The sequence below is a fragment of the Tasmannia lanceolata genome, unplaced genomic scaffold (assembly GCF_043159265.1).
Source record: "Tasmannia lanceolata isolate RefF3 unplaced genomic scaffold, GAP_Taslan_0.1 ptg000004l, whole genome shotgun sequence".
In the NCBI taxonomy this organism is placed as follows: Eukaryota; Viridiplantae; Streptophyta; class Magnoliopsida; order Canellales; family Winteraceae; genus Tasmannia; species Tasmannia lanceolata.
Window position 1 is genome coordinate 9,082,115 of NW_027518681.1, and position 71,267 is coordinate 9,153,381.

The window sequence follows — 71,267 nt, forward strand, 5'->3', positions numbered from 1 at the left end:
GTAACCACTTTAATTCCCAATTGAGTTTCCCCTTCTCTCAACTCAAAATTTTCATATTTTCCCAAATAAGATGTTGTCATCTTCTATGTCTGTGGATCATAGTGACAAAAAATCTGCTTGTGAGCGCGCGTGTGTGCGCGCCCGTGCACTAAAGTTAGTTTGGGTGTACTTGGAAGACTCCAATCAGAAGAAAAGAGAGAATGCTCATGGCTGCCCCTTTCTGAGTATTTTATTTTTCCCTTCTTGTTTGCATTAGTTGTAGTTTGGGTGTTTGATGAATTGTTTATAGAGATGCCTCCAATTTTGTAATTTGCACTCATCCTGAGTTTTTGTTATACAGTCATATTACCTGAATCCAATGAGTTGCAGCATTATACAAGGAGTGATTCGAAGATGCCTCCAATTTTGTAATTCGCACTGATCTTGTGTTTTTGTTATACAGTCATATTACCTGAATCCAGTGAGTTGCAGCCTTATACAAGGAGCGATTCGATTGATGAGTTCATTGTTACTTTGAAGTTCAATACGTTCTCTTGTTTTTTAATTTCTTAACATAGCTACCGTCTGATCTTCACTTTAGAGAAAAAATGTACTTATCAAGGGAGTACTAGGGAAAAGTGCAGGTTGGCTTTATTATTTCGGGCATTTGATGTGTTCTATTTTTTTTTTACTTTTTTTAACTTATTTTAACTATTAGGGGGTTTTGAAACTAGATTTTCTTCTCTTCCCATAGGACCTGTTATGAATATGATTAATTTAGACGGATATTATCATGTAGATCATGCTGGGTTCTGAAATTGTGTTTATGTGACTTCCAAGTGCCGACTTTCTAAAAGTATGCATTTTCGTTTGGTCATTTTTTACTGCAATGTGTTATGCCCTTCTCAATAGCTCCATGGGTATCATTGTTTTTTTTTTTTACTACACTTTTGGTAACAGTCGAAATCAAGGCAGTGAAGGAAATTGAGCCAACAGTGCAGAAGTAGTTTGCCATCTTCACTGTTCTGGTGACTTTTGGGATTGCAGTTGTTAGTCTGGTAAACTTATAATTAATTCTATTTTTACAAATGTGTGGGCATTGATGTCTATTGTTAGCACCTAATCTATGAGTTGGATTTGTTAGGGAGCTGTTTTTTTGTATTGCGACTGGTTTATGGGCTAGTTATTGGGTTTGTAACTGAATATTACATGAGCAATGCATAAAGGAAATCGTCTAAATGTTTGCTATTTGTCTTGCATATTTCTTCATGGTACTTTCTGTTCCAACAATAGTTCCCTTTTCCCCTTTTTGGCAGCCTCTTGCAAGATGATGATGATTCCTGTTGGAATGGAGCTACTACTTGCTTTGGGATACAAATCTGTCATTATTTATAAGGAAATGATACCCCCCGCCAAAAAATAATAATAAAAAAAACGGTTTCTGTGAGAATGGTTCACTGCTTGAGGATAAATTCACCCCTGTAACGTTTTTCTTTGCCTTTAAAATTTAATGAATAACGTTAGTGCAATGATGAGACTTTAGAAACTAGGTTTTATTGATTGACAAGCTTCAACAGAAGAATCTTGTTACAGGGAGAAGAGAGGATGTTGTGCAAATCAAGGGTTAGGCAAAATCTTTTTTATTTATTTATGAAATGAGACTTTTCTAAGAGGCTTGTAAGACATCATGTTTGGCTTAATTACTTGATATCATGTTCGGATTAATCGCATGATATTAGCTTGACCCGACTGGTTAAAAATGTGGGCTCTGCCATTATTGTATTAGCCTCTCAACTACTATGGACCATTGTCGGAGCCTATGAGGTTACTCAAGCATTATATCCTTAAGAAAGAAAACCCACAAAGAGCATTGAATTCCAGGTGGATCGAAGCCCGTTTAGGAATTTTTTCTTATGCAAGACAGAAATAAATCAATTTTTTGTTGTCAAAGCTCTAATGTTTTGATATTCAGGCTCAAGTTTCTTGTCTTTTGGTATTTAAAGGGCTGTCAAAAGGTTATTACAGTTCCCAAACAGCTCTTAGAGGTCCTTTAAATACTAATAGACAAGAAACTTAGCGTCAATATCAAAGCATTGGAGTGCTGATATTAGTTTCCTTTTTGTCCTTCAACAGAACTTTATTTCGTCTGGTTTGGCTGGTTTTTCATCCTTCTTTTCTAGGGATCTTTTTTTAAGTTTGCATGCTTTCAACTAGGGCTGCAACTCGAGCCGGGTAAAACCCGACCAGCATCGACCCGACCCGAAAATAGCCTGGGTCGGGTTCAGGTTTCATGGGTTTCGGGTCGAGCCGGGTTCAGCATTCAAAAGCCCGCATGAATCTCGGGTCGAGCCGGGTTTGAAGGGGCCCGACCCGACCCGACCCGAGTTACATAAGTTATAGTGTGTACATTTTTTTCTATTGTTAGTTAAAAGTTAAAGGGATAATTACATTTACACCCCCTCTAGTTTCTGACACATCCACTTCCACCCCTATAGTTTAAAACGTGACAAATATACCCTTGTAGTTTCAATTTGTTTAAGGTAGGCCCCCTCAGCTCAAGGTTCGTCCATAGATTGAAGGGTTAGGATGATCCGATGGAGCTGATTTTTTTGGCACACCCTAACTATGTCAGGACCCATCAAATGAACGCTTTGGATCATCCAAACAATGTGGGCCCCCATTATTTGGATGATTTTTTGGTAGTGTTTGGATTCGGGTAGGGGCCCACATTATTTGGATGATCCAAAGCGTTCATTTGATGGGTCCTGACATAGATATGGTGTGCCCAAAAAATCAGCTCCATCGGATCATCCTAACCCTTCAATCTATGGACGAACCTTCAGCTGAGGGGGCAAACCTTAAACAAATTGAAACTACAGGGGTGTATTTGTCACGTTTTAAACTATAGGGGTGGAAGTGGATGTGTCAGAAACTAGAGGGGGTGTAAATGTAATTATCCCAAAGTTAAAAGTGAAAACCCACGCACCCACTGTTACTGTATGTGAGTGTAATTTTCTGCTTCTATGAGTTGAGTTGATTCAAGTGTTTGATTCAGCATTGTTTGATCGTAATTACAACATTGTTTGATTACAGCATTGTTTGATTCAAGTGTGATGTGAGTGTAATTACATCATTGTTTGATTCAACTGTAATGTGCGTGTAATTTCTGCTTCTATGAGTTGAGTTGCCTTGCCAAACAAGAATTTTCCATAAAAATTTGCGTCAACGTGAAAAAACCCGACCCGACCCGAACCGACCCGAGATTTATCATGGGTAGGGCCGGGTTTGGGAATCGTGGGTTTTCCGAAAAAAAACCCGACCCGACCCGACCCGAGATATTTCTCGGGTAGGGTTGGGTTCTCCAAAACCCGACCCGCCCGACCCGAGTTGCAGCCCTACTTTCAACAAAAAATGATGAGTTGAAGTACCCAAGTTTATTAGAAAGTGATTTCTTTGACTTAATGATCAAAACTAGATGTTCTGATCATTGTTTTTTTTAGAATGCAAATGACATTTTTTTAATTGAATGATGAATGCTAAATTGTGTTGTAAAATACATGTGCATGCAACTCACGTGCACTTTTACTTTACTAAAGGCTTCACTGTTAGGCTAAGAGAAAGATGATACAAACCATTGATTGATAACAAAAGTCACTCTTAACAAGATAGGCATTGTTGGGCCCCACCGAATGATAGTCAATTTTAAACCTTATTAACTATGTTCACATTCCATACTCTACTCTAACTATTGTTTTAGGATAACTTTGCCCTTGCGTTAGGAGTGTTCATTATTCGGTTATTTCGGTTATTTCGGTCGAACTGATTTCGTTCGGTTATTTCGATTCGGTTATGAGGTGATTCGGTTCGGTTTCAGTTATGTATTTACCATCTTTCGGTTTTTCAGTTTCGGTTTTAATATAAAAAATCGGTTTAACTGAAAAAACCGAATGGGGGTTTGTTTTGCACGTTTTTAAAGAGAAGTGATAAATTCACCCCATTCTTTTACTTGGGCCAACCCCCACTAAAGTAAAAGAGTAGTCATAAATAGACTAGAGGGGGCTATCCCGAGTAAAAAAGGGGTGAATATATCTCTTCCCTTTTCAAAATATATTAAATTTTATGAGTGTTCATTATTCCGTTTTAACCAAAATAACCGAATAACCAGAATCATTATTCTATTTCGGTTTTTAGAAATTTCAGTTTCGGTTTTCGTTGCTTAATTATATAAGTTACCGAAGTGGGACTGATTAGTTCGGTTTGGTTATAACTGAATGCACCCCTGCCTCACATGTCATTTTTTTTTTGTATGAGAGGGAGAGTTGTTTTAGGATAACTTTGCCCCCGCATGTCATTTCTATTGTGTGTTAGGGAGAGATCACTACTAAAGTACCCTGTTGTGGTTTCACAACCAGTAGAGGGGTGCGAATTTATCCCTCAAAGAGACGCAATTATTATCACTGCCCGGTAACAAAAATAGCGTAAGACGAAGAAGAAATAGTACTTTACACTTTTTGAATGGGTCACACAAAAAAACGAAGAGATGTGCGTTACAGTGCACAAACGTTTCGTTTCAACCCAAAATAATATAAGGAAAATGCTAAGAAGAATGTCACTCTTATGCTCCTTCCTAAAAGATGCTTATTGGGGCTCATTAATGCTTATTTATGTGATCAAATCCGTTGATCCGAACGACGACCACAACACCGGTAAAATGGCATCAAGATCACATTGATTCCATAATTCTAAGCCTTTTTTTTTTTTTTGATGGGCAAGCTGGGGTTAGGCAGACCCCGACCAGATATATTTTAAAATAAAGAGAAATACATGAAGCTTAGGAGCAAACCCACCAATAGGCTGGGGGCAAACAACGACAAGGGAAAGCAAAAACAATCGAAAAAACTAAACCAGAAGCAAAATAAGAGCGCCAAACTCCAAAGAGAAGAGCAGAGATCAGACTTCCTCAACCACAAAGAATACCAAGCTCATAAGCTTCTTCCGAGAGTTAATTTGGAGAAGAAAGGATGCCCACTAGATGGAGTGGATGGGAAGGTAAATGACGGTTTTCTTTTCTTATTCTTTACTCTTAGCCAAGAGCTATGATCCAGAATTGAAGGTTGAGGATCGGATTTAGCATAATTGTCATCAAGGTGCTGGATGCTATCCTCAACCGGGCATGATATGGGATCAGGGCCTGCAAGGGCAGCAAAACAATTGGGAGAGCCTTGAGCTCGGGGAGCTAGAATGGGAGAGCAAAAGATATGATCAGGGGACTTTCTGTTTTGGGCCTCAGATGTCTTTCTATTTTGGGTCTCAGATGGTGGGGCAATGGAAGGGAAGGAAACAACAATACTAGTGTCTTCAATTTTAGATGTCGATTGAACATGCCTCCATTCCTTCCTAGGACAGAGGTGCACTTGATGGTTGATACAGTCTTTAGACAGATGCCCAAAATCCTTGCAATAGGAGCAGGCGTTTGGCTTCCATTCATAAGATATTTCTTGAGTGAACTCACCTGAAGAAGTACATAGCTTAATAGAGTCTGGGAGAGGATTATTTGTTGTAACTAGGACACACATTTTAGCATAATTGAGCCTAGTAGTCTCTGCGGTTTGTGAGTCCATGTATAGGGGTTTGCCAATCAAACTAGCTGTCCTACTCGGGCAGTGAGGATTCCAAAACTTTAGGTGCAGACCATAGAGCCTAATCCAAATAGGGACTTCCAGCAGATTTTTTTTTCCCATTGAGATATCAAGGTTCCATCTTTGGAGGATCAGCGGCCTTCCTCCACATGTTTTGTTTTGGATACTTTTAAACCATTGATTATTTGTGTGGTTTATCTTCTAAATATCGATGTTTATGTGGGATAGAGCCAAGATGAAGTGGGTAACATCGTGATGTTTTACAAGATCAACGGTTTCAATCTCACGAACATGCCCCTTGTAGGGCCCAAAAAAATTAGCTTCTAACATTGATTGTAATTGTGACATTCTGATGATCCTCCCCATAATTTAAAGATCACGGATCGCATAAAAAGATAACCTATATAAAACTTTTATATGGTGGAAGTACATATAGTCCAATATCTTTTGAAAAGTACTGTACCGCTTACACCGTAGGATGATCCAAACCATCCATCTAATGGGCCACAACGTAAGTAGGTTGTGCTCAAAAAATCATTTCCATAGGTTGATCCTAGCCCTCCTATCTGTATAGGTTTGATATGTAGTTTCTCTATAGATAAGATGGCTAGGATCATCCTATGGGAATGATTTTTTGGGCACAACTTACTTACATTGTGGCCTATCAGATGGACGGTTTGGATCATACAATGGTGTAAGCCGAACCGTCCTTTTTGAAAAATGCTTGACTATTATAGGCTTACACCCTATAAAAACTCATAAAACCAATTACGGATGCAACTCGGGTTGAGCTTTTACCTTAAAATCGGGGCGGATATGGGTTGAGTCCAATTCTTTTTTTTTTCGCAAAAGCCTGACCCGACCCAAGTTGAACCCCTAAAACCAATACTTCCTCAAGTTTCTCTATATATTTTCAATAGAGGTACTCTAAGGTCAATTGTAATTAAATCACCCGGATTAACAACCGATCGCTCATTCAAGCTTAGCTACATCAGACAATCTAGGCCGTACATTGCAGTGGGACCGATCATGGATGAGCAAATCTGCAAATCAACACTTAATAACAAAAACAATCAGCCATGATCCCCAATTACCATGCGAAAACTCGTTGATCAGATGGGTTTCGACCGTTGGATATGGGTTCGATGTTTCCAATGCCCCTACTTGTTATGGGACCCACCGTTCTTAGCTGTTTTTAAGTTGGGGAACTGGTTTTATGACCGGGCAAAAAACCGAGCAATTCAATTATTGCCACGACATCACGAGTCCCTTGGTTTAACTTAAAGAAGAATATGTTGAATCCTTGATTAAGAAGATGATTAGACAAAAAGTTCCTTTTATTATCAACCGTGAAAGTCAAATTTTGGGTTCTCAAGGCATGAAGGCATCATAGGTGAGTATGTGCACGAGATCAAGACAATTGATCTCTTGAATCACATGCCCAAATTAGGTTTGCTTCAAGTTAATCTTTCTTTGCAAACTTTGCTAAACAAATCTGGAATCCAAATGGAATCAAGAATATTCCAATTCTTTATTCTGATTCCCCCTTGAACAGAATGAGAAACAATTTTAATTCAAAATTTTCATTGTGACTGGGGCAGAATCACAGTGTCATTTCCGCCCTTGAGGAATCGGAATGAGACCCACATCCGCGGAAACTCTGATTCCGGCAATCCAAATTCACTCTAAATTAAGATTGAGGGATTAAGAGCATTATGACCATCACAAGAATCGGACCATTGTAATCCTCCAATCAAGAGCTTTCAGATAGACAACTACAAAAACAAATTGTCAGATCAACAGCTCAAACTCCAAAGATCAAATGATAGAGATAGTGTAATCGATATGATCTACATATCTCGATTGTGATTAATCTTCATAGAGGGAAGATTAGCCTCTTGACCCACTTCAAGGGAAGAGGCAATCCTCCTATGTGTGCAGAAACATGATTTTGGGTTTGAAATTTTTCATTGATTTGAGAAAAAAAAACTACTTACATGTTTATAACAAATAGAAAACCTACATAATCACTTTCTCTAAAACTCCTACCCAAGCAAATCTAGTCATTTAGATACTGCAAATTTACTTTTCTTTTCTCAAGTGTAAAAATAAAAAATGTAACAAAATTTAATGATATTTCTCCTTTCCAAACTTTTTCAAAAAAATCTAGAACACAAATGGAATTAGGAATATTCCAATTCTTATTCTGATTCTCCCTCGAACACAATGGGAAAATATTTTAAATAAAAATTTTTATTCAAAAAATTCAAATAAGAAGTTCTTTCCGACTTGGACGGAATCATAATATCACCTCGTGGGACATGAAACAGATTCAAACATTTTTCCCAGTGTCATTTCCGCCCTCCGATTCCATTCTTTTGTGGAACTAAAAGTGGGAATTGAGCAGAATTGGAATGAGATCCCAAATCTAGCTCCTCTGACTCCGGCAAGGCAAATGCACTCTAAATGAGGATCAAGGGACTAAGGGCATATATGACCATCACAAGAATAAGATAATCGTAATCCTCCGGGCCTTCATATAAACAAGTACAAACATAACGGAAGTGATATATCCGCCCCTTTTGTTTACTTGGGACACCCAACAACAATCTATTAACGACTGCAAAGGGGCTAATGTACTTCACGTCAGAAGGATTCAATGGGGCTGATTGCCACGTACACTATTGCCGGATGTCCCAAGTAATCAAAAGGGGCAGATTTATCACTTCCCCAAACATAAATTATAAACTGGGCGATGATCAACGGCTCAAACTCCATAAATCAAACGGCAGAGATAGTCTAACCGACATGACCTACATACTGTGATTGTTACAAATCCAAATCAGTTCGCAACGTGATTAATCTTTAGAGAGGGAAGATTAGTCTCTAGACCCACTTCAAGGGAAGGGCCAAAGGAAACACCATTCTGGGTTTGAAATTTTTCACTGATTTGAAAAAGAAAAAGAAACCACTTCCATGTTATTTATAAGTTGATAACAAATAGAAAACCTACTCCCACATAATCACTTCCACTAAAGCAGATCTAGATATTGAAACCCTTATCGACAAGACTCCTACCATATCCAAACAACTAGAGAACAAAGTCGACAAATTACAAAAATCTAAACAAATTTATTCCATCCCAAGTGGGACCCATCTAGGCAAGCAAAAGTGATCCGTGGTTCACAAGATGGAGGGTCCAGATCATTTGAGTTAGTCTTTGATTCACCTATACCCTAAATCCCTAATATCACAAAACATGGTATGTATACTACCTGTATAAATACGGGGGTCACTTCATACAGAGCTCTTTTCAACACCTCCTTTTACCCCTTTCTCTTTAATTATAAATACCTTCTTTCCGAGCTTTAAAAAACAAATCGAGAGAGATAGAGAGAAAATTTCTCCCTTTTTTCTGATTTTAAGGGTTTGATCGATATCTTATGATCGAAGTCTCGATGTTTATGCATTATAACTTTCTTCTCTGTTCTTCTTCTTCTCCTTTTTCTCTTTCTCTTCCTGCCGGTTGACCTGTTCCAAAACCATAACCCTAACCCTAACCCTAACCAGGTTTTCTTCTTGTTCTGTACTTTTGATGATTTGATTTTGTTTGCATCTTCTTAACTTCTTCAGATTCTTATTCTGATATTTTAATATTTTTTTGGGTTTTTTTTACAGTCTCTGATAGTTTATAAGATTGTCTGAAATGCCAACCTTAAGATCGACCTTGCCGGCACGGCTCCGGCAGCTTTTATCCGGCGAAGGGTCCGTCGGACCGTCTCTCAAATTGGAGTCTGAACCTGTGAGTACTCTTTATCTGTTTGTTATGGAATTTATTGGGAAATTTTAGTGGAATAGGGTTTTGTTGGTTTTAATTTTTTCGAATTGATTGAGGCTTTTTGTTAGGTTGGAGAATCGTTTTCTTTTCTTTTGCTTTGTATTTGTTCTAAAAATATGTATGGCGCTATATAGAATAGTTTTAATTGTTCTAAAAAACATATATTTCTTTATATAGATAGCCTCTAGCTTGCAATCATGCGATTGTTGCTTGTTTTTCCAACATTGGTCTGGGTGAACTTTGGGACTTTTTTTTTTTTTTTTTTCATTATTAATCATCAAATTGGCAATTTTTTGCTTCTCGATTAGGGTTCTTGTTCTAGTTTCTTTATTTTTGTTGGGGAGTTTATTGGGCAATTCTGGTGGAGTAGGGTTTTGTTGGTTTCAGTTTTTTGGAATTGATGGAGGCTTTTATTAGGTCGGAGAATCGTTTTCTTTTCTTTTGCTTTATATATAGCTTTCTTTTTGGTCTAAAAGTACATATAGCTTCATATAGAATAGTTTTATGTTTGTTCTAAAACATCTAGTTTGCAATTACGTGATTGCTGCTTGCTGTATACATGGTTGTTTGTAGTTAGAAGATGGAGTAGCACACTGCTTTTTTTTTTTTTTTTTGTACTTAATGAAAGTCTATCATCACTTCGAATAAAAGTCTGTCATTACTAAAACTTAATTAAAAGTAATGGTTAGTATGTAAAATTGTCTTTACTTCAATAAGTGTCACAATATTAGTAATTCAGTTTCGTGATAGAACGGTCCTCATAATACTTTTTCAATGATGGATTTTGGAGAGAGTGAGCTTAATCATGGCTTTTGATTGATAGATATGCTATATCAATCGTGATAGTGAGAGCTGTTATTCCATAATTGTGAGCTGATGAAAAAAAAGGACAGAGACTTTTAATTCTGGTGTCCAGACGTAATCCTATGGTAGTAAATGCTTGTCGTTACGATGAAGGAGGAGCAAATTTTGCCTGTGGGTTTCTAACAAGGTTTTAAATTTCGGTTTCGGTCACCAAGGAAACTTTTCGGTTGGAAATTTCGGTGGAAATCCTATAAAAGCATGGAAACATATGAAAACATATGCAATGATAGAATTTTAAGACGAAACTTCAAGAAATAATAGAATAAATGCAAATATGCACCTAGAAACCATTACAAAAGCAAGGCAGTAATCCATAATGGTTTAATAACATCAGACACCAAGTGACACGCTTTGTCGTGGATGTTTGATAATTTAGTACATACCACGTTTCACATATAATTCATATAAATATGTACACATAGTACAAACACCATTTTCACGTGCAATTCATATAAATATAATTATGTAACACATACTGATATGGCCATTCATAAGAATACACATATTGTTTACAAATAATACATTTACGATTTTGATTTCGATATGCATTTCGGTTTCTGTGGGATGGAAATGGAAACATTTCGGTCGTTTCTTGTTGGCTTCAATGGATATTTAAAACAATGGTTTCTAATTATGAATGTCCTCTTGTCGTTTTCAGTTGTTGAAATATTGTCCCTTTGTAAGTAACTCGGAGTACATGTTATGGATTTGTTCGATTAGTGATATTTTCATTTTGCTCAGTTTCATTCTTTCACGGATGACTGAGTTGGCCGTGTAATATGAACCACAACTTGGTCTTTGACAGAGTTAGGGAGTGATTGATCCCATTGCCGAGAGGTCCCTCCAATAACTTCTACGCTTATCCATTTCCTTTCTGCCAGCTTGATCACATGGTCTTGAAATAACCCCTCATGTTGGCTTCTCAAAGGAATGTGGTCTTGAATATGGTACTTGGGGTTTCTCTGATTTCATATTCATTTTATGGGGATAACACATAATAAGAACTCTGATTATGATAGTTGTATTCACTTTTGGACAAGATTTTTCTCATCCATATGATGAGTCTTGGTTCGCGTTAACCGAGTTGCTTGGTTCACTTTTAATTATACATTTGGAGCTTTGACAACTATCTATAGATACCTCTAGATAGCGCTCTTTATTATACTTTTGGCCAATTCTTATAGAGACCTTTAGATGCATATTGTATGAGGCTGAGTAACATTAGAAAGAGTATATTTTGTTGTGGCTAAGTGATTTCCTGTAGGGACATGATTCTAAATGTCGGTCGAATGCAACATGAAATGACCGGCATGTTTCTATTTTCATCCCCACCGAAACAAAATCCTTCAGTCGATTAGTATACATTTCAGTAATGTTTAGATCATGTCGACCGAAATGCTATCACTTTAGTATGTACATTACAGAAATTTCGTCAACATGTTAACATTTTGACAACATGCTTAGAGAAGATTTGATTTTCACATTTTACGTGCGTAGTGTTTATTTCATATTTTTTGTATGTTTTTTCAATTATGGTGCAAATGCATCAACTAATTGTTGATTTGATGTATTTGCACATGAATCAATATATATATTTTTTGTTTCTTTTATAAATTTATCATTATTATCATTAGAAACATATATTTTTAAATAAAACAAATCATATATGCATGTTGGCTTCTAAATTATATTCTATATGAGTTCTTGTCCCATCTTTTGATTGATAGAATAAAATTTCCAACTAAAAAGCTATGATTTGTGGGCACAAACACGGAGTGTCAGACACGGCAAACCCCAAAATTTAGAAACGGCGTCACCCCTAAAATAGAAAGTGTATATAATCATGATTCGTGGATATGGATTGATGTGCCGTTCGACGCGGATACGAGTTGTCTGACACGACAACATCCAAAACACGTACATTACGTACATATAAAATTACTGATTACTATCATAATTTGTAATAATAAAAGTATCTGATTCATTTAACAAACCAATAAATCTTAGCATTAATCAACTATAATCTAAAACAAACACGAGATTGTCAAATAACAACGCTTTCATTAATTTAATCTACTTCTCTTCCGTCTCCTATATAAAGCGAGAAAGGGAGACCAACATGATACAACGGATATAGTATTAGAATTAGATTTTCCTTAGGGTTTTAGGTTTGGGGGAGGGGATATAACAACAAATATTAGTTAAAGAAGAGATAAAAAAGAGTTTATAATAAAAGAAGAGTTAATAATATAAGTGCTAAACATAATATTCAATAATAAAACAGAATGTTATACTTGACACGGCACAAAAACATGTCAACACACCAACATTAAGTATAACACTTCTAACAGTTTTGGGTTTTAGGTGTAGGGGAGGGATTGGTAGCAAATGTTAAAGAAGAGCTAAAATAAGAGTTTATAATAAAAGAAGAGTTAATAATAAAAGAGGTAAACACAATATTCAATAATAAAATAGAATGTCACACTTGACACGGCACTAAAACATGTCAACACACCTGCATTAGGTTCAACACTTATAACAGGACATTTAGAAGTGTTCAAAAGAGTCTTGACACGTGTTGTCACGAGTGTCGTGTCGGACACCGCACGACACGTGTGTCAGCAATTAATTCAAATTGTCGGCTAAATCATAGCTACAAAGTTACTATTTTATTTATTTTTGTTATAAAATCTTTTAAAATAGGAAACAGCTATATTTCTGAAAAAAACTTATCATATACCTGGCCTGTCAGTCTACAGCTTTTAGTTGTACGACCGCGCTAAAGTGGGCGAGTTCTCATATATGAGGTCATATGATATATTGATTGAATGGATTGATTCATTACTGAACTTGATCCCAAAAGTCCCATTTGCTCAATAGAATTCCAAGTTAGTCATTCTCAATGTCATTAGTGGTGTAAATGGTGCTAAAATGAACAGATTTTTCATATTGCTGTTGTTTCTTCCCGTAGATGCTTGCTCTGTACATTGCTCTTCATTGTTTATAGGCATTTATTCAATTTCAACATTTGAACCTACACGCCTACTCCTATCCCTCTAGGTGCGATATAGGCTATAGACGTGCTTTGAGTATTCTCGATCTTTTGGGGGCCGAAAAGTTTTGAATTAATGTGCGAATAACTTGATGAAATTGGGTCCTTGTGGCCTCGGCCTGTTGATTATGGCCCACCAAAAACCCATATTTTAGGAGAATATATCCTTTCCTCACACTTTCCTTGATACTGGCAGGGATGAAGAAGATTTTAGGGAGGAGAGTGGTCTTCTTAGCTCTTAGTTTGAGTTATGAGTGGTCTTGGTACACAAGGGAAGAGCGATGGGTAGCTTTTCCAATGAACGTAGATAAATAAAAAATACAACTGTAAAAGTTTTTATCTTTGGAAAACAATAGGTGTGCCCTCCTTTTTAACGATCAATTACATTACAACAATTTGAACACACCTTTATGGAGATAAACATATAAAACAGGAGATCCCATTTTGACAGCTTACCCACTTTTTCTTCCTATTCATGGTGTCTGCTTGATTCAATTTCATTAATGATAGGCCCCATAAATAGTCAACGTCAGTGCTAGCGCCCTTTGCCCTACTAATAAGCGAAATAGTCAACGGCAGGCGTTTCGGCGAAGGGGGGATTATTCAGAGGAGGCTCAATAGACAATGGGGATGGAATAGCTGTTGGATGGTTAGGATACCCCATCTTTAGAGATAAAGAGGGCCTGAGCTTTTTTGTACTTTTTTGAAACATTTCCAGTGGTTTTGGTAGACAGAGACGGAATTGTTTGTAAGCCATAACCTATATGTGTACCCAAACACTGTGGTCTTGCTCTTCTTTTAGAGATCACACTTCCAGTGAATCAAAGTATGCATTAGTGACTGACATAGCCTTTGACAATGTGATCAAAGCCTAAGTCATCCTTAGTACAATTAGCGTTTTCTTTCGTTGATTTTGTATGTGTGCAATTATCCACTACTCATATGTGGATAGAGAGAACCCTCTCCTGTGACCGAGAATCATCACCACCATCTCACATATGATAACAATTCACTTGAGCTATCTTGACTCACCCCTAGCTATGATACTTCAAGTACATCACAACAATATAAGATCAATGCCTATCGAAGTACACAATACTAATATTTTATAGTAGTGCCAAATTAAAACTATGCAAACTTTCAATCCTTGGATCACCCTTTGGGTTTACTACTTCTGTTGTAATTGGTGCACATTTTTCATGGGGCCATTCTTTCTCTGTAGTCTGTACCAATTCCTTTTGACAAGTACATCACAACAATATAAGATCAATTCCTATCGAAGGACACAATACTAATATTTCATAGTAGTGCCAAATTAAAACTATGCAAACATTCAATCCTTGGTCACCCTTTGGCTTTACTACTTCTGATGTAATTGGTGCACATTTTTAATGTGGCCATTCTTTCTCTGCACCGATTCCTTCTGATTTGTTTTATTTTGTCCATGATTGTCGTTAATGTTGTGTAGATCAACATAAAATAAAATGATAATTGCTAGATTGCTACCTTATTTACTGTAATTTCGATTGGTGACTAAATTATCTCCCCCTCCACTTTCATATCTTTCGAGATCCACCCTGCAATATGAGGTACTATTCGAGTGGGATACATAATGTTCCGTGTTGATCATAGTTCTGCTGAGCCTCACTGGGAGGTTGAAATATTTCAAGGGCAATGAAGGTTAATGATACTTCATAAAACATATATTACACTACATTTGTGAAGTTAGTATCCATTTTCATTTAGGGGCCGTTTGGATACACGGATTTTAGAATCCGGGATTTCTTCAAAATTGTAGCTAATAGACAAGAGAAGGAGCGGACCAGCCGTCGTTTTTTTTCTCATTTTTGACTCTCACCCTTCTTTCCGTCAGCAAGAGAGTAGCAGATCCTCCCATATTTCCAGGTTTTAGAAATTTCAGGATGCAATAGAGATTTTTAAAACCTGATTTTCTCACTTAAAATCCACGAAATGCTGTCAGGACAGCATACAGCAGCTTGATCATGAACCCTCTTTTACACTGTTTTCAAACTAAAAACCCGGATTCTAAAATCCGTGTATCCAAACAGCCCCTTAGTCTCCGTTTAGGTCCCTTTCATGGGCTATATCAGCTTGTCCTGTTGCAACTGTGTCAAAGGGAATTGCTCTCCCAGAGGAGTGACTTCATTTACATGGTACACTTTGTTGGATAGAGGCTCTTCAGAATATTCTTTTTGCCAATGTATGCACCAATCGCTGTTTGTACTGAACGTTAAGTTTCTCCTTTTACTGCTTTTACTTAATGATATGAAATTTCACATTCTCTGTATGAAGAATTTATTCCTGATCCACCTTATGAATACTTGCAGCCTCCCAAAATTAAGGCATTCATTGACAGGGTGATCAAGAGTCCATTACATGATATAGCGATTCCTCTTTCAGGTTTTTGTTGGGAGTACAATAAGGTGACTGACACGATATTTTTACTAAATCGTTTTTTTTTTTTGAAATTGTTACCTTTACTAAATCTTCTGATTCCTTTGGATGTTTATTCCTCCACTTAATCTGTGCCCTTGGTTTCAGGGAAATTTCCATCACTGGAGACCGCTGTTTCTACATTTTGATACATACTTCAAGACATATCTTTCTTGTAGAAAAGATCTTATCTTATCGGATGACATTTCAGATGATGGCCTGTTTCCTAAGCATGCAGTCCTTCAAATTTTAAGAGTCATGCGAACAATTTTGGAGAATTGCCACAACAAAAGTACCTTTAGTGGCTTAGAGGTAATCATTTTAAGTTTCCAGTGTTACTGTATTTCTGCAAGTATTCACAGCTAGCGTTGCTCTGACATCTGTCTTGTTTTTTTTTTTTTTTTGCTTTTGCATCAGCATTTCAAGCTTCTACTGGCATCCACAGACCCTGAGATTCTTATATCTACTTTAGAGACACTTTCTGCTCTTGTGAGAATAAATCCCTCCAAGCTACACGTGAGTGGGAAATTGATTGGTTGTGGCTCTATCAATGGCTGTCTCCTGTCTTTAGCTCAGGGATGGGGAAGCAAAGAAGAAGGCTTGGGTTTATTTTCATGTGTTGTGGCTAATGAGAGAAATCATGAGGAAGGCTTGCCTTTATTCCCATCGGATGTAGAAAATGAATTGGAAAAATCACAGTATCGATTAGGTTCTACACTGCATTACGAATTCCGCACAGTCACTTTTCAGGGTACTGAGCAAAATAGTGAAAGGAGACAATGTTCTAATTTGCATGTCATACACATCCCTGATCTCCATCTCCGGCAGGAACAAGATTTAAACCTTCTGAAACAGTGTGTTGATCAATACAATGTACCTCCGGAGCACAGGTTTTCATTGCTGACCCGAGTCAGATTTGCCCATTCTTTTCGGTCTCCTGGGAACCACAGACTATACAGTGAAATCAGCCTTCTTGCATTCATTGTGCTGGTTCAGTCTAACGATGCTCACGATGAACTCGTATCATTCTTTGCAAATGAACCCGAGTACACGAATGAGTTAATTAGGCTCGTCCGCTCTGAGGATGCTGTTACGGGACCCATCAGGACACTCGCTATGCTTGCGTTAGGAGCACAGTTGGCGGCCTACTCATCTTCTCATGAGAGGTCACGGATATTGAGTGGCTCAAGCATTATTTCTGCAGGGGGGAACCGTATGGTTCTCTTAAGTGTGCTTCAGAAAGCAATCTTGTTATTAAATAACTCGAGCGATCCGTCCTCTCTTTCATTTGTTGATGCTCTTCTACAGTTCTACCTCCTTCATGTTATATCATCTTCAAGTTCGGGGAGTGCTATAAGAGGGTCGGGAATGGTCCCCACTCTTTTGCCACTTCTGCAGGATGCTGAGTCTGCTCATATGCCTCTTGTCTGTTCTGCTGTAAAAACACTTCAGAAGCTCATGGATTACAGTAATGCAGCCGTGTCCTTGTTCAAAGATCTCGGGGGAGTGGAATTCTTGTCTCAGAGGTTACAGATGGAAGTTCATAGGGTTTGTGATCATTGTGAGAATAATAATTCAATGATAAGTGGGGATCTATCAAAATTTGATGATGATAATTTGTACTCCCAGAAGAGGCTAATCAAGGTTTTATTGAAGGCACTTGGGTCTGCTACTTATGCTCCAACAAATGCTATGAGGTTGCAGAACTCCCATGATAATTCCTTACCTGCTTCTTTATCACAGATATTTGTCAGTGCAAATAATTTTGGTCCCGATATTTATTTTTCAGCGGTGACTGTTATGAGTGATATTATTCACAAAGACCCAACATGCTTCACGGTTTTGCATGAATTGGGACTCCCCGATGCCTTTTTGTCCTCGGTCGTATCTGGGATACTTCCTTCATCAAAATCACTAATTTGTGTGCCCAATGGCCTTGGTGCGATTTGTCTTAATGCTAAAGGTTTGGAGGCAGTGAAGGAAACTTCTGCGTTGCGGTTCCTCGTAGATACTTTCACAACAAGAAAATACCTAATAGCAATGAATGAAGGTGTAGTCCAGCTGGCAAATGCTGTGGAGGAGCTTATGCGACATGTATCTTCCTTGAGAAGCACTGGTGTTGATATAATAATTGAAATTATTGACAAACTTGCTTTGATAGGAGAAGCCACATGCTCTGGGTCCTCAGGGAAAGTGGATACTCCAATGGAAACAGATTCTGAAGGCAAAGAGATTAAAGGGGATGATTGTTTGGCGAGCACCTCGGACTCGGCATCTGATGGCATCAGTAATGAGCGGTTTGTTCAACTATGCATCTTTCATGTGATGGTACTGGTTCACCGCATAATGGAGAATTCTGAGACGTGTAGGCTCTTTGTGGAGAAGAAAGGTATAGAAGCTTTGATGAAACTTCTATTGCGGCCCAATATTGCACAATCATCTGAAGGGATGTCTATTGCTTTGCATAGCACTGTGGTTTTTAAGGGGTTTACTCAGAATCACTCAGCTCCACTAGCACATGCTTTTTGTTCTTCTCTCAGGGACCATTTAAAGAAAGCTTTGAGTGGGTTTAGTTCAGTTTCAGGCTCATTTGTATTAGCTTCCAGGACTACACCAGATAGTGAGAGCTTTTCATCACTTTTTGTTGTTGAATTTCTTCTATTTCTTGCTGCCTCTAAAGATACTCGTTGGATGACCGCATTGCTTTCGGAATTTGGAAATGGAAGCAAGGATGTTCTGGAAGATATTGGCCGGGTCCACCGGGAAGTTCTATGGCAGATTGCCCTTCTTGATGATTCCAAGCTTGAGATGGAGGAAGACAGTTCTGGCTCTACAGGTGAGTCACAGAGAATGGACACAAGTACAAATGAAACTGAAGAGCAAAGATTCAACTCTTTTAGGCAATTTCTTGATCCATTATTGAGACGGAGGGGGTCCGGGTGGAGTGTTGAATCTCAATTTTTTGACCTTATAAACCTATACCGTGATCTTGGCCGTGCCACTGGTGTTCAGCAACGACTGGGTATGGACATTCCATCAAACTTGCGACTTGGATCATCCAGTCACCAACTTAATCTGTCTAGTTCTTCCAACGACACTGGTTCCATTAGCCAAACAGAAGGTGAAAAGCAGAGATCTTATTATTCTTCCTGTTGTGACATGATGAGGTCACTTGCTTTTCATATCAGACACTTGTTTCTTGAGTTAGGAAAAGTGATGTTGGTTCCTTCGCGCCGGCGGGATGATACTCTAAATGTGTCCCCTTCTTCGAAATCTGTTGTCTCTGCATTCGCTTCCATCGTGTGGGACCACTTGAATTTTGGGGGGAATGCTGATCCTTCAAATACAGAGACATCAATATCGACCAAGTGTCGCTACCTTGGTAAGGTTATTGATTTCATCGATGGCATTTTATTGGACAGACCAGAGTCCTGCAACCCAATTTTGGTGAATTGCTTTTACGGGCACGGAGTTGTTCAAGCCATCTTGACTACTTTCGAAGCTACAAGTCAATTGCTTTTTGCAGTTAATAGGGCCCCGGCTTCTCCAATGGATACAGATGATGGAATTTCAAAACAAGAACAAAAGGAAGAGTCAGATCATTCATGGATTTATGGTCCCTTGGCTCAATATGGTCTACTCATGGATCACCTGGTGACGTCATCTTTCATCATATCTCCATTCACTAAGCATTTGCTTGCTCAACCTCTCACAAATGGTGATATTTCATTCCCGAGAGATGCTGAGACATTCGTAAAGTTATTACAGTCCAAGGTCCTCAAGGCAGTGCTTCCCATCTGGACTCATCCCCAGTTTACTGACTGCAGTTTTGAGTTCATTAGCGCAATTATATCCATCGTGCGTCACATTTATTCTGGAGTTGAAGTGAAGAACGTCAATAGCAATACGGGAGCTCGGTTAGCCGGTCCTCCCCCAGACGAATCAGCAATTTCAATGATTGTGGAGATGGGATTTTCGAGGTCTAGGGCAGAAGAAGCTCTGCAGCAAGTGGGAACAAATAGTGTGGAGATGGCAATGGAGTGGTTATTCTCACATCCTGAGGTTGAAGCGCAGGAGGATGATGAACTTGCTCGTGCCCTTGCGATGTCTCTTGGGAGCTCCAATACATCCATAAAGGAAGATGTAGTCGTGAATGCAAGCAATCCTGACCCGGAAGAGGAAACAGTCGAGCTTCCTCCTGTTGAAGAATTGTTATCAACATGTACACGACTTTTGCAGATGAAGGAACCTTTAGCTTTTCCCATCAGGGATCTATTTATGATTATATGCTCCCAAAATGATGGCCATTACAGGTCCAAAGTCATCACTTTTATCATTGATCACGTGAAGCTTTGCAGTTCAATTTCTGATGCCAACAATGGCACTACGTTGTCTGCTCTTTTTCATGTCATTGCATTGGTTCTTCACGAAGATGCTGTGGCACGAGAAGTTGCCACAAAAAATGGTCTGATAAAGATTGCATTAGATTTGTTGTCTCAGTGGAACACATGTTTGAATGTTGGGGAGAACCCTCAAGTCCCAAAGTGGGTGACAGCAGCTTTTCTTGCTATTGATAGAGTGTTGCAGGTAAATCCAAAATTGAATTCTGAAATTCCTGCTACAGAACCGTTGAAAAAGGATGATGGTCTGAGCAGTGGGCCCCCCGTTCTTGATGAGAACAGAGCAAACAGTCTGCAATCTATGTTGGGTTTAGCTCCTCGTTATATGGATGTACATGAGCAGAAGAGACTTATTGAGATTGCGTGCAAATGTATCCGAAATCAACTTCCTTCTGAAACAATGCATGTGGTCCTTCAGCTATGTGCAACACTTACCAAAGTTCATTCGATCGCCGTGAGTTTTCTTGATGCGGGAGGTTTGCATTCATTGCTCTGTTTGCCAACAAGTAGCCTTTTTTCTGGATTTGACAGCGTTGCCGCTACAATAGTCCATCATATTCTCGAAGACCCCCAGACTCTCCAGCTAGCTATGGAAACTGAGATTCGACACAGTCTAGTAGCCGCCACAAACAGACATTCAAGTGGAAGGCTCACCCCACGCCATTTTCTTCAAAATTTGACTTCTGTCGTTTCCCGGGATCCAGTGGTTTTTATGCAGGCTGCTCAATCAATATGTCAGATTGAGATGGTAGGAGACCGGACCCACATTGCGTTGTTGAAAGATCGTGACAAAGAGAAATCCAAAGAGAAAGAGAAAGATAAGCCATTTGAGAAGGACAGACAACAGTCTGCTGATGGGAAGGCTAGTGATGTGAGCTTGATGATTCCAGGGAGTGGTCCTGGTAAACTTTCGGACTCGAATTTGAAAAATGTCAAAGTTCATCGAAAATCCCCTCCGAGTTTTGCATGTGTAGTTGAACTTCTATTGGATTCTATTATAACTTTCGTGCCATCTCAAAAAGATGATGGATCGAGAGATGATGGGGCCCTTGATACCTCTTCAGTAGCAGACATGGACATTGATGGAACCAAAAGTAAGAGAAAAGGAAAAGCCATTGCCACCGTACCAGAAGAGAGCAAAGCTGATAATCAGGAGGAGTCGGCTTCTCTTGCCAAGACAGTTTTTATTTTGAAGTTATTGACTGAAATTCTCTTGACATATGCTTCGTCTGTACATGTTCTCCTCCGAAGAGATGCCGAAGTTTGTAGTTATCGAGGTCCTCTTCCACGGGGGTTTGCTGAAAACAGCAGTGGCGGAATATTTCATCACGTTCTGCACAAATTTCTTCCATATTCTGGTAGCAACAAGAAAGATAAGAAATTGGAAGGTGATTGGAGGCACAAATTAGCAACCAGGGCAAACCAATTTCTGGTGGCATCCTCTATTCGTTCTTCTGAGGGACGCAAAAGGGTTTTTACTGAGATTAATAATGTCTTCAACTACTTTGTTGAGCCTGCTGATGGTTTCAGGGTACCTGACTGTAATATTCATGCTTACACTGATCTGCTCAACGAGATACTAGCCGCTCGATCCCCCACAGGTTCATATATCTTGGCAGAAGCTTCGGCAACTTTTATAGATGTGGGACTGGTTCGGTCGTTGACTCGAACTCTCCAAGTCTTGGACTTGGATCATTCCGATTCTCCTAAGATCGTTACTGGAATTGTCAAAGCTCTTGAATCTGTAACTAAGGAACACGTCCATTCAGCTGATCCTAATTCTGGTAAGGGTGAGACATCTGTGAAGCCTCCTGCAGAAGAGAACCAACCCGGTAGTGCAGATAATGGCGGCAATAGATTTCAGACCTTGGAAACCACGTCCCAACCTGATCACAGTCAACTGGTGCCTGAGCAGATTGAATCATTTAATACAGCCCAAACTTCTGGCAGTTCAGATTCTGTTACTGATGAGATGGAACGCGACCGGGATTTAGATGGTGGTTTTGCACCTGAAAATGAAGATGATTTTATGCATGTAACATCTGAGGAAGGTGGAAGTCTTGAAAATGGCGTTGCAACTGTTGGAATAAGGTTTGACATCCCACACAATGAACAAGAGGACGATGACGAGGAGATGACTGGGGATGATGGAGATGAGGAAGAGGACGAGGATGATGAGGGAAATAATGATTTGGAGGAAGATGAAGTTCATCATCATCTTTCACATCCAGATACTGATCAGGATGATCATGAAATTGATGAGGACGAGTTTGATGAAGATGTATTAGAGGAAGAGGATGACGATGATGAGGATGATGAAGATGGAGTTATCCTAAGGTTAGAAGAGGGTATCAATGGAATTAATGTTCTTGACCATATCGATGTCTTCAACAGGGATGGTAATTTTCCAAATGACACCCTCCATGTGATGCCAGTTGAAGTTTTTGGCTCTCGGCGCCAAGGTCGTACAACTTCTATTTACAATCTTCTAGGAAGAACTGGTGACCCCAGTGGTCCTCTTCAACATCCACTTTTGGTTGAACCTTCTTCATTGCATCCGGGCGCTCTTAGACAGACAGGTTCTCTCTCTCTCTCTCTCTCTGATTTATCAGATCTTATGTTTCTGTTTTTGATTGAGACTACCTCCTGCAAGTGTTAAAAATTTATTCTTTTTCAGAAAATGCAGGTGATGCAGGTTTCTCTGATAGAAGCTTAGAGAACAGTTCATCACGGATGGATGCTATTTTCCGGTCACTGAGGAGCGGACGACACGGTCATCGTTTCAATATGTGGGTAGATAATAACCAGCAACGCGGTGGATCTAATGGGCCCGTAATCCCCCAGGGCATTGAAGACTTGCTCGTTTCACAACTGAGAAGACCAGCTGCTGAGCAAACTTCTGATCAAAATGCAACTACTATAGAACCTCAAGATAAAGACGAGGACACCCACTTGAGAGAATCAGAAGCCGGAGTAAGGGAAGAGGCACCTCCAGATCACAATGTTGATCCAAGGGCTCTGATGATTGGTACTGGCAATGCTGATATCGGATCAGCGGATAGTGACTTTCTCCAAGAAAGGGGTGCATCAAATACAGAAACACAGGCTATTGACATGCAGTATGAACGCAATGATGCAATTGTTCGAGATGTGGAGGCTGCGAGTCAAGGGAGCAGTGGAAGTGGCGCAACTTTGGGTGAAAGCCTTCGCAGTTTGGAAGTGGAAATAGGAAGTGCTGATGGGCATGATGATGGTGGAGAAAGGCAAGGACCCACGGAGAGAATGCCTTTGGGTGATCTGCAGCCGACCCGACTGAGAAGAGTATCTGGGTCACTGGAGAATGCCATGCCTATAAGTGGCGGAGATTCATCTCTTCAAAGTGTGAGTGAAGTTTCACCGCATGGGGCTGATCAGAGCGGTCCATCTGAGGATCAGAGAATCAATGGGGCAGGGGATTCTGGTTCAATTGATCCTGCATTCCTAGATGCTCTTCCCGAGGAGTTACGAGCTGAAGTTCTTTCTGCTCAACAGAGTCGAGATCTGCAGGCTTCAAATGACCAACCTCAATCTGCCGGAGACATTGATCCTGAATTCCTTGCTGCACTTCCCCCAGATATCCGAGCTGAAGTGCTGGCACAACAACAAGCTCAAAGATTACATCAATCACAGGAATTGGAAGGACAACCAGTTGAAATGGACACTGTTTCTATAATTGCAACATTTCCTTCAGATTTACGAGAAGAGGTAAGGTAGCTTATGGACAATGGTTTTTTTTTTTTGGAATCTCTATTTATTGTTTTTTTGTTTTTTGTTTTTTATCAATGTCATGGCTTGTAAATGTTGTCATTTTCAGGTGCTTTTAACATCCTCAGATGCTATTCTTGCCAATCTAACACCAGCCCTTGTTGCGGAGGCAAATATGTTACGTGAAAGATTTGCACATCGATATCATAGCCGTACACTTCTTGGAATGTACCCTCGACACCGGCGAGGCGAGTCTTCTAGACGGGGTGAAGGACTTGGATCAAGCCTAGACAGAGCTGTGGGTAGCATTTCTTCACGCAGATCTGCAGGGGACAAGTTGGTTGAAGCTAATGGGCCTCCTCTAGTTGACAGAGAAGCTCTGGAAGCTATGATTCGGTTGCTTCGTGTTGTTCAGGTAATCACTTGCTCGATTATATTGAGCTTTCTATGCATATCTAAGTCGATCATCATATTGTTTTTTTTTTTTTTGCAGCCCCTGTATAAAGGTCAATTACAAAGACTTCTCTTGAACTTGTGTGCGCATTGTGAAACAAGAACAGTTTTGGTACAAATTCTAATGGGCATGTTGATGTTGGATATATGGGGTCCTGCTAAGAATTTAAATGGTGCTGCCGAACCATGCTATCGATTGTATGCTTGCCAGAGTAATGTTATGTATTCCCGTCCTCAATTTTTTGATGGTAAGAATTTACTTTTGATACCGTATTAACTTCTCTTCTTTTTCCTAATACAACTTTGTTTCCTTCTGAAAGCTATATGCATACACAACACACACAAATGCATTACACAAATGGAAAAAGTTGCAAAATATTTTTTTTTGAATGGTAATCTCTTGTTTTTGATATAGTTTATGAGATATGAATTCTCTTATGCTTTTTAGATTTTTATTTTCTGCTAAAATCATCTTAGTGGAGTTCTTACTGCTTCTAAGTATCATTGGCTTGAAATATATTGGTGATAATGTCCGAGGTACTTACCAAAGTCTCACTGATTAACTTTTAGGAGTTCCTCCCCTTGTGTCTCGGCGTATTCTAGAGACTCTTACATACTTGTCTGGAAATCACCCGCATGTGGCAAAGCTTTTACTTCAGCTTGAACTGCCACAGCCACCTGCACAGGAGTTGCAGAGTCTTGATAAAGTGCGTGGCAAAGCTGTTATCGAAGAGGACCAAGAAGAAAGAAAGCAACCGCAGAAAGGAGTTTTTCCTGTGGTCTTACTTTTGACTCTCTTGAATCAACCACTGTATTTGAGGAGTGTGGCTCATCTTGAACAAGTAATACTTACTATCTGAATGGTTTATTGGTTGTTCATGAAACTTCTCTGAAGTACTAGGGTGTTTTTTTTTTTTGGGATTGCATTCTCTGAATTACTAGCGTGTCTTACCTTCTTTTTTTTTTTTTGGATGCCAGTTGCTACATCTATTGGAAGTTGTGATAGATAATGCAGAAAGCAATTCTGGGATATCCAACAAGTCCGAGGTTTCACCTCCTGCGCAACCATCGGGTTCTCAGGTTGCCCTGCCAGATACACATATAAATAATGACTCCGACAGATCATCTTTTGGAGTGGATGTTAAATCAAACGAAAATGATGAACGCTCGAGGCCCTCAACTTCTGGTACAAACAGTGAATTTGATACGCTTGCCGTACTTCTCAGCCTACCACAACCAGAACTTCGACTCCTATGCTCCTTGCTTGCACGTGAAGGGTACGATAAAAGATTTGTAGTCTCAATTCATCTTACTCTTAGATGAATTTTGAATATGTGCTTCCTTAAACAAGCTTTTATGGGCAAGGAATAGTGTTGTAACTCCACATAATCTTAGTCAGAAGGGCTTCCTTTCTTCCTTTCTATCTGTTATCTCATATAATTCTTTTTTGCAGTTTGTCAGATCATGCATATGTTCTTGTGGCTGAGGTATTGAAGAAGCTAGTTGTTATTGCTCCAATCCATTGCCGTCTATTTATCAACGAGCTAGCAGATTCCGTGCAAAATTTGAGTAGATCTGCAATGAGTGAATTGCACGGCTACGGTGAGGCAGAAAGGGCCATTCTGAGCACAAATTCAACCGATGGGACTGCAATCTTGAGAGTTCTGCAGGCATTGAGCTCTCTTGTCGTGTCATTACTTGAGAGAGAGAAGGATCCTCAACTTCTCCCTGAAAAAGAGTATAGCGACACTCTTTCTCAGGTTTGGAACATAAATTCAGTTTTGGAGCCTTTGTGGATGGAGTTGAGTTCTTGCATAAGCAAAATAGAGAGCTGTTCAGATTCTATGTCTGATTTGTCTACCATCTCTGGGAGCTTGGCATCCACCAGCTCCGGTGTAATGCCTTCACTTCCACCAGGTACCCAAAATATTTTGCCATACATAGAGTCTTTCTTTGTAACCTGTGAAAAGCTACATCCTGGGCAGTCCGGTGTTTCTCATGACTTCGGCACAGCCATGATTTCCGATGTTGAAGATGCCACAACTTCTGGCGCACATAAGTTATCAGGAAGCCACTCGAAAGTTGATGAGAAACAAATTGCTTTTGTAAAGTTCTCTGAAAAGCACAGAAAACTGCTAAATGCTTTTATTCGGCAAAACCCCGGGTTGCTTGAGAAGTCATTCTCACTTATGTTGAAAGTCCCACGGTTCGTTGATTTTGATAACAAACGGGCTCATTTCCGATCGAAAATAAAACACCAGCATGATCATCATCATCACAGTCCTCTAAGAATCTCAGTGCGAAGAGCGTACATTCTTGAAGATTCGTATAATCAACTGCGGATGCGTGCCACACAAGATCTCAAAGGGCGTTTGACTGTTCATTTCCAAGGGGAGGAAGGTATTGATGCTGGTGGACTTACAAGGGAATGGTATCAGTTGTTGTCCAGGGTCATTTTTGACAAGGGTGCTCTACTTTTTACGACCGTGGGCAATGAATCAACATTTCAGCCAAATCCTAACTCTGTTTATCAAACGGAGCACCTTTCATACTTCAAGTTCATCGGGAGAGTGGTATGCCTTTTGTGTTTCTCTTATTTTATTTCAATTTCCTGATAATATCTATCCATTCAAAAAAATATATATTGATGATATCTATATGTAATTCATTTGTTGCTGTGTCCAGGTTGGGAAGGCTCTATTTGATGGGCAGCTTCTGGACGTTCATTTCACTCGATCTTTCTACAAGCACATTCTTGGAGTTAAGGTTACCTATCATGACATTGAGGCCATAGATCCCGGTTACTACAAAAACTTGAAGTGGATGCTTGAGGTATGATCTATGTAATTGGATTGAAGGAATTCATGTTTTCTTTTTCTTGGTTGGTATCACTGTCTTTCTAGTTTCTGCTTATTCAACATAACTGGTTATTGATCCACTTTTGTAGAACGATATAAGCGATGTTCTAGACCTTACTTTCAGCATGGATGCTGATGAGGAGAAGCTTATATTGTATGAAAGGGCAGAGGTAGTGGCTCCCTCCATTCCCTATATAAATTTCATGTGTTAAAGTTAAATATTTGCTGGTTAAACTTACTTGCTAATGCCACGCAGGTTACTGATTATGAGCTGGTTCCTGGCGGACAAAACATTAGAGTTACCGAGGAGAATAAACATGAATATGTTGACCTTGTTGTCGAACATCGACTGACAACAGCTATTCGTCCTCAAATAAATGCATTCATGGAAGGTTTCAATGAGTTGATCCCTCGAGATTTAATATCTATCTTTAACGATAAGGAACTGGAATTATTGATTAGCGGACTTCCAGACATTGATTGTGAGTTCTTATAATCATTTGGACCTTCTTCAATCCCTAAGTAGCTTATGATGGGATTATGATACTTGCATTGTTTTCTTTGAAATGCTAGAAAATATTTTTGAATGAAAGGAGATGCTAGAAAATAGTGATACAATCCTATATGTTTATTTATATTCTTGTGTTTCCTGCCGTGCAGTGGATGATATGAGGGCAAACACTGAGTATTCCGGCTACAGTGTTGCATCTCCTGTTGTCCAATGGTTTTGGGAGGTGGTTCAAGGTTTCAGCAAGGAGGATAAAGCTCGTCTCTTGCAGTTCGTCACTGGCACTTCAAAGGTAACGTATTCTGCCTGAAGTCTTCCTTTCTTCTTTTACATTTCTGTGCATCTCCTGACGTGCAAGCAAAGTGAGATGCTCTTGGCCCATGACCCACATCAACCATAGGTGGGGCCAACCTATGTGATGATTACAATTTATAGACACTGTATACCTCTTTTTTGTTTTTATTTTTTTTGCTTTAGAAAAAATACAACTTACACAGTTTAGACAAAAGTCCATAAATTTCATAATATTTTTACTTAAAGTATATTTGTCACTAAACTCCGAATATATTTTTAGAAAAATGACTTATCTGATTGTATGTATTCTGATAACACACTACTATTGGTTTACCTGTATGTATTCAGTTCTGTTCATTCTCTTTTTTTTTTCAGATAATAATAAATTAATGTTAAGATTGATGAACAGTTGCATCAATGAACAATGGATAATGACAATAATTTAATAGATAAATAACAAAACATCAAGAAGTAGAGAATAATTCAATAGACATATAACAAAACATCAAGGAGCAAATTAATCTGAATATCCTCGAGATACTTAGAAGAAGCCCATTGAAGTGCTTCAAAGTGGGGAAACAATGCCTTACAATGACACCCACACATTGCCATTAATGTGCTCAAGTGAATGACGCCCATGATCCATGCATCCATATCATAAATATTAAATCAAGCACGAATTAAGTTTACCGTAATATCAAAACAAAAAGTACTAAAATTGAAAATGTTGAAAATAATCTTTCAAAAATGGAATTAATGTTAGCATCTCTCTCCGAAATATATGTTTAAACTTTAAAGTATCAGATTTGTGCTAAGTATTGGACAGGAAACAACACAGATACATATTGGGCCACATTCAGCACTATCATGATATTGGACCCATTTTTTCCAGTAGTACAACACATAGGGCACCTTATCTGCCAGTAGTCATATCATCAACATGCCAATATGTGTCTCTGGGCTCTTGTTACTAAATTTATGCTTTAGTGAAAACCTAAACTCAACTTCAAAATACCTAATTTCCCACGTAATTATTATATTCATTTTGGGATGGACTTTCTGCCAACCCCAACTAGTTTGGGACAAAGGCTTTGTTGAGCTGTTGAGTTGAGTTTTGGATGGACTTCCTGTGCCATCTTCGATGAAAAGTTCTAATCTCTGAGTTGCTTGCACATAGCCATTTTTAGAATGTTAGTTGAAGACCAGCTATTGGACTTCTTCACTTGATATTTTGAAATCACCTTCTTACTGGGTATGCTTCACCCATTTTACAGGTTCCTCTAGAAGGTTTCAGTGCGCTTCAAGGAATTTCGGGCTCACAGAGGTTCCAGATTCACAAGGCCTATGGCAGCCCTGATCATTTACCTTCTGCCCACACATGGTATGCCTTTTTTCTCATGGACCATATTTCTTATATTAAACATTTTGGTTCGTTCTTTATTTATTTGGTAAAAAGGTCAGCTTGCCTTGGAAACCTAAAGCTGAGGTCTCCTAGATGATTGCCTGGGGCCATGGCGGTCATTGCCCATGACTCTGTGTGGATACCACTACTAGAATTTGGAAGGTGAAAATGATCCTACGTGAACGTAGAAACAGTTCTCAAAACAACAAAACCTCTAAAAACCATCTCTCTCTCTCTCTCTCTCTCTCTCTCTCTCTCTCTCTCTCTCTCTCTCTCTCTCTCTCCGAACCCTTGCTTCTTGCTTCTCATCTATGATTTGGCCGACACTTCGAATTTATTGCCTACTTGCGTGTCCTGCCTTGTCCGACACGACACACGTGTCGACACTCTTTTGGACACTTTTATTTGTATTGTTGGAAGTGTTTAATGTGGGTGTGTGGACATGCTTTTGTACCGTGTCAAGTGTGACATTATGTTTTTTATTGAATATTGTGTTTACCTCATTTAGACAACTCGCATCCATGTCGAAACTAGACACACGAATCCATATCCACAAATCATGATTACATATACTTTCTATTTTTAGCTGTGTCCCCGTTTCTAAAGTTTGGGTGTTTGCCGTGTCCGACACTCCGTGTCCGTGTCGACATGCGACACCCGTGTCCGTGTCCACAAATCATAGCTTCTCATCATTCATGTTAAGTACCCAAAATTCCTTTTTTGCCATACGCTAATTTTTAAGTATTCAAGCACTTCTTTTGCACACACTTGGTCATTACATATAGTTAAGTAGTTAATTCCCAACCAATCTTTCCCTCGTTTTGTAACTTGGTACTCACTAGGAGCCTAGGCAATCAGGGACCCTGGGGGCCACTGCCCAATGTGAAATGATGACTTTTATATGTGTGTGCGCGCGCGCGCCCCTTCAGTTTAGCCTCTCTCTTTCTCATACATACACATGTACTGATATTATATGCTCTGTGTATTCTCTTTTCCTTAGTTTTTCTTATTTAATAAGCTAATCTGACAATTCTATTTATATGTATACCCACTTTTTCTGAGGGAGTTATATCATTCATCTTAGCTGTAAATCTCATTTTTGTGTTTGTCTGTTATCTCTATCCCCATTTTTCATCTTCTCATCCCTTTTCTCTACGTTGTGTGTAGACTCGTCACTGATCTTCACAGTAACTCTCAGCTACCGTGTTTCTCATTTTCTTGATCCCCATTTCAGCCTTTTCTGTCCACACTTTTTACACTAGCTAAACCCCTCATATGTTTCTGTGGGTTTTTTTATATTGTTGTCGTTTATTTTATCAAGGACGGACCCATGGCTTGCATGCAACCTTCCATTCTTGATCTCCCCTCCCCCCCCCCCCCCCCTTTTTTTTTCCCTATCATGCATAGGTTGGCCCTGAATCCATCATCCATCTACCAACTTACCCATCAAAAAAAAAAAAACTTGCGCATCAGTTTTTTCTTCTTTCCCAATGGTAACTTACCCATCTCTGTTATAAAAACAAAAATAAAAAAAACAAAATCTTATTAATCTACGTTCTTTGATTGTTGCAGTTTCAACCAGTTAGATCTGCCAGAGTATCCTTCTAAACAACAACTACAGGAGAGATTGCTTCTCGCCATCCATGAAGCCAATGAAGGGTTCGGTTTCGGTTGAGAAAGGAAGAGTGGGGCATCAATATCTTCCATAGTCATGTAGATATTTTTTAAAGAGAAAGGAAAATAGAAATTGGAAAAAGTAGGGTGGGATCAAAGCAGACATGTTAACTGTACAGTATTTTTGCTGTGAAAATTACTTTTGAGCAGTTTTGTATTTGTCATTCATACCTCACTTTTTTTTACTTTCCTAATCTTCATGCAATCGATTCATGTCATGCCAAAAAAATCTAATTGGTTTATGCCTTTCAGTTTTACAAAGAAAACACTTACAGGGTTTTCAAAACAAAGAGAAATTTTAGATAGTTTATGGATTTTCAGAACAAAGAGAAGTACTTACAGATTGTTCATATGCTCTGTTCACAATCTCTGCTCCAGCTCCATTACCAGATCTGCTTGATGTATTTTTTCCCCCATTTACAGATAATTTTTCGAAGCAGGGTTGATATAGCGGCCAATTTTCTAAAATTAGAAGATACTGCAAATCATGAATAAATGGTTGGCGGATTTTTCGCTGAAGCATATATGCCGTGAATAAGCTGTAAATGATATAATTTATGCGGATTTTTGGCGAATGGCGGTGAACGGCTGTGATGGTCTGAAAGCATTATCTGGAAAGAAATAGTTCAATAAATTGCATTATTAAACACTTTTCTATGCTAATGGGGAAATATTTTAAAGTAGAAGAAAGGGAAAGAAAATGAAGAATTTGAATACCTTCAAGTTAGAAGCGGCTTGTAAGTTGTAACACTTAGATTTCATGTTTAGCATTTCTGATGGCTAGAGAAAGATATCCCTTTCATTGCAATTAGTGTAAAACCTCTCAAAAGAAAGGGGACTTTGACAGCCATTTTCTGCAATCTAGCATCTCTAAGAAGAGGAAGCTCCTTTGTAAATTGCAAGTGTTATGAGAGCATAATTATGAAATTCTCCAAATAATAGAAAAAATGAAAGATCATGAATTTTTATACCCATTATAAGCTCTAAGGCATGTTTGGCAACTAAAAAAATCATGGAATATTTGTTTATCTAGTGGAAGAGGGGTAGAGAGGCAGGAGTGTGAGATTGAGGAGTGATAGTGGGGAGAACACGAGATGGGACTGGTAAATGGGGGGGGGGACTATTTTAAAGAGCACATGACCTCTTGACCATGGTTTTAAATTTCGGCCGAAATCTGAAATTTCGGTCTTTAAGTCCGAAATCTGAAATTTCAGTCTTTAAGTCCGAAATTGAAAAGTACCGAAACCGAAATTCCCAAAATTTACCAAATATCTGTCGAAATTTCGGGACTTTCTACTGAATTTCGGCCGAAATTTTGGTTTCGGCGAGACCAAAATTTTACCGAAATTGAAATTTAAAACCATGCTCTTGGCTCACCTTACTCTCAAATCTCACTCACCAGCCCTCTCTACCCTCTAACCTTCGTCAAACAAATAGTCCATGATTCTTTTTCCATGGTTTCCAAGCATGCCTCAAAAGATTTGACTATCATTAAGTGACTCACATGGTCCTGGTCCCATCTAGAACAGGCATCCCAATATCCCAATTATAAGATAAAGGATTACAAAAATCAACGGCTTAGATTTTCTTGGGGAAACCATAAACGATGCTTAATGGATCAAAGGTCTAGATCATCCAATCAATTTTTTTCAAAAGTTAGATCAGGTAGACAAGGTAAAAGTGGGACCTAACGAGTGTCTTTCAGGAAAAAAGAGTGAAAGTGACTTTCTCTTTTACAAAGATTTGAACGGTCTAAAATAAGAATAGCTAATGGTTCACATCTACATGTAAAGATCTCATCCGTCAAATTTGTAGATCGTCTGATCTTTGTTTGTTCTATGGCCTGTATGAGTCGTTGGACAGTGGGAGAGTAACACTCAGATCTCACCGTACACGTGTCAAGTTTCTTTCGGGGAGTTTCTCTCTCCTCTAGGTTAGAGAGAGAAAGAGGAGAGAGATAGACGCATGGGGAGTCGATTCATCCATTTGGGGAGTTGATTTATCACTGCCCGTTTCTTTATTAGTAGTCCATCTTTATCTTTTTACAGTTTTGGTTAGAACTTAGAAAACCCCTTCAGAAGAGGGGTATTTAGGTCATTTTACTCAAGCAAGAAAGAGAAAGGATCTAGTAACGGTCGATTTCTATAAACGGTCATATAAGTTTGAAATTTGAACCGATTAATGTAAACGAAAGAAAAAGAATCAAAGAAAGTAGAAAAATTCACCATCATCTCCGAACTCACCTTACGGCAAAAGCTTCTCAAGTTCTCATTCGAAGATATTGAAACCCTAAAGCGATCACAAAATTTTGTTCTAATGGAAACAAATCCTCCCAACTCTTCTCATCAAGACCAAGAAACCCTAGTCCAAGAACCATATTTTCCCAAGTTTTCTGATAGGGAAAACGATTTACACAAAATCTCCTCGCCATTTCTCAAAGAAAATCGAATTTCGTGTGGCCGTGATGACGATGATGGAGTTTCCATCGATTCTACACTCTGCATTCCGGGTTCCAAGCTCGTGCCATTAGGGTTTAAACAGAGTAATTGCACAGGTTTATGTTCTTTCTTCTCTACACTTTTTTTTTTCTGTTAATTGAAAATGGGCTTTTTGGGTCTTGGTTTTTTGTTATGTTTTCTTACGATTTGGGGGTTTTACGTTTAAATGGTTTTAATTCGACTTAGTGGTTTTCAAGATGGTGGGTTTTCTACTTTTATCTGGTTTGGTTATGGTTTTATCTGTTTAAAGTACATTAATTTGAACTGGATTTTCAGGTTCATGTATTTTCTTTTATGTATTCTTTTTTTTCCCTCTTAATAGAAAATGGGCATTTCAGATCTTGATTTTTTTGCTCACGTTTTCTTTGATTTGAGGGTTCTATGTATTCTTTTTTTCCCCTCTTAATAGAAAATGGGCATTTCAGATCTTGAATTTTGCTCATGTTTTCTTTGATTTGAGGGTTTTATGTTTGAACTGTATTAATTCGATTTAATAGTTTTCAAGATGGTGGGTTTTGTACTCTTCTCTCGTTTGGTTAGGGTTTTATCTTTTTAAAGTACACTAATTTGAACTTTCTTTTCTAGATCTTGGGGTTTTCCTGGCTTTGTCAGTCAGATTTAGGGTTTAATTGTTTGAAATACATTATTTGTGATTGGAATTTTCCAGATCTTATGTTCTCTGTTTACCTTTGTTATGTGGACCTCACCTTTTTCAAGTTATAATTGAATTTGTTATTCGAATAACGTAATTCTGCCGTGTTTTCTCAGTAGGTTTTAGAGCTTAATTCTTCCTTTTATTTCAACCAGAACTTCATTTTTCTTCTCAGAGTTGTGTTTTACTGGTTCCTTTGCACTCATGTTAGGGTTCATCTTTCCAAATTAAGTATAATTGGATTTTGTGGTTGTCTTCCACCTAGATTTTGAGATATGACTATGTTTTACTTTTTTTCTTCGCAGAGGAATTAGTGATGTTAGTAAATGCCGGAGGCGGACCTGTAAGCGGATTAAGTGATAGTATGAATTTCAAAACTGACTTTGGTTTTCAAGATGGGGATGTACTAAGAACAAATGAGAGTATACTCAATGGAGGTGACTATCCATCTTTGTATCAGTCTGCGCGGTTTGGAAATTGTTGTTACACTTTCAATGATCTCCCTCCCGGAGATTATTTAGTCGATCTGCATTTTGCAGAAATCGTAAACACTCAAGGGCCTAAAGGAATGAGGGTTTTTAATGTCTTTATACAGGAAGAGAAGGCAAGAAATTTTTTATTTAATTATATCATTATTTCAAAAAAAAAAAACAATGAATTTGTTGAAAGGCTCATTGTTTTTTTTTTTTTTGGGTACAATTGCAGGTTCTGTCTGAACTTGATATATATTCAGTTGTTGGAGCCAATAATCCTTTGCAGATGGTTGATGCTAGGGTTTCCGTTGCGGAGAATAGTGGATTGGTAATCAGGTTTGAAGGGATTCATGGTAGCCCAGTTGTTTGTGGCATAGGCATCAGAAAAGCACCCAACTTATCAGGTACAAATACTGTTTTATTTTTTTATATATGTACACCTTTTAGTTGCAAACTAGACTTAATTTTAGTGGAACAGTCGTCAATGTACATCTTTTTTAGTTGGAAACTAGACTTTTATTTATGTACACCATTTAGTTGCAGACTAGACTTCTATTTGTGCCCTATTACTTGTACTAAAAGTAGAATTCAATGGCTTGTTTATTTTTACCTTTTCATTTCTTTTTCATTTGAGCTAGTTTAAAACTTGAATTCAGCTCATTTGGCGAAATCAGAGTATCTCGTCTGTAACAACTGTGCTACCAGGATACAAGTTTCCTCCACCCAGGTTAGGAATTCTCTGAACAGATCAGAACTTATAAAACTTGTTTTTGGAAATAAATGGTGTTTATTGTTTCTTTATTTAATTTTCTGTTTTTAGAATGGTGCTAGAAGCACAAAAGATCTTGAGAGATACGAGAAGAAAATAGACGACCTGACCAGTCAATGCAAGCTTAAAGCAGATGAATGCTATGAAGCTTGGTTGTCATTCACAGAGGCAAATGATAAGCTCGAAAAGCTCAAAATGGAGCTCGACAATAAGTACTTTCAAACTGAATCGCTAGGTGAGACATTGAATCTGATCAAGTAAGGTTTTCTGTAAGTGACAGCTGGCATCTGATTACACCCATATGCTTTTAGATCGAACTGTGGAAAAACAAGCAGGACAGTTAAGGGACGTTTCTGATAGGTACGAACGTGATAAGAAGTGTTGGGTTGCCGCAGTTAATGATTTAGAAGGCAAAATAAAGGTACACATTGATTTTTTGTCATGAAATTCAGATATAATTTCTTGTTCCTTGAAACTTGTTATCTGATTTGTCGTCAATTTTTTCTTGTAGGTGATGAAACAGGAGCACTCCCAACTTTCTCGAGAAGCTCATGATTGTGCTGATTCAATTCCTCAACTAAATAAAATGATCTTTGCAGTTCAAGCATTGGGTAGGTTTGAATGCACTCTTCTGTAATGAATTTAAATTTTATACATCTCATGGCTCTATATATCCCTTGCCAGTTGCACAGTGTGAAGAACTTAAAATTAAGTATAATGAAGAGATGGTGAAGAGAAAGAAGCTCTATAACCAAGTTCAGGAAACAAAAGGTACGCATTCCTTTTGTTCTGTTATTTCATTTTAGGGCATGAGAGCTCAAGTGAACCAAGCTTATATTTCTATTGCAGGAAATATCAGGGTGTTTTGTAGGTGTCGGCCATTGAGTAAGGAGGAGGCTTTATCTGGTTGTGCCACAATAGCTGATTTTGAGGCGGCCAAGGATGGCGATCTTGGGATACTAACTGGTGGTGGGTCTACAAAGAAAACCTTCAAATTTGACCGCGTTTATACTCCAAAGGATAATCAAGGTATGTGAAAAAATCATATAATTTGCTATTATGCTTAATTAAAATGAGTAAATGCAATGATACTAAACAAATTTAGATTTTTTAAGGAAAATTTGTACCAAATTACCGTTCTATTTTATTATGCACAGTTGATGTGTTTGGGGATGCTTCACCAATGGTGGTCTCAGTCCTAGATGGCTACAATGTTTGCATTTTTGCATATGGGCAGACAGGGACAGGGAAAACTTTCACAATGGAGGGAACTGAGCAAAACAGGGGAGTTAATTATAGAACTTTAGAAGAGTTGTTTAAAATCGCCAATGACAGGAGGGAGGCATTTGACTACAATATATCCGTTAGTGTTCTTGAAGTATACAATGAACAGATAAGAGATTTGCTGGCCACATCTCCTTCTTCCAAAAAGTATGATCTCATTCCTTTTATCTTAAGTGTTTCTTTCATGTTGTTGGGATCTCTCTCTCTCTCTCTCTCTCTCTCTCTCTCTCTCTCTCTCTCTCTCTCTCCTGACAATTCCTTGGACTTGCAATAGAAAAACTCTCTATTAAGCTTAACTAAAATTTGGGTCTTGGTTGTGTTTCAGATTAGAGATAAGACAGGTGTCAGAAGGAGCTCATCATGTACCGGGAATTGTCGAGGCCAAAGTTGAAAGCATAAAGGAGGTTTGGGAAGTACTGAAGGCTGGAAGCAACGCCCGTGCTGTTGGATCTAACAATGTTAATGAGCATAGTAGTCGGTCTCATTGGTTTGTACCTAATCAAGCTTTCGAGTTTTGGTTAATTCTTTTCTAAGCATTTTGGACTAAAATTTTCCTCCTTTGGCCAGCATGCTATCTATAATGGTAAGAGGAAAGAATTTGATGAGTGGGGAGTGCACCAACAGCAAGCTTTGGCTTGTGGATTTAGCAGGCAGTGAAAGGCTCGCAAAGACAGATGTTCAAGGAGAGAGACTAAAAGAAGCTCAGAACATCAATAGATCACTTTCAGCTCTTGGCAATGTCATATCTGCTCTAGCAGCCAAAAACAGCCACATACCATATAGGTTCGGTAGTAATTACAATTAACTGTTAAAACTATTTAGTTTTGTCATCAGATGCTTATACATTAGTTCGATGTTAGATACTCTTTAACTCTCACAGGGACTCAATTCAGATTCCAAATTCTTATTCAATCTTGGGTCAATTGCAGGAATTCCAAGCTGACCCATTTACTTCAAGATTCATTAGGTATGCGTGGACTCTTTTCTTTTTTGTTTTTCTGTCCATATATTTATTTGTAAGGTTGTTTCTTTTATGTATTATTCCTATCACTAGTCTATCCATCAATTTCTATGTGTATATATGCAGATACTTTCTTTTATTTGATTACTAAAACCTCCTATTTGTGTTGTAGGAGGTGATTCCAAAACATTAATGTTTGTGCAAATCAGTCCTTCAGAGCATGACTTGGGTGAAACACTGAGTTCATTAAATTTTGCTACTCGGGTAAGAGGGATAGAGTTGGGTCCTGCAAAGAAGCAGATTGACACGGGTGAGCTTCAAAAGATTAAACAGATGGTAAGTTCAAAGGGTGGTGCAAAGTACTGTCATTATTATAATTTTCATTCATTATTTCAGTCCCCTTCCCCTGTCCTTTCTCATCATTAATTGCAACTTTTCTAATCTTTTCCTTATTTTTTGTTTATCCTAAAGCTTGATAAAACAAGGCAGGAATGCAGACTTAAAGATGAGGCCCTACGAAAGATTGAAGAGAACTATCAAAACTTAGAAAGTAAGCTCAGAGGCAAAGATCAGCTTAGTAGAAACCACCACGAAAAGGTACCCCTCCACAAACGTCATTTGCTTTTTCCGATATCCAATCCTAATCAATCTATAGAGATTTTGAACATTTCTCTTCATCTATTGGAAGGTAAAAGAACTCGAGGCTCAGCTTGAGTCGAAGACGGAATTACAAAGCCAATTGGAGAGGCAACTTTGTCAAATTTCAGAGAAATTGAAGGGAAGGGATGAAATGTGCATGACCCTTCAACAAAAGGTTGATTCAAATAACAATATTTATGGTTCCCTCATCTCTCCTCATTGACAAACAACAGCAATTAACTAGTGTTTTTTTTTTCAGGTTAAGGAACAGCAGTCAGAGTCTATGACCCACCAACTTAAGGTTTCTATAAACACTGCTGCTCTCTTCATCCAATTAACAATAACTAAATAAATAATAAGCTAAATGTAATTTGTGATATATATGTTACACAGATTAAGGAGCTTGAAAACAAGCTGAGAGAGCAACATGTTACACAGATTAAAGAGCTCGAAAACAAGCTGAGAGAGCAACACCACTCGGAATCTATGATCCTAAGACAGAAGGTTGGGTGCAACAAAGACTTAGTTAATTATAAACCAACGGTTAATTATAACAAAGACTAGTTCTCATTGGCCCACAAAAAAGACGCTATAACTAACTTGTATTCTAACTTATGTTCTATAACTAACCTGTATTCTAACTTACAGGTTAAGGAGCTAGAAAACAAAGTGAAAGAACAACAGCACTCAGAGTCAGCGATCCTTCAGCAAAAGGTGGTTGTAATCAACATTTATAGTATTGGGATAAGACAAGATGTGAATACTAACTTATGTTCTATATGTTATTCAGGTTAAGGAGCTTGAAAACAAGCTGAAAGAGCGAGAACAACAATCAGAGTCTATCCTACTACTACTCTCTGCCGACAAGTCCAGAGACACTCCAAATGACAGAAAGACTCTCCCAATTGACGATTCTACAGCTGAATATGATCCGCAGATTTTAAGGAGCTCGAACTCGATCAACAGACCAACGAATCAAACATCGGTTTTGCTACGGGGATCTGATTCTCTTCATGAAATCAGAAGGAAAAGAGAAATAAGAAGTGGGGTTGTGGGTGAATCTGAGAACAACACAAATAACATCATTCCAGCTAAGGTAGTTCCAAGTGAATTTAACAGGCATAGGCAGATTGATTCAACCAAAGCATTTGGAAGGATTACAAGGACATCAAAGGCAGTTACGACTACTCAAAAGGTCTTTCCTTATAACAGAATTAACAGAGATCAGGTTGCATCAATCAAGGAGAGGGATAAGACTAGAGGTTGGTCAAGATGATGAAGGAAATGATAAAGAAGTAAAGCCATTTTTTCTCTTTTATCCTTTCTTCTGAGTGTGAAAGTGGCATCTTTTATCCTTTCTTCTGAGTGTTCACTTGTGTGGGCTTTTATTTTTGAATTGGATTGATGTCTCTGTTACCACTGGTTTAATAGCATGTGGGGAATTGGATGTATTGATGTCTCTGTTACCCCTGGTTTTATAGCATGTGGGTTTACACTAATGTAATCTCTAAATGATAATATTCACCAATGATTTGTTCCATTAAACAACAGTCCCCACACATGTTTATGTGATCTTTTTTATTTAAGTGGGCCCCACTGTTGGCTTGCCATAATGTAGGAGGATCCAAAATGCTTAGATAATCCTAACCAGCCAATCTCATCTGGATGCTTGAATGGAGAGAGAGAGAGAGAGAGAGAGAGAGAGAGAGAGAGAGAGAGAGAGAGAGAGAGAGAGAGAGAGAGAGAGAGAGTGCTACTGTAAATAAATAAAGGAGTGTCGTTATAAAAAAAGGAGTAAATGTATCATTTCCCTTGTAATATGGGCAATCTTCCTGAGGGAGTGAGTTTATAATATTATGCATGAACATTAATGGGCAGACAGAAGGGTAGAAGTGGGGAGCATTCTTCCAATGATCCGAATTAAATACTATATCAGAATTGATGAAATTGGGTATTTTCATAATTTGGCATTTCCATCAGGTGAGTTTGAAGGTTAAACTAAGATCCTAATGTCTAGCAGTTCCAGATTGTTTCAAGTGTTATAGTTGCTGAGTATGAAAATTAAGGGTCTCATTTTACATGCCAAAATATGTAACTAGAAGTAATCCACTTGAGAGGATCTACTGGATTCCATATAGTTTCAAATTCTGGATTAACCGACCAAAAAGAAAAATTCACTAAATACTTTGCAAGCAACCAAAAGTTGAGTTTGTTAATTATTGCTCATGAGCGAGAATCTCCTACAATCAACAGCCATTATCTGCCCAGTTTGGATGTGCTTCAATTATTCATATTTTTTCAAAAAAAAAAAAACATCTGGTGTAATTATTACTATATATAGTTATTGTTGTTGGTTATAGTGTTTCTGTCTCTTGTGTTATCAATGTTATCTAGTCACAACAACAAAACTTCAATACTTACGTCTTATGGCCATCGTCCCAGAAGATAGTAGTACCAAAGAGAACACTAATTATAATTTTGTCAAGAAGAATCGAACTGCATTATACTGTGGGTTTCTCCAGTAGGACCAGTATTGCTTCCATAAACAAGCCATGAATTGAGTAGTAAAGGTTTGAGAGTATCTGGTTGGAAAGTAAAGATCACTGGACTCTGGTACTGGCGTGCTCAGCTCCTTGATCAGTTCCTGGTTCCTCCTGAAAGACATTGAGAGTATGACAAACATGACACCATAAAGAATAAAGAGAGTAAGCAGACAAGACTCAAAAACATTGTAATATCTTGTTTCGCTTACTTATAAAGTGCAGAAATCCTGTCCAAGTTATCATTATTTGCTAGGCCATGAAATGAAGGGGCCATGCATCAAAAGCCACCCGCCCTCAGAAAAAGATAGTAAGTCTAATTTTTTGAGGCTTTTCAATAAGGGATTTGCTAGGGTCCATCGCAAAAGGCATTTCGCAGCTGGTCTGTCGCATGTCAGACCAGCCACCTCATTAATGGAGACAACAGCTTTTGTCTCCATTCACGAGGTGGTTGGTCTGACATGCGACAGACCAGCTGCAAATGCCTTCTGCGATGGACGCTAGCAATTCGCTTTCAATAAATACAGACCGTTGGTTTATATTTTCTAATTGACGGCCACATTAGGCAGCATAGAATTGTCCCATGATGATCAATTTTGGTACTTGTATTGATCAACACACTGTTTCAGAAGGTTTGAATCTTGTTCTTGCCAGAGATGGAGATCTGGGATGTGTATGACATGCAAATTAGAACATTGTCTCCTTTCACTGTTTTGCTCAGTACCCTGAAAAGCGACACTGCAGAATTCGTAATGCAGTGTAGAACGTAATCGATACTGTGATTTTTCCAGTTCATTTTCTACATCTGATGGGAATAAAGGCAAGCCTCCTCATGATTTCTCTCGTTAGACACAACACATGAAAATAAACCCAAGCCTCTATCCAATAAAAACCTGAAAGATGTATCGCTATATTATGTAATGGACTCTTATCACCCTGTCAATGGATGCCTTAATTTTGGGGGGCTGCAAGTATTCATAAGGTGGATCAGGAATAAATTCTTCATACAGAGAATGTAAAATTTCATATCATTAAGCAAATGCAGTAAAAGGAGAAACTTAACGTTCAGTACAAACAGCGATTGGTGCATACATTGGCAAAAAGAATATTCTGAAGAGCCTCTATCCAACAAAGTGTACCATGTAAATGAAGTCCCTCCTCTTGGGGAGCAATTCCCTTTGACACAGTTGCAACAGGACAAGCTGATATAGCCCATGAAGGGGTCCAAAGGGACCTAAACGGAGACTAAATGAAAATGGATACTAAATTCACAAATTTAGTGTAATATAGGATTCATTAAGTAACATTAGGCTTCATTGCCCTTGAAATATTTCAACCTCCCAGTGAAGCTCAGCAGAACTATGATAAACACAGAACAATTTAAATCCCACTTGAATAAATGGAGGGGTAGTCGGGTAGATAGCTCAAGTCACCAATCAAAATTACACTGATTAAGGTAGCAATCTAGGAATTATCATTTTATTATATGTTGATCCAGACAATAGTAATGGCAATCATCGACAAAATAAAACAAATCAGAAGGAATTGGTTGAGAGAAAGAATGGCCGCATTAAAAATGTGCACCAATTACACCAGAAGTAGTAAAGCCAAGGAGTGATCCAAGGATTGAATGTTTGCATAGTTTTAATTTGGCACTACTATGAAATATTAGTATTGTGTCCTTCGGTAGGAATTGATCTTATATTGTTGTGATGCACTTGTCAGAAGGAATTGGTGCAGAGAAAGAATGGCCACATGAAAAATGTGCACCAATTACAACAGAAGTATTGTGACCTTATATTTTTGTTATGTACTTGAAGTATCATAGCTAGGGGCGAGTCAAGATAGCTCACTTGAATTGTTATCATATGTGGGATGGTGGTGATGATTCTCGATCACAGGAGAGGGTTCTCTCTATCCACATATGAGTAGTGGATTTCGGTTGAAACCGAAATTTCAAGATATCCGAAATTTCGGGTTTACCAAATTTCAGCCGAAATATTAATAAAATATTGCTTTTTTCTATTACCAGATTTCAGCCGAAATTTCTCTTTCGACCAAGGCCGAAATTGGGACCGAAATCGAAATTTAAAACCATGGGTATAACTAACTTGTATGTTATATAGTTGTAATTGGCCCGCAAAAATGATGCTATAACTAACTCGTATTCTATATATATTATACAGGTTAAAGAGCTGGAAAACAAAGTGAAAGAGCTACAACACTCAGAGTCGGCGACCATTCAACAAAAGGTTGTTGTAATCAACATTTTCATTGTGATTGGGATAAGAGAAGCTACAAATACTAGCTTATGTTCTATATGTTTGTCTGGTTAAGGAGCTTGAAAACAAGCTGAAAGAGCGAGAACAACAATCGGAGTCTATCCTACAACTGCTCTCTGCCAACATGTCAAGAGACACTCCAAATGACAGAAAGACTTCCGATTGACGAGTCTACAGGAGAACACGAACCGCAGATTTTGAGGGGCTCGAACTCGATCAACAGACCAACGAATCAAACATTGGTTTTGCTACGGGGATCTGACTCCCTTCATGAAATCAGAAGGAGAAGAGAAATAAGAAGTGGGGTTGTGGGTGAATTTGAGAACAACACAAATAACATCATACCAGCCAAGGTAGTTCCAAGTGAATTGAACAGGCATAGGCAGATTGATTCAACCAAAGCATTTGGAAGGATTATGTTACGTGCCCACGTGGATGAAATAAAGTTGTTTAGATTTATTGCTTTTAGGATTTGCTTTCTTAGTTGTTTGTTATGGCTAGGATTCTTAGAGATAAGGGTTAGCTATAATAGAGATTTTCTATAAATAACATGTACGTGGCATTTTTGAAATTAGTGAAGAAAACTTATTTCAAGAAACTATGTCTTGCGCACAAAGGAGGACGACCCTTCCCTCGAAGTGGGTCAAGAGGCCGATCTTCCTTCCGAGAAGATCAAATCCATTGCGATCCGATCTAGGTTCGTAACAAGTGGTATTAGAGCCGTCGATCTTGTACCATGGCTACGTATCGGGAGATTTTGGATTCCATGAATGAAGAAAATGAAGACATGGCGGCAATTACAGCATTCAACAAAATTGTACCCAGTAAGATTTGGGATCCTGGTGGAATAAAATTATTATTTTTCAATAATCCAACCTTGAGGACAAGGTTGATTTCAAGGGGGAGGAATGTTACGTACCTAGATGGCCCCACTTTGGTCGAATAAATTAGTTTAGATTTGTGTGGAGTTTGTTATGAGTAGGAGTCTTTTAGATAAGGATTATATAGATTATAGGTTTTTTAAAAATAACATGTACGCAGCCCTTTTTGAAGGAATGAAGAAAATTATTGTAGAAAGTATAACGCTGGGCACAAAGGAGGATTGATCCTTCCCTCGAAGTGGATCAAGAGGCTGATCTTCCCTCCAAGAAGATCAAATCAAGTTGCGAACCGATCCGGGTTCATAACAAGTGGTATCGGAGCAGTCGATCTTCTTGGATTTTCAAGTTTCTGTCCAAGAAGATCAAATCAAGTTTCTCTCTGATTTTCATGAGTCAAGACCATGATGATTCGATGATGCATGGTGGGTATACATCAGAAGACCAATGGCGATTTGCGTCGACATTAGACCAGTGGTGATATCAATGAAAAATTTTCAGACAGCTAAAAAACAACTGAAGGTGGAGAATGTTGAGATACTTGCCTTGTTTCCTAGTACTTATGGCCTAATAAATCGGATTATGGATTATGGTGGGAAACCAAAATGGAAAGACTTGTTTGCAATGACCTAATTGGACAAGGCTGCATAGACAAACATGGGCGTACCGTTTCTCTTGGATGGTGAGGTGTGAGAACAAGAGATTACAATGGGGTTATTCCCATTGTAATCCTTATAATTTTATTTTCTTCTAGTAGAAGATCGTGTTCTCGCTTGTAGACGTAGGCATCGTGGTTGAACAACCAAAAATCTCGATGTGTGCATCTTGTAATTTACAGGCGGATTTCTCAACACACATCCATGTAACTAACAAAATGCCCTTTACACCTTTTGTTCTCCCGGGGAACAAAATATTTAAAAAAAGCTTCATATTTCAATAGCGACATCAAACCCTAGTTTAATAATAATACTCATTTTTTACACCTATTTTTATAGATTAATGATATGGTAACCCACTTAGGAGCCGACAATGGAACGAACAAATAGTCTCTTCACACGTTAACAAATAACTTCCTCATATATATTTTTTAGGGATTTGCTAGGGACCATTGCAGAAGGCATTTCGCATGTAAGATTTGAGAATAGTCATTAGATACAGTAGACGGGCTGTCCCAAGTTAAAAAAAGGGGGCGATTATATTGCTTCCCTGACAACCAAATACCATTTGGTCAATTCACTTCGCCCACTCTGGCACTCCACCTGCACTTCACATGGGACCCACTTCGTACAGCTAAGGACCAAACCTTGAAGTGTGGATGATAAGGACGAAGCAAATTACTGAGGCGTACTTTTGGTATTACGAAACAAAGTACGTAGGCCTTGAGAAGCGTAGTTGTGAGGGTTATTGACCAAACAATGGCTTCTGTCGAGACAAAAGAAGCCCCGTGGCAGGAAAATTGACCAAACTACGCTCTAAATTAAAATTTACTTTTTGTCTTTCGTGAGATTCGTTGACCCATTGGCTGTACTCTGTAGAATGTGATGATCTCAGCCCTCGGATCTATAGAGATGATATGTACATGTCATGGTGTATTAGAGGTTATTGAGATGTAGTTATTGTGGGATTATACATTTTAGGTGTTTGTGAGTTATGGGTGGTAGTCATTGCTTATTTGTCATGTAAGTGGGTTATTAGGAGGTCTGGTTGTCTTGCATCAATCAATCAATTAATCAATCTCTCTCTCTCTCTCTCTCTCTCTCTAATTTTGTGTATTTACGTTACGACTCATTAGGCATGTAACAAATGATATGAGAGCTGTCGATCTTACGCCATGGCATCCTAGAAGATTTTTTGATTTTATACATGATGATTTCTTGAAAACTCAAAGCACTTGTATTGGAATTGCTAAAAGGGCAAGGTTACGAAGTAATCGTACTTAAAGCTCGGGATGGTCTCTTTGCTTCTGCTGCACACGCTCCGGCATCAATGTGTTACTTCAGCAAAATTTTCCATAAGTCTCAATGGTTATTTGGATGGTTTTTTTGAAGGGGCTAGAGGTCTGAGACAAGGAGATCCCCTATCTACTTATCTCTTTCTCTTAGTCATGGAGGCGAAGCTAATGATTTGACTTGAGATCTTCTACCTTAACCGCGTATTCTCGGCATCCGGATTCTATGCATCTATCCTAGCAGCCACCCCAAAAATTCCAACAATGATTTACGAAAGGCTTGGACAAAATCAAAATAGCAATCGAGGAAATGCGAAGAAAGAAAAAAAAAAGTATGATCTTGAAAATGTTAATGGTTGAGTAACGAACACTGCAAGAATTGATGGCGACAATGATGCTTTAGTTGAACACACTACCGAAGAGCAAATTGATTTTGTTTAGCCATTCAAACATTCTATCCTTTCGATGCGGCCCCATAAAAAGTCGTATTTTTGAAGATAGGTTTTGAATAAGTGCGACCACTATTCTAAAGAACATGAAAGGATAATGTTAATTGGGATTTGCTAGGGTCCATCGCAAAAGGCTTTTCGTGGCTGGTCTGTTGCACGTCAGGCCAGCCACCTCATGAATGGAGACAAAAGCTATTGTCTCCATTCACGAGGTGGCTGGTCTGACGTGTGACACACCAGCCGCAAAATGCCTTTTGCAATGGATACTAGCAATTCCCATGTTAATTAGATTGTTCAACAAGAATATGCCAAGTAAGATTTGAGACCTTGGTGTAATAAATTATTTTCTCCAATAATTCTACCTCGAGGATAAGGTTGTTTCTAAGGGGGAAGAAAGGATATGTATATGTTAATATGCTATGGTGTATAGGAAGTAGTTGCAAGGTAGCTATTGTGGGGTTAAGCATTTTAGGCTCGTTGGTATGTGTTTTAGAGCTATGGGTGTTAGGTATTGCTTATTTGCCATGTAAGTGGATTATTATATAGTTGTGGGTATGTGTTTTAAAGTTATGGGTGTTAGTTATTGCTTATTTGTCATGTAAGTAGGTTGATATGGTAGAGATCTGGCAATCATTTTTACTTATATTTAAGAAGTTATATCTTAATGTAAATGAAGAGAATTTGCAACCGAAACAAAAACTTATGTTTGAGGAGAGTCATGGTTCTTCTCGAATTGAACCGTTAGGAATTTCAATTGCTTCGAATCAACCATTCCCTTCTCCCGTTCTATCTTTTTCGTTTTTATTTGTGTTATGGCCAATTAGGGATGTAAGAAGCGCTTTCTATAAAGTGCGCGGACAGTATACCAATAGAGGGTTAAGATCGTCCTATGGAGATGAACTATGAGATACAACCAATATATGTTGTGGCCCAACAAATGAACAGTTTAGATCATCCGACGAAGTGGGTCCCATTATACTCTCTAGACTTCACATGCACTCACAATAACAATAATTGCAGAAGGCATTTAGCAGCTGGGCTATTGCATGTGAGAGCTACTGAAAAGTGATACTGTGTGGCTGCTCTCACATGCAACAGCCCAGCTGCGAAATGTTCCTAATAATATAATAAACAGAAATGATAATTCAATTCCTTTTTCCACTATTTCCGCATTTGTTCATGAAAAAAAGACTCCATTTTGACATCCATTTAGGCCATGTTTGGAAACATGAATTTTTTTTCATGATTAAATTAGTTTCTCAAGTGGTGAGAGAGGGGTAGGGTGGGTGGGAGGAGAGATTTGAGAGGGCAAGAATCAGCATGAGGGTGATAAAAGCCCAAAAAGCAAGGGAACAAAGAACTCCACTGAAAATATGATTAATTTTTTTTCTTGTTTTTAGCCACTTCTCACCCTCCTCATTCCTGCCTTCTCAAATCTACCCTTCTCCTGCCCCACCCCTCATTAAAACTAAATTTATCATGGAAAAAAAATTCATGGTCGCCAAACATGGCCTAGAAAAAGGAAAACAAAAGTAGTGGATATGCAGAGAAAAGAGTGGAACTGGTGAGAGATGGGTGGAAATATCATTTCTCCTCTTAGAGTAACTATTATTATTGTTTTCATACATATTTAGGCTTGGAAAGAGGGCACGTGAGATGTGATGTTGATTAGTGTAGAGTTTGGTTTTATCTCACGGGAATCCAGCCACCCTTCTCTCACGAGCCACTCTCTCTATCCAAACCCATCTGGATTTCGCTGGTTTTTCTCTTAGTTACTACTTTCTTCTTTCATCTTTCACCGCTACTCCCTACACGTTTCTCCAATGTATTGCTTACCTCTCTTCTTTTCTCCCAGTACCAAGTCCTAACGGCTTTGGCGGTGCTTACCGTGTTATTCGTGCTAAATGACCAAAATAACCTTATGATTCTGAGAGTTTATCTACATATTATTAGACGAGTTTTTATATGATGGCCGACCGGGTAATTTACAAGGGCCACTTAGCCCTTGATTTTTGATCCGGTCAAAACACTCAAAAGATCACTTTTCATTTGTGTTTAAACCATTAATGAGGAATGCTAGACGTAAGGACACTCTTGCAAAAATCAAGTGAAAGGGTGCCCTTTCACTTGATTTTTGCAAGAGCGCACCTGAGTTTAGCATTCCTCAATTTTAGGACTTCAAATCTCACTAATTGGACTTCAATATTAGAAACGTGTGTTCCTATAAAAACTTGAAGGAAAACACTTCCAAAACATGATTTCGTTTGGAAAATAAAGACGACAGGGGAATTGACGGATGATTTGGGGAGCTTTGATTACACATTTTTGGGGGATATATATGAGCTCACTTTCTTGTCTATAGGGCACATGGGATTTTGTCTTTATCTTCCTAACGAAATCAGGTTTTGCTCTTGATAGAGGACAGTGGGAAATGGGAAATGGGAAAAGCAATCTTGGGCCCCACATCATGTTATGATGTGAAATCTAAACCGTCGATCTTGCATAACATCATTAGGCAGCTTAATTGCATGATCTTTGTCCCATGTCTTGAATGGACATCCCATGGGTAAGCTAAAGTGGTACAAAAAATCAATGGTTTGGATTCTCTAGCTAGGTGAAACTATAAACATGGTTGATTAATCGACCAAGGTCTTCCCAATGGCATTCAGCCGGACTGATGGGTGCCCTTCAATTCAACGGCTACAATCACATAAATGAGGAGTGGGGCCCCGATAACTATCTTTTACCAAGGAGCAAGCCCAATAACAGTTCCTTCTCTTTCAGCATTTTATCATAATATTTTCTATGCAAGAAATTATTGATTAGATAAGTGAATAATGTTAGAGGAATTAGGTCAAGCAAGAAGTTGCTTGAAGCATTACACCCAAGGTATATAATTTGGAATACTAATTTTGTTGCCTCCAGCCCCTATATATATATTAGATACACTAGGATTTTAATAGGTTAGTGGGCTCTAGCCTAAATAAGCCTACTACACCGGTCCATTATCTTATTCGGCTTATATTAGAACATACATGGGTTATATTATATACCCAACAAACAATTCAGATAATCTCTCAAAAACAAATTAAAAAAAGAGGATTGTCAGACTCAGGAGCCCTTGCAAAAAACAAAAACAAAAAAAAAAGGGTACAAGAGCTCTCCCGTTGGTCAATTTCCATTGGGCTCTCCCTTGTACTATTTTTTAGCTTTCCACATGAATAAAACAAGAAAAAAAAACTGAACATAACACTATACTCAGAATCTTGGTCGCTCACGTGACAAACTATTTTTGTCACGTGTGGAACTGTGGATGGTCCCCACTTCACTCTCCAATCATGCAAGCTTTCAGTCTCAGCTGCATTCCATCGTGTCGCCGCTCACATTAATGTAGGGCAAACTAGTCTTTTCGCAAAATAATTTTGCATTTTGTCCGAAAATTGATATCCCCACTCACATATTTGATAATGACACTCCTCTCTCCATCTAATTAGCTGTTATAAATTATAATTCCCATAGAAAACTATCAACATCCAATCAGAAAAGTACTAAAAATAACCCATTAAATCCTAAATTTAATACTGAAATCAAACAGGATCCACACCGTTAATTTAAGGTACTGAAGTCTTTTCAAAATAAATCAAACAAAATCTACACCGTTAAATTCCCAGTTTCAGGACTGAAATGTTTCAGAAGGGTATCTTTGAAGTCTTTTCATGCAGGTACTTTCTCTGCCACGCCCTACACATATAAGGCTAAACATGGCAATAAATAAATAAATCTTTGGAAAAATAATATCTCGCTAGAAAATAAATTCAAACTCTCACTACACGTGTCAGTCATTGGATTGCGTGTCTACGACTGCTTAGCCTGCAAACTAGCTTCTTCTAGGGTTTGTTTTCTTCTAGGGTTTGTTTTCTTCTAGGGTTTCTAATACATGTACCAGTAAAAATGAGTAGTGTGTGTCTCTTTGTCGTAATCTATATTGATTACACTTGTGTGATATTATTTTTCTTATTTCATAGGAGAGGAAAAGGGAAATGATATTAGCACAACCATGTTTTGATAATTGCACCAACCCATGTTGTCTTTTATTATTTAAAGAGCTGTCAAGTGTTATTAAGGTTCCCAATGAAAAGGAAAAGACAAGCTGGGTTTGTACAATTATTAAAGCATGGTTGTGCTGATATCATTTCCCGAGAATAATAGTGATTTACGTTTTTGTTTCATGTGTAATGCACGTACAAGTTTGTGTTGTTAAAAGTGACTTAACATGGGAAGAGAGAGAGACAGAGCTGCAGTTTCTTGTTTTTTTTTCTGGGCAGGGGCCCACTGTCCACTCTGCAATCCCAGCCGTTCATGCTGCATACATCCATACATGCATGCATGACATGATGATATATTCATGCATGGTCCGTTGGATTTCACTCCACTGGTATTCTACGTCCTAGCATGGATAACTGAGAATTGTGAGGGAAAGGTCTCCTTTGAAGGGTTCTTATTTGATGGATATTGCACCTCTTTTTGTTTGTCTTTATCTTAATTTTTAAGGAAAAAACAAACAGAAGGGGTGTAAATGCTCTAATTAAAAAAAGGTAGATATATTATTTGATATTTCCAACCCTTTTCTCAGCATTCTTATCCCTTTTTCTTCACTTTTTTTTGTGAAAAATAACTGCATTTCCATCCCTTTTGTTCAACCTCTCCTAAAAAATAAAGAGAAATAAAAGGGAGTGGAAATATCATTTCCCTAATTTTGCATGGAAATTAATTAACTATGATTATTTGAAAATATTTACGTTTTTTTTCATGAGTTAAGATAGATATTGTCACATGTGGGGTGAGATATAGCATAACCCATGATCATTTTATTGTTTATCTTCTATTTTTTCTCATTTTAATACCTTTTCCCCTTAACTTAGGTTTTTAATTACCAAGTTTTGTTTTGAAGGAAAAAGAAGAAAACAGTATAACTCTGTGTTGCTATCTTTCAATATCCTTTATCTATATATCACAGTTAGCAACTCCCATGTTCACTCTTCCATTCTCTCTATCTCTCTCCCTCTCATATCAGCTCCTGTTCTCTTTGTCTCTACTTTTCTTGCAGTTGTTTATTCCTCTCCCTCTATATTTACAAACATCTCTCTTATATGATCCCATATATTTGTCCTACCTCTCTCTCTCTCTCTCTCACTCTCTAGCCTTTTATTTATATCTTGAAATCCAAAGTCTCAAACCCCATTTATTTCCCATTTTCCACTCCCTCTTGATGGCAATCACAAGCACCCATCAACATCTCTTTACCTATCAAACCATGCATGAAACCATTGAATTGCCCTTCTTTCCTTCTCCCAAACCAAACTAAAAAAAATAACACAACCCAAAAACCAAACAACACCCACATCTCATTCTCACTCCCTCTCCCCCATCTACTCCCCTTAAAAAAATGACACCGCCGGGCAATATTCCAGCAAACCCCCCGGATGACGACAACCAGACCTCCGGCAACCGTAAGCCGCCGTCAACTCTTCGGCCTCCGCCAGAGCAACTGCTCAAGTGCCCTCGTTGCGATTCTCCCAACACGAAATTCTGTTACTACAACAATTACAGCCTTTCTCAACCAAGGCATTTTTGTAAGACATGTAGAAGGTATTGGACTAAAGGCGGAGCCCTACGAAATGTTCCGATCGGAGGCGGTTGCCGGAAGAACAAGAAAACAAAGTCGGGTTCGAGGGACTCCCTCTCCGGCGACGCAACACCGCCGGAATTTCAGCTCTCCGGCGATCCAAAGTTCCTTCATGGGCTTGGTGCACTTCCTTTCTCTAGACTCCATTCTCCAACAAATGGTGTTTTTAATCAGTATTTCTCTTTTGGGGATCTTTCTTCTACTGTTTGTACTGCCCCTAGTACTACATCTTGTTCTACTTCTTTGGTGGGTTTCAATTACCCTATTTCATCAGTTCTTAGGCATGGAGAAAGTGGAGTTCTTAGTGGGGGAATTCAAGACATCGGTTCAGTCAATTTGCATGGTAATATTGCTTCTTCAATTGAATCTTTGAGTTCTATAAATCAAGACCTTCATTGGAAGCTTCAACAACAGAGATTGGCTCTACTTTTTGGTGGAGAAAATCAGAAACAAAGCACTGGTAATTCTGCAATTTCTTCTCATTTGCTTGAAAACCAACACCCACAACAACCTATGTTGTTTCAAACAGCAGAAAGCTCAAAAATAGAGGATTGTGGGACAAATCCTAGAAAGGGGTGCGTAAGTGAAAACCCAACAGAATGGTTTTTAGAGAATTCTTATGCGGCAAATCATGGCAATAGCAACGGTAACAACAACACAAGCAATTGGGGCGAAGTTCAGACATGGAATGATTTGCAGCAGTACAGTGCATTGCCTTAGCAAAGGAGGAGAACACACAAAAAAGGGCTATTGATAATGGCACTTCCATGTTTTATAATTGCACGAACTCAACTTGTCTTTTCTGTTTTAATTGGCTTTTGAGAGTTTTGGGGAACTGGAATAAACTTTGAATGCCATTTAAATTACAGAAAAAACAAGCTAATTTAGTGCAATTATCAAAATATGGTAGTTCCAATATCTTTATCACAAAAAAAAAATCATTCAATTGGAGAAAAGGATCACCAGCAAGAAAAAAATGAAAGAAAGAAAGAGACGAAGAACCCAAGTTAGAATGGATTTGTTTTCCTTCTTCTTCCTCTCTTTTCCTTTATCTTCTAATGTTATCTTTTTTCAGACCAGACAAAGTTTAGAAAGTTATAAACCAGGAGCTTTACTTGATAGAGTGATTGATGGGTGTTGTTATTAGTGTTCTCTTTTTTGTTTTTTCTGTTCCTACAAAGACGCAGGACTATTGCTGTTTATGGTAGCAATGAAAGAAGAGCTACAGATGGAGGTGGTGGTAGTCTTTTTGACAATTTCCATGCCTTGGATCTATCTAGGTATGGATTTGCTTTTAATGTAATAGATTTTTGGCTATAAAGTTTTTAATATGATATTTGTATTTTGTGATTTTTTTTTTCTCTTGACCTTCTCTCTCTAAAATCTGTCATCGATTTTATACTGTTATCCAATAGACTTAATGGCATATCTTTGATTTGTTTTATGTTCAGTCAGTTCTCAGAACTCTCACATCTCTCTCAGGTGCAGTACCTTAGTTTTCAGGCTCTGTACTGAATAAAATAAAATACAACAGAAGAGAGAAGTGACTTAGCTGCCTCTCTCTCTCTCTCACTCTGTCTCTGTCTCTGCATAGGGTTTGTCATAATAATTAGTTGCAGGATTGTATCATATGGTAGTGTCTGAAAAGTGAAGGTTTGAAAGTAAATTGAATGAAGATTGTAACGTTTGAATGAGAGAGAGAGAGAGAGAGAGAGAGAGAGAGAGAGAGAGGCGTGGGGTATCTTTAGGGTTCCTTTGGCATATTTCTTAGCTTTTGGCCTCGAAGAAGGAGCCTTTCATGCTGCTAAGAGCATCTGAAAATCATGAAGTTTGCTTTTTTCTTTTCTTTCTCTCTATTTTCTTCATTTCTATAAATGGGTCTAAAGAAAGACTGATGTTTCTTCTTGTTTATCTTTCTATCTCTATTACTTTGTTTATCTTTCTATCTCTATTACTTGGTTTCATAGAAAATTCTATATTTCATTTCTTTCACAATCCTTTTTTTTTTGTTAGTTTATTTTTTAATTATTTGCAGTATGAGTCTCATCCGACAGGTTTACACATTTGTTCTACTCTTTGTAATACATGTGCCATCAATATGGAACTTTTACCTTTGAATCCTAAAAAACATCCTTCATTTTTTAAGTCTCTTTATGCTTCCTGTCTGATAATGAGATGTTTTATCCACTTGACACAATACAATTTTCTCTCTTTCATCCTTTACATTGGAGAGTCAAAATTCCAAATGCAAATTCTAATCATTATTGTTGTTCGGGTAGTTTTATTGTATTTTTTTTGTGCAACTCTCTCTCTCTCTCTCTCTCTCTCTCTCTCTCAAATGGTGTTGTACCATACATTTCTCTACTGCTCTTGCTGCACTGGGTTCATAGCTATTACTAACCTAGTAACCTCCCTGTCACTCCCCACCTTTTTCTTTTCCTACATCTCTGCAAAAGTTTATATTCTAGTAGTTTCCTGGTTGCCCACTAAGCTTTATCACTCTATGCATTCTATCTACTGCAATATTCCATTGGTTAGGCTTTAAGACACCTGGTGGTGGTTACTTACCTAGACCCTTTTTAATATTAGGCTCTTCGTTTTACCTTTTTATAATATGAGAAAGGGAAGTGCTATATTAGCCCCTTTTCTTCCCCTGGGCACCCCCTCTATTGTAAATTTTACAACTCTTTTTACACTACAAGGGGGTGACCCAGGGAAGAAAAGCTGACGAATATGTCATTTCCTTTATGATAGATTATATTGGTGTCTACATGCACTTAACGGGGTTACAACAAAGGTGCCCCCTTTAAATGAAGATCCCATGCATAAGATGGACTACAAAAATCAACTGCATGTGTGTCTTTTCTCAGCATAACCCTAAACAAGGATTAATAGATCAAAGGGTAGGATCTTCCGATTCAAGGTGTTCACACCCACATTTGATTAGATTTATGGTTGCGGATCCGATACACTGATCCAGTCACTTGCTCTGAATGGGCTGAAAAAATTTCTATTTAATTAGCAAATTATATACCTTAATTATATTTTCGAAAGTAATACAGCGTAGATTAATGATCTTCTGGATACACTGAATTTCAGAATGTAAACCACTTGATGTTCCTAATCTTCCAAATTTCCAATCCCTATGGATGTGCATTGAATCACTGATCTTGTGGTGGAAGTGTTTTGTGCCTTACACAGAGCTTCGGTGTATACTATCATGTACAGCATTATCCTCGTAGTAATGTCAATATCAGACGAGATATTGATATTGATACTCCGGAAAAAACTATCAAAAGCTAATCAAGATATGTAATGAGGTGAAAAGTGTCATTATCAAAACAAGGGAGTGTAAATATCATTTCCATATATCATAACATACAGTTGTTTTATTTTTATTTTTTTGGTAGATGGTTGGTTGATTGAAATAAAAGAAGAAAATGTTGATGGGTGGAGAACACGTGAATTTCATGAAAACACGGACAAAGATTTCTGCTGGGGTTAGGGTTCAAAAGATCAAATGCGAGAAACCCATGACAGAAAATAGGAAATTTTGGCATAAAATTAATAAAAAAAGAAAAGTTTTAGATTGTTTATATCGGCACGCTCTCTTTTTGTCTTTACGTTAAATACGTTACTACTAAAAGCCTATAAGAGAGAGACAGAGAGGGGGGGGCTCGGCACATGAAGTATCAGAATAGTAAAAGGGTGTTCCTATAAAGAATGGGAAGAGCCCTTATCAGCTCAGGGCAATTTTATTTCTGAGAGATGAGAGGAATCTCTCTCTCTAACACATGGTTTTGGTTAGTTTTGGTTTTGACGAGAGAATTTAACGGCAAAACTGAGAACGAGAAAAATCCAACCTTGTCCCTCTTCTATCTCGTCACCCTTTTGGCTACTTGTCAAACAACACCACACCTTCCAACAATCCAATTCTCTCTCTCTCTCTCTCTCTTGAGCTGATATATATGAATAGTCTTTTGGTACGTACACCCCTTCCATTTTGTGATGTTACTCGGGTCTTTTTTGTAGCAGGTAGTTACAGCATAGAATAGTGATCAATTAAAACTTAAGAAGTCAACAGGGAGCTGACATGCCAAATAGTCTTTTCATAGAGAAGTTGTAAGCAATAAGCATGGTTTTAAATTTCGACCGAAATTTCGGATTTCGACCGAAATTTCGGATTTCGGTGAGAACTGAAACAGAAAGGTACCGAAACTGAAATTTCCGAAATTTACCAAATTTCATTTGAAATTTCGGAAATTCTGGGAATTTCGTTGAAATTTGTAATAAAATAATAATTTTTTATTCCGTTAAAGAATTTCGGTAGAAATTTCGTCCCAAAAAACCGGCGTTTCGTACGCTAGTACCAAATTCGCCCGAAATTTTGGGATTTCGGCTGAAATTTTGGTTTTGAATAAGTCTGAAATTTCAGCCGAAACCAAAATTTATAACCATGGTTGTAAGTAGCGTTTTGTTGTGAACCTTGGTTGTAAGTAGCGTTTTGTTGTGAACCTTGTAGAGGAGTGATACGGGGTGTTATTAATTACCAAATCAGAAAGCTAGGGATGAGATAAAGAGAAGAGAGAGAAAGAGAGAAAGCATGCATCTACTAGGGTAAAATTATCTTTTTTGTGGTTTTATGTATGCTTGGATTTTGATAGTAGTTTACTAGAATTCCACATCACCTGACAAAGAGACAAGAAGGAGACAAGTAGTCTCCTAGTACTTTAAAACTCTATATACAACCAAAGTATTTTGCTGAATGGTAGCCAAAACACACAAAACCCCTACAATTCCATGATATTGTGCAGCCAAATAAGACTTTAGGGTTTGGCAGTCGTTGGAATTTGGCTTGGATTTGGCATGACATTCCACGTTTGGTTGCCAAATTAGCATTGGATTCCCCTCTAACTCCCTTGGATGTCTCTCATGTAATAATTGCTTGTCTACTGACGTGGATTACTTGTCTCCTCCTTATCACTTTTCAACCAAATTCTTTCAAAAGCAAGGAATTTTTATTGAATTTTCTAGGAAATGATGCTTTCTCTCTCTCTCTCTCTCCACCTAGATTGGTAAATGACAGCCCATACTTTTTCTTCTACTCTCCTATGGAACTAAACACGACTGACACTATTCTCCGAGATAATTCGAGACAAACCAAAATACTTGTCTCCTCCCTTTTGACTTCTTATTCCACTACTCTTCAAGCCACACCCGCACAACAAAACATATCCTCCTCTCTCTCTATGTCCCTCCCTCTCCCTCTCCCTCTCCCTGTTAACTTGCATCCAAACATAATAAAGGACATGGTTTTTACTGAGCTTTACCAGGGTTTTAATTGCATCCAAAATCCCCCCCCCCCTCCCCCCCCCCCCCCCCCACACACACACACACATCATGGACTTTACCCACCCAAAGAATGCTTAAACATCCAAACTGATAATGGATCCAAACGAATGGTGACCAATACATAGGTGGATCAGATCTAAAGCTGATATGTTCACACCCGCCTAAGCATGGAATGGTATGCGAGAGTTCACTATGGATGAATCTTATGGCATGAAAAGCACATTTTGTTTTGTTCGACACCCACATCTTATGCGTAGAGCTTTTGCCAAAAATAAGTTATATTTGACATGAAACTCTACACATCCTCATTAGGTGAGCCATTCACTCACAACGGGCGCTTCACCCCAACACACGGCGCACGTTAGAGTATGGCAAAAAATGACATGAAGAAGTGAGGTAGAGAGAGGGAGAGAAAGAAAGAGAGAGAGAGAGAGAGCCTAGTTAGGTTATTCAGTTGAGCATTCAATGGTAAAATTAAGACCAGAGAGACCATTTTAAAAATAGATTTGGGGCTTGACTCTAGAGAGAGAGAGAGAGAGATGGAAAATCAAGATGGGGTTTTGATAATTACCGACTCGATTTCCATCAATGGGAGCGTCGTGCTGTGGGCTTTGCAGCATTTCTCGGTCGAATTGAAAGATTTGAGAATCATCACTCAAGCATCTCTTCTTGGTCAGAATTCTCTTCTAAACCCTAAAAAGTTTCTTCATCTGGTTTTATGTTTTGTTTTTGTGGGTATGATGGGTTTGGGTTTTGTTGGCCAATTTGAAATTTAGGGTTTTTAATCTTTCTTGGATTTTTGTTGGGATTTTGGGTTTTTGAAGTTCATGGGTTTGTTTTCTTTTGCTTAAATCTAATGTTTGCTACCCTGCTTTTTGGAGTGCATTGTTTTGGTTATTTGTAGCCTTATATTTTTGTCGAATCTGATGTTTATGTTTTTTATTTTTTGGTTTGCTTTGCTTAATTATTTACCTTTTTTATATATATATTTATGTCTATTGAACTGATTTTTTTTTTACAATATATTTGCATCCTTGTATACTTTACTGAATTTGAATCATGCCCAATTCAATAAATTATACAACGATGACTAGTTGCTTTGCTTAACTATTTCCTTTTTCTTCTTATATGCATATTCTCTTTTTCCCCCCAGTTATTTAGGCATTGTTTGTTGTGGATTTTGATAACCAATTGTGAGCCCAAAACTGATTCTTGAACTCAAAATAACGTTTACTTCTGAATCCAATAATCAGTTTTGGACTCACAATTGGTTCTCAAAATCATAAATGAGCAGGGCCTTAATAAACTTGCTTTTAATTTTCTGATGACTAGTTCTAGTTTGCTAATCAGCCCTTTGAAATTGGTTCATGAACGTTGTTTTATATAGTTATTATTGTCTCCATGTCTAGGTTTTTTCACACTGACATGGTTAGTCAGTATAACTTGAGCTGGTTTGGTTTATCTCACAGAGGGAGATTTGTATTTTAAATCAAAGACATTCTCCGTTATCATCTCAATCTCGGAAAAGCCTGGTTTTCACACACAGTTATGGCTATTTGAATTGGTGAAAGTACTTAAACCTGGTGGCTATGTATTCTTGCAAGAGCCATCGTTCTTTGATGAAAATGAGGAAACTGTAAGTGTTCATATTGAAATTTTTAGAAATTATATTTATGTTCGTTGAGCTACATCGTGCTTGATGTCGAACTCGCTTAAGGTTTTGAGGGAATCAAGAGCTTCAATAGAGCGCAACCTTCTTTTTGCGGGCTTCTCAGAGGTGGAGGGGTTCGAATGTCTTGATCACACAGATGAAATCAATTCATCAAATCAAAATTTTGAACTTATCACGGTAACCCTGTTATTTGATTTCTTTCAATTTGCATTTTCTATAGCTTCTTGTAACCTTTATGCCTTTCCTATTATCCTGCTAATTGAATATTCAACTTCTTTAAGATGTTAGGCGCTCATTCTCATGTGTGTCTTTTTATTCCATTATAGATATATTGTTTTGTTTTTTATAGATATATTGTTTTGTTTACAGATGAACAGGTTGGTTTCTTTTCTTATGCTTTTGACAGTGCAGGTCAAAGCAAAGAGAGCTTCTTGGGATGATAGCACATCTTATTCAATTCAAAAGAAAGCAATGCAGAATGAGGAAAATTCTGCGGTTGCTGTTGGCAACACATTTCAGCATCAAGTTGATGACATAGATGACTTGATTGGTGAAGACACTTTGCTTATAGTAGAGGATTTAAAGAACCCTGAATTGCCGTTAGGTTTGCTTTCTAGATCTCATGAGACTTTTATGTTGTAATACTTTTTTAAAAGGTCATTTATTCAATAACTTAATTCAATGATAGCGGTGATCCTGGCAAGTCAATGTTTTAAATCTTAAAGATATAGTTCACTAAAAATCAAAGTATGTGCATACTATAAAATTGTTTGTTGAGTCTTTTTTCTTATTTTAGAAGAAATACTCATGGAAGAAATTCAGCCACCGAATCACTTGGAAGTCCTTCAGTCTGAAGTTTTAATCAAACTTTGTGTCCCCTCTAAATTACCCCTAATGATTTATGACTCATTTAAAGCCCTATGACAAATAAAAGACACGTTTAATCTAAGGACGAGGCCCGTTATTCTATTTAACCCTTTTTTTATTCTCGTGGAGGAGGGGGACGGGGTGGGGGGGCAGCTATCTTCTCTTTTCCAGTCCGATTGGTCACACTGATACTTCTGAGGCCAAGCTCAGATATTTTCATTTTGGTTTACTTGTTTCCCTTGATCATGTAGAGGGAACAAAGCACAAAAGATACTTGTGCTATATCCTATGGCCCATCTGTGCCTCAGTATGCCTCATTGCACTTCATTGTCTCACACGTGGTGCTCACGTCAGTTGCTTCAAGGTTCTGCATGCTGGATTCATTTCAAGGTTCTGCATAGTGCCGTTTAACGATAAACGCCCCCGAACAGTTGGGAAACATTCAAGTACCTAAAAGAGCCAGTTATATCAGAGTTATTATGCTGGAGCTTAGTCGTATAGCTTCTAATTTGACTGTCATACTTCTCAAGTGAGAATGGCAAAGTGATATCGAGTATGTTCCCTGTACAGGCTTAGAAAATACATCATAGCCATACTAAACAATTAGCTTCCTTTGTAATGCAAATAAGAATCTTTGACTTTTTTAACTAAGCTATTATGACCAAAGAGATAGAACATGAGTATGCATCCCCAAATGTTAATTTCTGAAATTTGATGGTTAATTGAAGATTTTGTTCAGTCATAAGTCATTTGATATTTGTCCTCAGTTAGGTTTCGAAGTTAGAGTCCTTGAAAATTAGTTTTGTGTCAAGATTGCTAAATTGTGGGCAGGAATACAAAGCAAAAATTAGATATTTCATTATAAGATTATTTAACTGGCTTCATTATTGTATGTTATTTTATTGATCATTGAGAGGTTCTAACATCTAAGGTAGTTCTTTTTTCGGAATTCATTTCTGCAGCCCATACTGTACCTTCTTTTTTATGGAGATAATTGAAATCTAGTATCATTTCCTGCACCAAGGCCATTAATATGTATGTTTAGCAAATCCATGTGTTTATTTTATTTTTGGTGTAGAAAGGGAACAACAAATCACACATAATTCTGAATTCCAAGCAATGTTCAAAGATTTGGTTCAACTCGAAAATCATTCATTTATGTTCCAAATTTGACATCGTGAGTCAACGAAGAAACCTCAGCTTCTATCGAAGATTGGCAGAGGTGATCATCAGCTTAGATGGATATTTCTTTATTAAATCAGAGTTCACAGTCATTACTCAAATTCCAACAAAATTGTGACGACTCAGCTGAACCACAATTCAACTAGCGAGTTTCTTAAAATTGCTTGTATTAAATATGATTCATCATCTATATTGGTTAGTGTTAGTTTTAGAAAATGATCTCTAAGTAGTTTCAACAGCGTACTGTTTGGTCCATTATTACATTTCGTGTTATTTTCAAATATTTATTCCTGATAACTTTTTCTAGTATATTATTTATGACTACTGGTATTATTCTCTACTTTTCTTTCTTTTAAATTAGACAACAATTATATGTTAAGAGAGCGCATACGAGAACGAAATCGTATTTATCAACGCAGACGTCGTGCGCGAATGACTGAAGAACAAAGAAAACGCGAAAGGGAACGAAGACGACAGTACATGCAAAGCCGTAGAGTACAACCAATCAGCTATGAAGTGCCACTCCCTCTACCAATTAGTTATGAACTACCAAAAGAATGTGAGTGAAGCCCTCAGTGTTGTCGATAGGAATCCAGACACGGGAGAGATGGGTGAAGCATCGTAATCGGATTTTTCTAATATGAGAACCATTCAGAGGGAGCACCTTTAAGTGGCATGGGCTTTTGGGGAAGTGTTAAGCGAAGAAAGGCCAGGGCTCCTAAGCAGGACCACAATTGTGCAAGTGATGGAAAGAAAGAACTTCCATGCACCCAACAGCTTAGCCTTCTATATGGTGAGCACTCCAACTAGCAGCCTAATCAATCGGTTCACATTTCTGTAGAAATACACTGTGAAGATTGCTTTTTCTAGAAAAATGGTACTAAAGAACAGGTCCCCTTTCTTCATCATTGTAATTATTTCTTCTGTATATGTGTGAAAGTTTATGGGTATTGGGATTCTTCATTGGAGGCTAAAGTTTCTATACAATTGAAATAAATGCTGAGCTCAGATCTTCTTTCAATCCATGGATTAGTTCTGAATGTAATTTTAGTAGATAAGTTATTGTTTGTTTGCCAATGTTTTATTTATTTATGTGCTCGATGGATTGTCTTCGAGTACACATAATCAATTGCTGAAACTAATTATCCAGAAATATGGACCCTTTAGCTAATGGAGTCTATAACCAGGTATCTAACTTTGTTTGTGCCAACGTAAAATTAAATAATTCATAACATTAGCTTACTATTTGAGACATATTTCACAAATAAATAATCAGTCATAGGTCGCAAGAATTGCAGCAGAAGATTACTTTTTTTAATGATAGAAGCTTATTAAGAGAGGAAAAAGGGCGAACAAGATGGTCATTAAATGGAAATATTTCCAATGTATTCCTTGCAACTCCCTATTGGCTGATCTATCGAGATCGTTATTAGCCGATCTCGTGACATGCCTGATTGCGATGAAGGACCCCGCCACACGATCATGAATCTCATCTAGCAGGTGAGTAAATCTCTATGGGTGGGAGTGACTTCTATCAAGCCACTTAATGACATTAAGGGAGTTTCCCTTAAAAATCAACTTGTGCATGTCGATACTCTCTGTATACCGATGCCCTGGAGAACAGCTCTCACCTCTGTCTCGTTTGAGTCCTTCACTCCTATTGGACATGGTAAGGCCCACCTGTTCAAACTATGCTCATTTCTAAGAACACCACTAATTCCTACTGGTCCTAGGGTTACCCATGCTAGATTCGTCGAAATTAAGCTTAGAAAAACTTGGACCAAGAGGAGTCCACTTAGGAGAAGGTATGTCAATATGCTCGCTACCATTACATCTCTCTCCAAGCACTCCATAAGTCATTGGCCGAGACAAACCTAGAGGACGGAAGGATCTCCACCCATGAGATGCGCAGGGCTATTATCTTCCACAAGATGAAATGAGCACTGTTGACCAAGCCTTTGATGATCACACATTCCTTTCCTTCTATAAGACCCATATAGTGGCAAGCAGGACTACCTTCCACAATTTTTTCCCTTTATTTCACCGAGGAGCATAGAACCTACAGTCCAACAAATCAATAATCCTGGAAGGAAATACCCATGCCAAACCGAATGTTCTTAGAATCTAGCCCTATACCTCTCTAGCCAATCTGCAATTGAGGAGCAAATGATTTGCTGATTCTCCTGACTCCACACGTAGGCCACAATGACTCAACCGAAAATTACTTTTTTCCTATTGTATTAATGTACAATATACAATGTGCATACAGTAGAATCTGGTAACAAAAGAACAGAATGGTGATATTATAACTCACTTCCTATTAAAAAATATCCTGATGATTCCAGCTGGTGGGGCAACACAATAATATTATAGTCATAATCCTGTTACCAGAAATTCATTACTCTTTTGGTATTCATTGATTCATTGATTCAGAGAGAAGCTCCTCCAGGCTTGGGTCTGTGGTTCTAGAACTTCTCATTGCCACCCATAGCAGGGCTAGCAAACTAACCTAGACAGGTAAAAACAAATTTTCCATCATTACCATCACCATCTCCATCACTGTTGTCTGCAGTAGTTTAATTAATTGTGGAGGATTTTAATTTAAAATGTAAGAAAACTAATTCAGAACTATTGAATCAAGAAGATGGTGGGGTTAGTCTTATATTTGATTTAACTTTAGCTGACCCAAATCTTTAAAGACTACAAACACCAAGCAGAACCCATTTTATTAATCTTTTTTGCCGCAACTATCCAAGCAAAGGCAATCACCCGTGGTGGTTGCAAGGCCTTTCATAATGAGATTTGCTCCCTTCTGAGTCAAGCAAGCTATCGAAAAAAGATAGAACAGAGAAGGTGCCTTGGCTGTCAGGTATCCAAATTCTTTTATCAGGTTCAAGGAAAGAAAGGTAAGACATACTAAGGAGCCCTAGTAAGGATGAGAAGGCTATCGATTTCACTATCTTTAAGGTTTCTTCTAATCTAAAGACTCATATCTTCTCTCCATTTAATTATATACTCTCGCCTCTATTGATTGTTAAAAGATATAGGTCCGGCTATGCATGGCGTAACAAGGACTCACCTAACCATAAATCCTCTTAGAACCTAGTAGACCCCCCTTCCCTCTCTCTCCTCTTCCTGCACCTAATTTGGGCTCATCTGGGGACCTAGGACCACAAATTAACTGCCATGCACATGAACCTTTACTTACTGTCAACCCTTTGCATACTTATCCCCAATAAATCTTAATACCTAGCCATGAAGTGTACACTTCTTCATTATTAGCATGGGCTCGAGCATGGTATGCTTTTTGTACATATCTACGTTTGCTATATGGTTGATGAGCTGTCAGATCTGTCTTCGTCGAAGAGCTGAAACAAAAAGATTGAGAAGAAAATGTCATTGACCAACTAAATTCTCCCCACTCTGTATGCAGAAATGTAATTTCTAAGAACCTTGCTAATTTTCCTCTAGTATTGTTTCCTTTCAAACAATGATTAGGTATCAGAATTATCCGAATTTCAAAGCCAGTGTTTAGTATGGGATAGGAGTGTTGTTGAGTAGGATGACCTCATCCTAAGCTTTGGAGAACGGATACTGGCATTTTTCGACTGAGCAAGTAGGATCCATGTCAGATTTTACATCTGATAAAACTGAATATGCTTGGCAGGATAAGGTCAATCGTTCATTTTTTTGGATTTTCCTGATGACTCCGCATTGGGTTTATGGTTGAGAGTTATTGTTAACTGAGGAGGTAAATATTCTGCTTGCTTGATCTCAATGGTGAGCAAGAAAACTTTCTTTGGTCAAAGCTTCATATTTTTTGTGTGGCTTTCTACCATCATGGATTTGCGTCCGTGCCAGCAGCATCTCCACACCCACCTTATCCACACAAATGTTTGTATATATTCACAGTCATGTGTGTATTCGTATACTATCATGCATAAGACAATGTAAATATTTGCTTATCTGAATTCAATGATCGCTGGGTTTGGCATCAAATAGCACTGCATAACTTCCACTTTTCATTCATGTTTTCGAGATTTCACCCCATAAGCATTTAAAAGAACACTTCTTTGTCTACATATTAGAAGTGAAATCAATGTCTGGATCGTAGTTTGGAAGTGATTTGTAGGTTGTCTTCTTGTGTAAAATGAAACCTTTCTTATATTCCTTTTAGTGTTGACCACTGAAGGGAAGAATTTTTTCTTCTCTTTTCTTAAAACTTACTTTTTCCAAGTCACCTTGGGTTGATTTCTTGTTTGTGTATGCTGTATATTGATGAAGGCAAGGAACCAGAGACCATCTATGGGCTTTCCTCAATGATACCCTTTAATGGCCTAAAAAACAGCAAAAATGTCCTGTTGATATTACTAGTTTGGCCCCAATTTGGTTGCACACCAAGCTGATTCTGTATTACCTTTTCAAGTTTATATGAACTGAAATTCCTATTCAGACAGATGCTTATTTCTTCCCGCAGTCTATATAGCCATTTAATGTTGTGAAAAGTCTTGGCGATTCTATTTGCCAGGATTATGATGTATTATGAATTTTAGGCATGCCAATTAATTTGAAAACTGCTATTTCCTGCCTTTTTCTAGGATGTATAGAAATGTCATTAACTTTTCATCCTTTCTGACCATGTGGAGGTGCAAGAAGTACAAGTTATTGTTATGAACTAGGTGAGTTTATCTTTTGTTATGCAGATTTCTTGAATTCTGGCATTATTCGGTACCTTGACGGACTAATGTAATGTGCGTAATGCCCACACGTTTTTGCGTTAAATGGTATTTCGGTAATTTTGTTGATGTAGTGACAATGACATATAAGCCACATATAATGATTATAGGTTGTGAGATATTTTGTTGAGTTTTCTTGGTCGAGAAGGAGAGTTTTGTAACCCTAAATTGAATTAGTAAAACTCTTCTGCCATGGACGTGGCACACTACCAAACTATGCAAATCCTGTGTTCTTGCTTTGTGCGATTGTGTTTCCCACATCCTTTCTTAAAGTTTCCTCCTGGGGCCCTTAATCATTGAATTAAGAGGGGCGTCCCGGGCAGTGGTCCAATGAAAGAATGGAGGGCAGGCGGATTGGATTCGTCGTGGTCAAGCAAGATGGAACATCTATTTAAAGGGGTCTCAAGAATCGTGCATGAGCGAGCATATAAAAAAATGGACAATCTGACATCTGCTGATGCGGACAGTTTTCGAGGATTGGTTAGTGGGTTCTCCCATGTACGTGGCACGCTACCTATTTCTGTAATTTTCTTGATGTAGTGACATTGACATATAAGCCACATATTATGATTACAAGTTGTGAGATATTTTGTTGAGTTTTCTTGGTCGAGAAGGAGAGTTTTGTAACCCTAAACTGAATTAGTAAAACTCTTCTCCCATGGACGTGGCACACTACCAAACTACGCAAATCCTGTGTTCTTGCTTTGTGCAATTGTGTTTCTCACATCCTTTCTTAAAGTTTCCTCCCGGGGCCCTTAATCATTGAATTAAGAGGGGTGTCCCGGGCAGTGGTCCAATGAAAGAAAGGAGGGCGGGCGGATTGGATTCGTCGTGGTCGAGCAAGATGGAACATCTATTTAAAGGGGTCTCAAGAATCGTGCATGAGCGAGCATATAAACAAATGGACAATCGGACATCTGCTGATGCGGACAGTTTTCGAGGATTGTTTAGCGGGTTCTCCCATGTACGTGGCACGCTACCTATTTCTGTAATTTTCTTGATGTAGTGACATTGACATATAAGCCACATATTATGATTACAGGTTGTGAGATATTTTGTTGAGCTTTCTTGGTCGAGAAGGAGAGTTTTGTAACCCTAAACTGAATTAGTAAAACTCTTCTCCCATGGACGTGGCACACTACCAAACTATGCAAATCCTGTGTTCTTGCTTTGTGTGATTGTGTTTCTCACGTCCTTTCTTAAAGTTTGTTTGCACATCGTGTTCGATCCCATTCGAGAAGAAATTTCTCAGTTTTCTACATCTTTTATCTGCGTTGAATGAGGGAAAACACTGATTAGAATGTCATTTGTCCAATCCAGTTCTCTCGTGTTCCAAGGGATGTGGGTCTCACCTTTGCATCCGATTCGTGAACTTTGATGCAGCTTTTCTACACATGTTTGGCTTGGAGTGATATAAGATCTGAAGATAGATTGAGAAGCAGACTTACAAAAAGAGGAAGAAAATGGTAGTGGCCTTGATCAAAAGACTATAATTGGACTGCTGCTCAATCTTCTTTTCTAAGCCTTGGTTTTGCAGGCCATCGATCCAACGGTCAAGGATGTCTGATTGGGAGTGACTTTTGCGTGGGCCCAATCACAACATCATGTGGGTGGGTTCAATTACAGTGTTTCTCTTTGAATCTTAGTTTTTTTTTTTTCCCTTTTTGAAACGACTCATTGTATCTTAGAGAACTGCTTTTTACAGGGGTATCAGGGGTTGCACCACAAGTTCAATGAGTGTTGCATTCAAACCTCCTCAAAGTATTCTCATGTTTGTCTGTTGAGATAGTATCCATCCGAAATAATTTGGCCAGACATGGCCCACTGTACATGTGGCTTATGGTGGTCCACCATCACAAATCCTGGGGAATTGGAAATGCATCTCATGCACTACCCTTTGCCATTGGACCCACATTGATCGGATGATCCTAGCCCTTGATCTATTAAGTCTCTGAGTTCTGCTAAAAGAAGCTAAAGAGATGATCTTTTGTTGGACTTACATCTATTCAACATGGGGGACCAACACCCAGTGGATTGCCTCATGATGGCCCCACCATATATCAACGGTCCTGATTACAAACAAGTGTCCCATGTAGGATCTAATGTTGATAGGTAGGATTCAACATGGAAGTGGGGCCCACTGAGTAGTCTCAATTCACATAGCACGTGCCTTCAGTACCTGTGGGCCATCCTGTCTTTTGTTCAATTAACTAACGTTCCCACCTTCACAAGTAGCATTAATGGGTTGTTCTTATCAAAAACCTTGGAGGAGATTTGCGGACAGGATTTCATTGGGTCAACGAGAATTGGCAGCACATCTTTTCTCTTCCTATATCGGCTCTTAAAATCTGAAAAGACGAGAATATCCTCGAGTGGAAGTAAGGCAACTCTTACAAACCGAGTGTGTCATGGTAATTTCATCGGTGATCTTTAGTTTCGTACTCCGCGGTTGTACCAAAGTATATATTCCTCTCTAATTGGTCAAATCACTGAGACCCAGTACTGTCAACCAAATAACCATAATACCCTCTCCACTCATCGGTCAAATCAGAGCGATATGATATTTTCACCCCCTCTACAGTACGCATTCGCCCCCATTGTAACGTGAACAGGGGGCAACTTTAATGCTTTTTGACGTTAAATCACGTTCAAAGGGGGGCGAATGCGTACTACGAGGGGGGGTTGGGGTGAAAATATCATTACTTTTTTAGTAATTTCCAAAATTGACGTGTAAATTTTCTACTCTCTCTCTCCTATGCGTTAAAGGGCTCTATTTTTGGTTTTCTTAGGGTCTCTTCTCACAATTAAACTCATACGTCGATTCTTCTTCCCCTTTAAATTATTTGCATGTCTTCTAGAGTTGTTTAAAATGGAACTAAATAAAGATTATCTTCCAATCAATGGAATTAAATAAAGATTATCTTCCAATCAATCTCCAAGTCAATTCACCAGATAAATCAATGCATGCAAGTTGGGTTTCCATGTTTCATTATACTATTCATTACGCAATTTGTTCATTTTCTTCAACCACTCCTTATGCTTTTAATAATTTTTATTATTAGTTTAACTCTCTTTTACCTGCCGGGACTGCAACTAGTTTATATAAAAATAGGGTTTTGCTAACGAGTGTGCCTAAGGGGCATTCGTTAAGGAGCATTTAAAGCACCTATTTTCATGTACCCACACTTTTATCCTCAAAACACATTTATTATTAGAGAACCGTTTCCCACAATTTCATTTCTATTACGAGAAAATAACAAGAATACCCCTGTGTCATAAAAGATAATAGCCAAAGTACCTTGACCCATTTTCCCTGAGATTGAAATATTTTATTATTTTATATGAGATAAGTTTATTTTTGTCATTTTCATGTGATAGTGTATTTTGTTCATAGGATCGATGATCCTAACCTTCCAATCTATGAATTTTTTTATATTGTGGTGTCCATTTTAAACTTCCTCAAATCAAAGGGTTAAGATCATTCTATGGAGAAGATTTTACGGGTCCACACTATCTACATTAGGGCCCAACAATTGAATGGTTGGATCACCCACCCAAACAATGTCGGCACACGTATTTTTTTCATTTGTTGGGGGTGTGCCCAGAATATATTTTTCAATCCTAACCCGGATCTATGCAGTTTTTTTATATTGCGGTGTCCATTTTAAACCTTCTCAAATCAAAGGGTTAAGATCATTCTATGGAGAAGATTTTATTAGAGAATAAAATTAGATCTGAATTAGAGAATAAAATCAGGGCCCAACAAAATAAATGGTTGGATCACAAAAAAAATGCGGCCACCAGTATTTTTTTCGGGTTGCACGTAAGTGCAGAGCCGTCCACCATGTAAATTATCTTGCATTAGATAGGTCTTTTTTATTATTTTCTATGAGATATAAGTGTATTAGTCATTTTTCATGAGATTTAAGTAGGGATATTTTCGTTATCTTTTATGATATAAGGGTATTCTTGTTATTTTGTCATGGTGGGAGTATTTTTGTAAAAACCAAACCCAAGCCTCTCTTTTGTTGAAATTGTAATTATGGAAATAAAATCTCGAGTACAATCGTTGCTCCAGTAATAAATGTGTTTGAGGATATAAGCCTGGGGGTGCATGAAAATGAAAATAGGTGCTTTAAATGCTCCTTAACGCTTATATAAAGACGTAGTTATCTGTAACGCTTATATAAAGACGAAGAAGGTCTTCCCTCTCTCTTGTTTACAGGGAATAATACTCCGAAAGCGAGAAAATGTCGCGTTTTTTGCTAGCGCGAGGTAAGCCCTCCAGAACCCTAAAATTCCTTCTGCTACTTTCTTCGTCTTCTTCATCTACAAAAACCCTAGATTTTCTTGTAATCTCAGCAAGAAGAAGCACTCAAGCATGGAAATCGCCGATTTCTGCCTTTGGATTCTCGCGCTTCTCGACTGCCACTGATGTATCCCCAACTCATCAGGACCCTCCAGTAAGCATCGATGTGAAATTTCATCTTGGTTTTGGTTCTATAATCTGGTTTCTAGGGTTTAATTTTATTTATTTTTTTATTGAAATTGAAATGCAGCCTAAGGTTCGAAATCTCATCGGCGGGGAATTTGTGGAATCTCAATCGGATGCAACGATTGATGTTTTGAACCCTGTACGTGAAAAAAAATGCGATTTTTTCTTTCCTGAATTCTCTAGTAAATTTGTGTGTGTGTGTTTTTTTTTTTTATATGTATAAAAATTATTGTTTTTAACTGTAGGCGACACAAATGGTTGTTTCTCAAGTACCATTGACAACCGATGATGAGTTCAAAGCTGCTGTAAGTGCCGCGAAACAGGCATTTCCTTCATGGAGAAACACACCAGTCACTACTCGTCAGCGGGTCATGTTAAAGCTCCAAGAACTCATACGCAGAGACATTGTAAGTGTAAATAAAGATGGTATTTTTTATCTTTTTGTTCTTTTGAATTATGGGTTGTTGATTAGCTATCCCAAGATTACTGTTTGCAGGATAAGCTTGCCATGAATATAACAGTTGAGCAGGGGAAAACGTTGCGTGATGCCCATGGTGATGTTTTCCGTGGGCTAGGTTTGTTTTCTTCGTATCTGGTTATTACTACAATTGTTGTTGTTGTTCTTTCTTAGTGAGTTTTTGTTATGGGACAACCAAGTGTATTATATTATTTCAATCTAAGATCAGTTTATTGACTATCCATTCCTGAAAGAATCTTGAGATAACCCCATGCATCGAGATTCACC

At 38.2% G+C, this 71,267-nt stretch overlaps 5 protein-coding genes across 7 annotated transcripts in view; all 5 read left to right on the top strand.

Moving 5' to 3' along the window:
- The first annotated feature begins 8,963 nt into the window (after nt 1–8,963).
- LOC143876245 (E3 ubiquitin-protein ligase UPL2-like) lies at nt 8,964–31,377 on the top strand. 2 transcript variants are annotated; one of them, XM_077377974.1, is made up of 17 exons: nt 8,964–9,188; nt 9,297–9,420; nt 15,721–15,816; nt 15,935–16,138; nt 16,244–22,805; nt 22,913–23,970; nt 24,080–24,385; nt 24,464–24,671; nt 24,994–25,265; nt 25,402–25,700; nt 25,877–26,996; nt 27,109–27,255; nt 27,371–27,451; nt 27,538–27,763; nt 27,942–28,081; nt 29,358–29,464; nt 31,058–31,377. In XM_077377974.1, exons 2-17 carry the CDS (start codon nt 9,325–9,327, stop codon nt 31,158–31,160), a joined length of 11,025 nt encoding a protein of 3,674 aa, XP_077234089.1. In that variant the 5' UTR covers nt 8,964–9,188; nt 9,297–9,324; the 3' UTR covers nt 31,161–31,377. The 2 variants fall into 2 exon arrangements, with proteins under 2 accessions (XP_077234089.1, XP_077234088.1); XM_077377973.1 differs by having other exon boundaries at nt 8,965–9,188; nt 22,904–23,970.
- A 1,957-nt stretch (nt 31,378–33,334) lies between these two features.
- LOC143875815 (Di-glucose binding protein with Kinesin motor domain-containing protein) lies at nt 33,335–39,985 on the top strand. 2 transcript variants are annotated; one of them, XM_077377411.1, is made up of 21 exons: nt 33,335–33,713; nt 34,615–34,746; nt 34,849–34,913; nt 35,015–35,186; nt 35,439–35,509; nt 35,603–35,786; nt 35,863–35,972; nt 36,063–36,162; nt 36,236–36,322; nt 36,401–36,580; nt 36,709–36,982; nt 37,161–37,322; nt 37,403–37,618; nt 37,765–37,802; nt 37,969–38,132; nt 38,268–38,393; nt 38,485–38,610; nt 38,695–38,736; nt 38,829–38,939; nt 39,084–39,149; nt 39,226–39,985. In XM_077377411.1, the coding sequence occupies exons 1-21, from the start codon at nt 33,476–33,478 to the stop codon at nt 39,709–39,711; spliced, it is 3,150 nt and encodes a 1,049-aa protein (XP_077233526.1). In that variant the 5' UTR covers nt 33,335–33,475; the 3' UTR covers nt 39,712–39,985. The 2 variants fall into 2 exon arrangements, with proteins under 2 accessions (XP_077233526.1, XP_077233525.1); XM_077377410.1 differs by having other exon boundaries at nt 34,615–34,913.
- Nucleotides 39,986–51,602: 11,617 nt separating this feature from the next.
- On the top strand, nt 51,603–53,526 carry LOC143875816 (Dof-type zinc finger DNA-binding family protein). Its single transcript, XM_077377413.1, has one exon. It carries the CDS (start codon nt 51,979–51,981, stop codon nt 52,936–52,938), a length of 960 nt encoding a protein of 319 aa, XP_077233528.1. The 5' UTR covers nt 51,603–51,978; the 3' UTR covers nt 52,939–53,526.
- Nucleotides 53,527–57,841: 4,315 nt separating this feature from the next.
- Nucleotides 57,842–62,312, top strand: LOC143876246 (anamorsin homolog 2-like). Its single transcript, XM_077377975.1, has 5 exons — nt 57,842–58,242; nt 59,040–59,206; nt 59,288–59,419; nt 59,654–59,846; nt 61,653–62,312. Exons 1-5 carry the CDS (start codon nt 58,110–58,112, stop codon nt 61,856–61,858), a joined length of 831 nt encoding a protein of 276 aa, XP_077234090.1. The 5' UTR covers nt 57,842–58,109; the 3' UTR covers nt 61,859–62,312.
- Nucleotides 62,313–70,146: 7,834 nt separating this feature from the next.
- The window catches only part of ALDH6B2 (aldehyde dehydrogenase 6B2), a 14,562-nt gene continuing 13,441 nt past the window's right edge, over nt 70,147–71,267 (top strand). Inside the window, exons 1-5 of the mRNA XM_077377976.1 lie at nt 70,147–70,302; nt 70,390–70,490; nt 70,587–70,661; nt 70,768–70,929; nt 71,019–71,097. Coding sequence (XP_077234091.1) covers nt 70,278–70,302; nt 70,390–70,490; nt 70,587–70,661; nt 70,768–70,929; nt 71,019–71,097 — 442 coding nt within the window. The 5' untranslated portion in view covers nt 70,147–70,277. The remainder of the gene's footprint in view (nt 70,303–70,389; nt 70,491–70,586; nt 70,662–70,767; nt 70,930–71,018; nt 71,098–71,267) is intronic.

Bases quoted from the DNA above. Each gene is read 5' to 3' on its own strand.
- LOC143875815 (XM_077377410.1), top strand. From the start codon at position 33,476: ATGGAAACAAATCCTCCCAACTCTTCTCATCAAGACCAAGAAACCCTA. The intron at 35,787-35,862 runs GTGAGACATTGA...ATATGCTTTTAG, and splicing joins CTTTCAAACTGAATCGCTAG to ATCGAACTGTGGAAAAACAA. The intron at 38,940-39,083 runs GTTGGGTGCAAC...TCTAACTTACAG, and splicing joins CTATGATCCTAAGACAGAAG to GTTAAGGAGCTAGAAAACAA.
- LOC143876246 (XM_077377975.1), top strand. From the start codon at position 58,110: ATGGAAAATCAAGATGGGGTTTTGATAATTACCGACTCGATTTCCATC. The intron at 59,420-59,653 runs GTAACCCTGTTA...TTGACAGTGCAG, and splicing joins AAAATTTTGAACTTATCACG to GTCAAAGCAAAGAGAGCTTC. The intron at 59,847-61,652 runs GTTTGCTTTCTA...CTTTTAAATTAG, and splicing joins GAACCCTGAATTGCCGTTAG to ACAACAATTATATGTTAAGA.
- LOC143875816 (XM_077377413.1), top strand. From the start codon at position 51,979: ATGACACCGCCGGGCAATATTCCAGCAAACCCCCCGGATGACGACAAC.
- LOC143876245 (XM_077377973.1), top strand. From the start codon at position 9,325: ATGCCAACCTTAAGATCGACCTTGCCGGCACGGCTCCGGCAGCTTTTA. The intron at 23,971-24,079 runs GTAAGGTAGCTT...TGTCATTTTCAG, and splicing joins CTTCAGATTTACGAGAAGAG to GTGCTTTTAACATCCTCAGA. The intron at 29,465-31,057 runs GTATGCCTTTTT...TGATTGTTGCAG, and splicing joins TTACCTTCTGCCCACACATG to TTTCAACCAGTTAGATCTGC.